This window comes from Macadamia integrifolia, unplaced genomic scaffold, assembly GCF_013358625.1.
Source record: "Macadamia integrifolia cultivar HAES 741 unplaced genomic scaffold, SCU_Mint_v3 scaffold424, whole genome shotgun sequence".
NCBI classification, from domain to species: Eukaryota; Viridiplantae; Streptophyta; class Magnoliopsida; order Proteales; family Proteaceae; genus Macadamia; species Macadamia integrifolia.
The window spans coordinates 154,292-226,380 of NW_024870275.1; the positions used below are offsets into that span (position 1 = coordinate 154,292).

At 40.6% G+C, this 72,089-nt stretch overlaps 2 non-coding genes across 2 annotated transcripts; one reads left to right on the forward strand and one right to left on the reverse strand.

The window, feature by feature from the left end:
- The first annotated feature begins 10,150 nt into the window (after positions 1–10,150).
- On the forward strand, positions 10,151–10,257 carry LOC122068552. The gene has a single exon (XR_006137167.1). It is a non-coding gene; the product is annotated as a small nucleolar RNA R71 (small nucleolar RNA).
- Positions 10,258–36,974: 26,717 nt separating this feature from the next.
- Positions 36,975–37,081, reverse strand: LOC122068553. The gene has a single exon (XR_006137168.1). It is a non-coding gene; the product is annotated as a small nucleolar RNA R71 (small nucleolar RNA).
- Positions 37,082–72,089: the final 35,008 nt, after the last annotated feature.

Genomic DNA, 72,089 nt, shown 5'->3' on the forward strand with positions numbered 1-72,089 from the left:
AGGAGAAGACATCATCCCCATGGTCCTTGTAGAGACACTTAAGGGATTTGGTGACATAATCCATAGCCGTAGATTTGGAATTGATCATTATCAAGGAAGTCCTGCTATTTCCCAACTTTGGCTACTTGAGAAACTAAAATTGACTAGGCCGTTAAATGGATGCCAACTTGGAATTCTTTGCTACCAAGACAAGAGGGCAGTCTCAGAATTCAAGCTCATTGTTGATTGGGAAGAATATCTACAAGAACTGCACGGGATATTGCATAGAGATGCCCAGGGTGTTCACAAGATGATTTTCCAATGAAGACCCCTGGATGCAACTACGTTAGGATGATGGGATTGACTCATACATTCTTTTACTTACCCACCTACATCAGCCGATAGTATGGACTGGAAGCAGAGGACTCGGAGGAGTTAGTGAACTTCTACCCACCCCACGAATTGTCTCCCCACATTGTTGCCCATTCTGTGTAATTCACTTTGTAGTAAAGTGAGGTGATATTTGGATTTTTTGTGTCATTCCAACTATTCTAATAAAGACTTGAGTTGTGGAATTAATTGTGCCATAAAATTCTAACTCATGAACAAAGGAGATTTTCTTTATGCTAAAGATAGATTCCCATTCATTAAATGCCGAGCCTAGTAATACAAAAGGTAAAAACCCAAAAAAAAAATGATGAATGAACATGGGGAGGGAAGAAGAAAAAATGTATACATGCTTGTGTTTATAGGAACAACAAGAACAGGTCCCTAAGAATCAGTACATCCAAGCCATACTCAAGATCATCCATAGGGAACATTGAGGAATCATCGGGTGCTAACCCCGAATTTGCATCCTCCTGGTAAGATCCAAAATTTAAGTGTCTCACCTGGCAATTGCTTCTTATTGAGAGTTGACTTGTCTTCTCAAAGAAGCAATCTCCCCATCCTGGGAAATATAAAGAATGGTCAAAATAAGAGGAAATGAAGAAAAAGGACAAAGTCAAAGAAAGGATGATACCTTGGGGAACACTACTTCACATAGGCCCTGGTTCATTGGCCTAGTGTCAGTGTAGGCCTCCGAAGACACCTGATAAAGACCATATCAGCCAAAAGAAGTTAACGGACAATCAGATGAGAAGTGTTTGGACACTCACACAATCATAAGGGATGGGCAGTCCAAGGGAAGCATCTCTGTCCAGTATGTGTGCAAGGAGCTTTGGGATATCGAGGGGCTGCATCAGGATAAAACCTACCCGGGAAGCCAAGAAAAGGGACGGTGGCCATGTTATGAGACCCACCTACAGTAGTAGAGGGTCCAACAAAGTAAGGGCCAGCAGCATTTGATTGCGGTCGAACAAAAGAGGGGGCCACATAGAGTGTCCTCCACTGAAAGAACATCAATCAAAAAGAAAAAAAAAAGGAAATATTTGAAATATGAAAAGGATACTCAAGAAGGGGAACATACCATTGGGCCCATAGGACCAAGGGGGACGTAGACTGTCTCCTCCTCAAGGAAGCTCTCATAATTCTCGTTCATGTCTAGGAAGGAGGTATCCCATACTCCTTCAGCCAACCCCTCAACCTGGTCCTCAGGGATAAGCTCTAGATGATGCATAGTAGGTAGAGGAAGACAAGGGGGAAAGCGTAGATCGACATCAGACCACTGGAAAGTGACCCACTCCCCCAAATACCAAGCATGGCCCAAAGACCCCTGAACAGAACCCTATTCTCAGTCAAGTGTCTGGTCCGAGCAACCTCCTCAATGACAGGAAACCTAAGATGTCGAAATGGTCTCCAGGTAATTTGCAAGTTCAAAAGAAGTAAGTACAGCATAAGACAAAGGGAAACTTAGCACCAAATATGACTTACCTTTGTAAGCTTATTTAGGAGAGAACGACCAGTGGTCCCTAAGGGTAGCATCCACCCATAAGTATCTGACCATCTCCCCATCTCGTGGCCTCATGGAAGAATGATGCCTATGTGTCCTTCAATATGGGGGCCATGATCCCCAAATGCTCATAACACCAAGGCTGATTTGAAAACTCAAGGTAAGAAGGTACAACCAAATGAAAGGAAAGGTGTGTATGGATGGGAGATTAACTAGATAATATAGCCCACTCCTTTGAGGCCATGATCCCCATATGCCAGAAGGTCAAGAGTTTGTAACAGGCATGCGTAGGCTGCCCCACCCCAATCCAAAGTGTCCATCTCCTAAAGATTCCAAAAAAGGGCAGCCATACAGATGTCTATCCCACCTCGAAGGTGGCTGAAAAGACACTGGCCCACAACAAAAAAGAAAAGAAAAGAATGGGCCAACTATGTGATTATGTTAGGATTCACCCTCAGGCCGGGCCTCCACCAGCGAGCACTAATCTTGCCCAGACTGACAGATTATTGGTCAGCCAAATTGGCAATACCAGTCAAGTCCATAAAGTCCTGTTCCTCTATGGTCTCAGGCAGAACCAGGGGCCTCCCCCAAAATGGTATGCTCATCAGGGTATAGAAGCAGAAAAGGCGTGATGGTGATCTCGCCTATGGAAAGATGGAAAGAATGGGTACTCGGCCACCACCACTCAATTAGGCCTCCTACCAATCCTGGGTTGAACTTCTTGGTCTCTAACGAGGCCAATTTGCTCATATAAGATGCATCTACGATACGTTTAATTCTATATGGAAGTACCTAACGCCATTCCCTGACTGAATTGGGATGGCCATATCTGGCCAATGCGGGTGGCTCTTCCCCATGTAGCACCTAAAAATAAAATAAATAACAAAAAAATAATAATAAATAAATAAATAAAATGAAAAATGAAAAAAAGAGATGCATGATTTTTCAAAAATAAAAACTTACCCATGAGCCCCATACGAAGTTACATATGTGGCCCCGGGTCCTTTGGAGCGTCCGTCCAGTATACCAATCTGCAGGACCCTCACGTCCCCCAGCTGAAGTACCATGGCTCTCTGCGCCATCTAGTCAGCGCCCTCTGGGAGTCCTTCTCTTAGTTCTCTCAGCCATATTTTTTCAAAATTACAAGGAACCCCAAGAAATTATAAAATTTGCAAACAAGCCCAAAAAGATTTTAAATTCTCTAAATGGCTCCGTCCTCAAGAACTTTGAAGATCTTCAAAGAGAAGATGAAGATCTTCGAAGAGCTTCAAGGAAAACTCGAAGATCTTCGAAGAAATTCAAAGAAACTCAACCAAAATGCTAAGAACTTCAAATGATCTTGAAATCTTCAAAGGAATATAAAAAATTGAGCTGACTCACCCCAACACTCACTCTTAACCCAGAAAATCGGATTTAAAAAAAAAATTCTTTAAGATTCCAATTGTAAAGTGTAACTCAAAGATTCTTACCATAAAACACAAATGCAAATCAAATTCATGTCACATTCAAATCAAATCTATGTGAAAGACAAAAGTCAAACCAAATGCAAATCAAATTCATGTGAAAAGCAAAATTCAAATCAAATTCCAATCAAAAGAAATTCAAGATTCCAATTCAAAGATTCAAATTCAAGAATTGAAATCAAAGGTCAAAAGGAAAAAATCAACAAAGAAAGAATCTCATTAAACCGGCCCCAGGCGGCCCAATCTCATTGAACCGGCCCCAAGTGGCCCAATCTCATTGGTCAATTCCGTAGATTGGCACACGGAAGCCCAGCCTAGGAAAGTCAAGAATCAAGTGCTAACATCTTCTGCAGGGAGGGCTCAAATCTCTACAAACGATGGCTCAAGAACAAACTCAAGAATTAAAATCTTCTGTAGGGTGGGCTCAAATCTCTGTAAAATGATGGTTCAAAATCTTCTGACAGGATTGAAAGGGTTCAAATTTCTTTCCTACGGTCAATGGCCTAGGTAAGATCCTAAACTTTAAAGTAGTTAAGAGATATTATCTATTACAAAAAAAAAGAGAGATATTATCTGTTTCATTTTCAACTCCGTCATTGATGAGCAAGATGACGGCAGTACATGCTTAGGTTGACAAAATGTGGTTGTTCTTTTCTTTGCCCTTCTGCTATTGGCACAGGCCTCAGCCAAAGAGGGGCATTCTATAGAAACCCAATTTTGTCACCATCCTCCGGCTATGATGACTTATGGATTGTAGATTTAACCTCTCGTTTCTAGTCTACAGAGATGACAATTGACTAAGGTAACCCCACCCAAAAACATTCCATACTCACCCAAAATAATCCCAAAAATCTCATGCGAGAGAAAAGAAGGGTCCAATTATGACTTTTCATATACAAAGGAATCCGGTCCAAAGCGACCATACGGATGGATAGTGCTTGGAATCACAATTCCATTGATATATGGTGCTTCAAAATTGAACCATTAGATCTCCCGTAATCATTGCCAGAAGTTACACCTTGAGCACCTAAACCGCGCCCATGCGAGCACTCACACCTTGTCATGAGCATGCAAACCTTGCCCATGCAAGCACCCACACCTTGCCATGAGCACCCAAAAACCCACCCATGCAAGAACCCACATCTTGGCGTGGGCACCCAACCCTAGCCTTGCATACCCTGTGTGCACTAGCCCCAACCTCACGTGCCCCCGCGTGCACTAACCCCAACCTCGTGCCCATGCCCAGCACCTCGTACCCCTGCCCAACACCTCACACCCCCACCAGCCCTCTGTGTGCCCCTGCGCTCGCCCGCACGCCCTCTTCGATGGTCGGTATCCTCACTATGATGATCGGATTTTGAAAGAGATTTCCTCTTCACCAGCTTATGTACTCCACACTGCCCCACTATTATACCTTACACCACAACCTCCCATTGGCCCAAAAAAGCATTTTTTCACACTATTGGCCAAAAAAGCATTTTTTTTCCTCCATTGGCTAAAAAATTACGTCCTTCACCCCATTGGCCGAAAAAAAACATCTTTTCACCTTATTGGCCCAAAAAATCATCTTTTCACCTCATTGGCCAAAGAAATTCACCTTTTATCCCATTGGCCTACTTTTTTATCCCATTGGCTAAGAAAATCCACTTTTTTACCCCATTGGCCAAGGAAATCCCCATTTCCCGCCCCCCATTGGTCCAAAAAATCTATAAATAACCTCCCTTTGATTTTTCACACTCAAGGCTCCTAGTGAGCACCGCTTATAAAGAAGCTCTACCCTCTCTCCTCCCCTCCCCCCGTTTGTGGTTCTTCAAGTCTTTGAAGCGATCTTTATAAGATTCGAATTGTTCTTCGGGCCTTCAAAGTTCTTCAATCATCTAAAATTTTGAGTGAGCATTATTTATAGGAGAAAATTTGCCTCCATTCCCCCCCTCTTTGTGGTTCTTCAAGTCTTTGAAGTGATCTTCATAGATTCAAAAAACACTTCGAATCTTCAAAGTGTTCTTCGGGCCTTCGAAGTTCTTCAATCATTCAAATTCCTTCAAACCTTAGTCTAGCCCTCCCATAGCTATTCCTAATGGAAGCTCTATTGGAGTGCCACCTCATCCTAGCCCTCCTATAGCCCATCCCTAGCAGAAGCTCCATTGAAGTGCTACCTCATCCTAGCCCTCCCATAGCCTATCCCTAGTAGAAGCTCTATCGGAGTGCCACCTCAGCCAAAATCTGAAAGTAGTCCATCCCTAAGCAGAAGCTTTGCCAAAGTGCCACCACAACCATAATTCAAAAGTAGCCCATCTCTAGCGGAAGCTCTACCAAAGTGACATCTCAGCCTAAGCCCAAAAGTAGCCTTTCGTAGCCGAAGCTCTGCCAGAATTCAAACCTGAAAGTAATCGTTCCAAGTTGGAACTCTGTCTAAATATTGCCATATTCAGCATCTCTCAAAAAAGGAATTTGGAGGTCAAGACATCTTCCCTGAGCCGGGAGAATCCACAAGAAAGTTCATGCCAGCACTAATCAGGGTTCCTTCCCTTTTGACCCAAAACAGGGGTTAAGCTCAGGTATAATTTCTCACCCAAATTAGCAGAATGTAGACTTTATATTGACTTAGTTTTAGTGTACATAATTATTTAAATTCAGTCAGTGTATATAGGTATGACAACTTAGCTATGCATGTGGAATAGAATAATTGTGGAAAATGTTCATTCTTAAGCATCTAGTAGGAAGACCGACTAAACCGGGTAGATTGGGTGCTCCTAACACCTTCCCAACTCTATAACCTAACACTTACCCTAAATCTCTCGACCAGACTAACTTTCAAACCCTTTTCTTAGGAATCAGGCCCATCCCTGGGTCCTAAGCCCATAATCCGAGGTGGCAACTCCAAACCCTTTTGTATGATCCCGATCCCTCGTATTAGACCATCATCAAATCCCCGTCTCAATGATGACCTTTGCATTCCTATGAAATAAACCTCCACGTATCTCTGAGCGGTGGTACGGTGGTGCAGGGCCCGTAGGTAAGTACACATGACACACACCTCCCTAAGAAAGAGAAAGAGAGGAGAGAGGGTAGAATGCATAAAGTCCTTTTCCTCCCCCACAAAAGGGGGAAAAGAGGTCCCTTTTTTTGCCTCTACCCTTACAAGATCATCCCAAAAGAAATGCTTGAATTGGAAAAGGAATCAAAATCTATTTTGGGTGGATCAATGATCTGGAGTCACACCAAAAACTAAGAAGTTGACAATTTTAGCAAACCATAGTTCGCTGGACACTACAAGAAACTATTCATCTGGAAAATTCTTTCTGACTGGAGAATCAACAGTTAAGGAATTGGGAAGCCGGGATAAATGGTCTACAACTTGGTTTTCAATTCCTTTCTTATTCTTAATTTCCAAATCAAACTCTTGCAAAAGTAAAACCCACCTAATGAGATGGGCTTTGGCATCCTTCTTCTGAACAAGGTATCTAAGAGCAGAATGATCAGTATATACCACCACATGCGAACCAACTAAGTAAGACTGAAATTTTTCTAGTGCAATCAGAACTGCTAAAAATTCTTTCTCAGTGGTTATATAGTTGAGTTGTGCATTATTTAGGGTCCGAATAGCATAGTAAATATGACAGTGGGCAGCTTATTAATCTTTTGACCCAAAACTGCTCTTATGGCAAAGTCTGAAGCATCACACATCAGTTCAAAAGGTTCAATCCAAACAGGTGGTTAAACAATGGGGTTGCTTAAAGGATTCTAGGCACTCTTTAGAGAACTCAAAAGTTTGATCCTTAGCAAGTAGTGCAGTGAGAGGCCGGGTTAACTGACTAAAGTCCTTGATAAACCTTCTATAGAAGCCAGCAAGGCCCAGAAAAGACCGGACATCCTTAATAGATTAGGGAGGTGGTAAATTATCAATCACATCCACTTTGGCTCTATCTATCTTAATTCCCTCCTTGGATACTACTGGCCTAAAACAATACCAGATTTAACCATAAAATGGCATTTCTCCCAATTCAAACCAAAATTCTTAGATATGCACCTTTTCAAAACTAGTGAAAGATGGTGAAGACACTCAGAATAGGTATTTCCATGAATAAAAAATTCATCCATAAATACCTCTAAGAATTTTTCAACCATGTCAGAAAAGATGCTTCTCATGCAGTGTTGGAACGTAGCAGGGGCATTGCAAAGCCCAAAGGGCATATGCCTGTAAGAAAATGTTCCATATGGACATGTAAAAATGGTCTTAGGTTAATCCTCTAAAGCAATTGGCATCTGATTATAGCTGAAATATCCATTAAGAAAATAATAGTATTCATGTCCAATTAACCTCTCTAACATATAGTCAATGAATGGCAATGGGAAGTGGTCCTTCCAGGTTACCACATTAAGTTTCATATAGCCTATACACACTCTCCACCTTGATTGGACACGGGCTGGAATTAGTTCGTTATTGGCATTGGGAACTATAGTGACACCAGACCTCTTGGTCACTACATGAAGTGGGCTTACCCATTGGCTATCAGAAATAGGATAAATTATTCCATGATCCAAGCACTTTAGGATCTCTTTCTTAATGATTTCCATCATCACTGGATTAGCTCTTCTTTGGGGTTTTGTGGATGGTTTGGAATCTTCCATAAGATGTATATGATGTTGCACAATAGAAGGGCTTATACCCTTGATATCAGCCATGGTCCAACCTAGGGCTTCCTTATTGTCTTTTAACACTTTAAGTAACTCCTCTTCCTGGCTAGAAGTCAAATCTAAAGAAATTATTACACGAAGAGTCTGGTCAAGCCCTAAGAATGCGTACCTCAAATTAGATGGCAACTCCTTAAGATCTAGCTTTGGGGGGCTTAACTATGGAAAGTTTGCAAATAGAATTAGAAATGGATCCTAAGGGCTCCATAGGTGTGTGAAGACTCAAGACTTCAGAAAAGAAAGTTTTACTATCATCAAACTCATCCATACACTCTTGAAATTCTGAATCAAAATCAATATCAAAGTTGATAATTAAATCATCAAAAAATCCTCAAGGATATTGATCTCTTCTTTCATATATGGTTGCTTGCCTATCCTAAACATGTTAAACTGAATAGTTTGGTTTCCAAAAGATAACCTTAGGAAACCATTCTGACAATTGATTAATGCATTACTAGTAACCAGGAATGGTCTTCCTAGAATTATTGGGATCTCATCCTTGGTTAAGATGGGATTGGTATCTAACACAATGAAATCAACAGAAAAAATAAACTCTTCCACCTTAAGTAAGACATCCTCAACCGTCCCTTTTCGAATCTTAACAGACCTACCTGCCAACTGAAGAGTAGTTCTAGTGGCTTTCAATTCTCTCAATCCTAGTAGCTTATACACATAGTAAGGCAAAAGATTCACACTTGCACCAAGGTCAAGTAAGGCATGCTCAATGTAGGTGTTGCTTATGACACAAGTTATGGTAGTGCTCCCTGGATCCTTATACTTGGCTGCTATAGGCTGAGTAATTATGGAACTAATGTTACCTGACAATAACGCCTTTTGGGACACACTCCTGATACATTTGTGAGTACACAAATCTTTTAAGACCTTTGCATAGGTGGGGATCTGGGATATGGCATCTAAAAGAAGGATGTTTGCTTCTACCTTTTTGAAGACTTCTAAAATCTTATCCATGGAAGCAGTCTTCTTTTTGTTTACCAAGCGATTAGAAAAGGGGATAGGAGAAACATAAGGACTGTTAGGGATTTTCTCTTTTTTAGAAGAATCATGTTTGGTTTCCTCAACCAAATCATCTTTAGTTGCTTTAGGTTCATCCGACGAACCTAGAACAAGAGGCACATTTGTGTCCTCAACAGAAGGAGAGTTAATAGGAGTAATAGATGGGGAAGATTTAGGAATACTCTGTTGGCACTCTCTACCACTCCAAAGGGTATAAGCAATATGACATTGGTTGGAGGGCCCTTGTTAGATATAACCTTGTACTACATTCAGTGATGCATTTGTGGGTGCTTGTGAACTAACAGGCTGATGCCTAGGGTTAGTCTCTAGTTGACTGGGTAATGTTTCTTTCTCCCTCTCACACATAATTGGGGCAACTTGGGTCAGTTCTCTCATAAGATTTTGATGGTTTGTCATGAGGTGGGGCCATATTCTTTTCCAAGTCTCTCAATCTACTTGCCTCTCTAGTGTTGGTAAACCCAGGGGGTTGTTGATAAGATGATAAGAGAGGGGGCCTAAGGAAACTAGCCTAAGGTCCTACATTTGGCCTAGGAAAAGTATTTGGGATAAATGGCTATTGAGGCCTTTGGGTTATAGGTTGACATTGACTATGGAAATTGGAAGGAGGTCCTACTTAGTTGCCCTGGTTCCAAGAGAAATTTGGGTGATTTCTCCACACTAGATTGTAAGTGTTACTATATGGATTATTCTGATATAAGGCATTAACATTGTCATTGGAAGTGCCCCCAGAGGTGTTGGGGCATTCTTCTATGACATGTCCAGGGGACTGGCACTAAGCACACATCTTAACCATATTGACTGATGATGGCGCTCTAGGAATAATCGCCTCAATCCTTTTGATTAGGCTATCCAAATGGGCTTCCTTGGCTACTATCCCATCCATAAAATAACCTTTCCCTCCTATGGCTCTTCCTCTTTCTTGGGTTGATTCCCGCTACAAGTTTTGTCAACTAAGTCAAGTAAGAATTCTCATGCCTTTCCTTCATCTGTAAAGGATGTGAATCCCCCAGGGCACATAGACTCTATCATTTATTTAGTTAGATAATCAATACCCTCATAAATTATCTAGCATAAATGCCATAAGTCTAGGCCATGGTGAGGGCATTCTTGGAGTAGATCCTTGAATCTCTTCATAAGTTTGGAAAAGGACTCACTAGGCTTTTACCTAAACTGAAGAATATCACTTCTAAGCTTATTGGTCTTGTGAGTTAGGAAAAACTTCTTATGGAAGACAACTGTGAACTCTTCCTATGAGGTTATGGAATATGTGGGTAACCCATACAACCACTTTTTAGCTTAGTCTTTCAATGCAAAATTGATGAACCTAAACTTAACTGCATCATCAAAAAGTTGTTGGTCTTAACTAAAACACATATCTCTTCAAATTTATTTAGAAATAGGTATGCATCCTTAGAGGTCAACCCATGGAAGTGGGGCAACATAGTGATGTACTAAGATTTGAGCTCAAAATTATTGCCCTGGGCTTATGGTAGAACTATGCTAGAAGGTTGGGCTTTTCTAGCAGTGTAGAACCTATCTTTTAGAGATTTAAGTGGAGGGTTTTGCTGTTGGTCTCTCATATTGAAAGGTATTGATGAGAGTATAGGTATAGGGTCACTACTTGTTGGATCTCTTCCTTCTAACCGATTCTCAGTATTACGTACCCACCTAGCACTCATGCAACCAAAAACTACCCACAACTAGAATAAGACAAGCACAAAAGAATGGAAAGAAAATTTTTTTTTTTTTTTTTACTTTTTGTGAGCTTACCTGCAGAGATCTGGGGTTGCTCAGGTCAATTCCTGAGATACTGCTATAGGGCGAAACCTATCTTTATCATACTGTGAGGCTTGGCGACCTCCACTAATACAACTATTATTGCAAGTTGTTCTTCTCGGGAATTCAATAAAAGAAAAGGAAAAAGCAAATAAAGCACTCAGATTTATCAAGAAAAAGACAAAAATAACATGGAACTGTCTCCCCGGCAATGGCGCCAAAAACTTGTTTGAGTTTTAAAAGTAACCGCAAGCGTACAGATCAGTGTAGCTGCGGGTCAAACACAAGGAGAGCAACCACTTTATTTTTGGATTCTTTTAGTAATGCGAACGTGCACAGATTAATGATGGTGGTATACTTCTAACTACCGCCCTAAAACACATGCATCTAAAAGCATCCTAAACAACACATCTAGGAATTTAAATACTTCAAATCATATAGATAAAATGTAAATAATTCAAAGTAAAAGTGCTGAAAAAAAATAAATAAAATAAAAAGGGAATAATGTTAGAGAGAGGCACATAAGAAGGTTTCTGTACTTAGCCCGAGGGATACACAGCAAATAATGCAAGCTCCGCTGCTTGACTAGAGAGTAACTCTTACAAGAGCTTCACTACTTAGCTTTAGGGAAAGGGAGGCAAAGTAAATAACTGAAAGTAAAGGCAAAAAAAGGATGGTTCCATAGCTAGAGAGGGGCAAAGCCAACACATGCATCTAGCCAAGGACTTTTGGAGAAAGGGGAAACAATAAAGTAAAACTGAAATTAAAAACTTAAGTTAAGAATGAATGGGTAGCCAGAAGAAGGAATAAGAGGGAGGAGAGAAGACTATTGTAGAAGCCTACTTTAATACTTAAACTTGAAAATTTGGTTGAGATTTGAAATACTACCAGCCCTAAAAACCAAATCTAGAATTAACCAAATCTTAAATTGCTAGGCCTAGAGAAGACAAATCTGAACTTGAAAACTTATGCTCCACACTCGGTTCTTGTCACTAGAACTAAGCCTAGAACAATAATGTGAAATTACAACTGAATTCCATCAACAATAAACATAAAAAAAAGAACTTGCATTCATTCATTAAACATCCATTACATAAGTGCTTAAACCAAAAAGTATGAAGAAGACTAGAAGAAGAATTAGAGAAAAGCTAGAGAAATAAAACCCTAAAAGTTTGTGCTAGAGAGAAAACCCTAATAGAGAATCGCTAGAGAAAGAGATGAAACCCTAATTGTGAAGTGCGCCCTCTCCCCTCTTGTATAATGTTTATTTATAGAAATAGGGGAGAGGGGATCCAACGATTAGGGTTTGATGAGGGTTTGATGAGCTGGAGGAGAGAGAAGAGAAAAAGGGGGTAGAGTTGTAGGAGATAGGGGCGAGAGAGTCTCCAATGAATTGGATTTGATTAGGGTTTGATGATGATGTGGATGAGAGAGAAGAGAGAAAGGATAGAAAGGACAGGAGTCCTACGACTTGGTTTCCTAAGTAGGGTTTTTCTAGGGTAATGATTTGATGATGATGTGGATGAGAGAGAAGAGAGAAAGGATAGATAGGAGAGGAGTCCTACGACTTGGTTTCCTAAGTAGGGTTTTTCTAGGGTGATGATGTGGAAAATAGGAGGAAAAAAAAGGGAAAAGAGAGAAAATAGGAGAGAGTTCATCGATTTGTTTTTTTTTTTATCTTTTTTTCATTTTTTTCCTTATTTTCTTTCTCTCTCTTCTATCTTGCGCACAAGCCCTTTCTTGGGAGATTTCTTCTTTTTTTTGAATCTTCTATTTTTTTTGGAATTGCCCTCCATGCCCCTTGTCTTTAAGTAGGTGGAAAATAGGAGAATCTTCAACCAAAAATAGGAGATCTTGTGTTCCACAAAGAGTGGCACCCAAGGTGGGTCCCTTTTGCTTTGTTGGCATCTAGAATATTCTCTTATACCTTTGGGACAATTGCAGATGGGCTGGACCTGCATCTGGGTTCTCTTCAAGTCCATTATTCTTTTTACGGTCCGAAAAGAATAATCAAGTGTACGGGTGTCTAAACGAATTTGTACTTTTAATGCAACATGCCCGTCTTGCTCAGAATTTCATCCTCTTCACAACTATGAAAAGAAATGGGACCTCTTTATTTGTAAAATTAGAGATACGACGCCCGATAGGCCTTATAAATGCAAAACCTACAAAAAGAGAGTAAAACCCAAGGTCGCTCCATTCTAAATATGTAAAATGCATGCTTTTACCCTAAAATTTCCACATAAATGTGCTCATCAGTGATCTTCATCATCACTATACGTTATGGTAATTATCCCTATTATAGGATCATTCTCTTCTTCAGATTCTCCTTTCCTGCTTGGGGTGGGAAGTCGAGGTCCTCCACAGATATCGAGAGCCTTAGCTTAAAATTTCTTGACTATGTTGGAAAGGCATTTGACCCATGCATCCATTATTTCTACAAGTGTATCAGCTCCCACTATTTCTTCAAGGTCTTTCATTTGTTCAGCATAGTAGCGTTCACTGATGGCTACTTCACCTAACATCTAGTCAATCTCCTCAACTTTGAGCTTCATCTCACCCAAACACCCATAATTGTCAATCATCTGCTCTGCCATGGGGTCCACATTGCCTTCAACAATGATCTCATATCCTTCGATATCCTCACTATCTTCTGAGTCTACTGCATCCCCTTCCATATGGATTATGAGTTCTGATTGGATGGCATTTGTCAGTTCAACCATCGGGTCATCTTCCCCGATAGCACACACTGAGCACCCAATCCTTGGTGAGTAATACCCAGACTCATCATCTTCATCATTATTCCAAGGTCCCTAGTAGTCACTGTCATCCCAGTCCTTGTACTCATCATCACTTCGAGCATCAAAGGCAACACTATCATCCCAATCCTCACTCTTATCTTCATCATCATCATCATCGTCCTCTTCTTCATTGATTTCCCCCTCACTTAGTTCTTTATCAGATTCCTCATGGCCTTCAAATTCTCCTGCATCTAAATGTTCATAGTATTCAGGGCATATGGATCGAAAAATCTCCATAGGGCTAGACTTGACCTTATTGGCTCGAAGTCTGATCAGACCAGACTCATCATCTTCTGTATCACTCCCCATATGGATTAAGGAGGCGTTCTCCTTGATTTATTCACCTACTGCCAATGTTGTTACTTTTCTAAGAAGGACATTTGTAACTTCTTCAATTGTTTATAGACTATCCTCCTGAGGTACAGTTGCCTGAATCAAAGAAGTGGGGTAAACATCTCGACTTTCCCCTAAGAAATTCACTGAACTTGTTGACGAGGTTACTTTTGGAGATTCTGGTAATGCAAGCATATCCTTCCAGTTGTACCCACCAATCCATCCTTCTTTTGGGTTATCCATTGAACCCTGGGAATGGTGATATGAAGGTGCTGTGATGGGGAGATTCCTTCTCTTTGATGGTATGGTGAAGGTTAATGGTAAGGTGAAGGTTGATGGTGTGGTGCAGTGAATTCTCCTGATGATGAAGGAGGGATGGCAGATACCTGATCTTCTTATTCTTCTTCAGATGACTCTTCTCTTTTGGGAGTTCTCACGACTATGGTCCTTTGCCTCATGATTTTTCAGTAGGTGCGGATATTCATTTGATTTTTCCAAACTCTGGATCTGATTAGTTGAGTGGGATCACTTTCATCGTTTCTTCTTCCAGATCGTACACAAGACTAGAGTGAGGACCTCAAAAATCATAGAACATGGGATGATAGAAGTGCCTGTCTGTATAGTACATGGAGAGGGCCCTTTGGAAAGAGTTGCATTCCTTCTGATAAGCCAACTTAATGATGATGATTATATGTCTTACTATTTTCGAGGGAAGAGATAACCTTTTCTCATGCAATAACTTTTCTATCCATTCATGTCACTTCTAGATATGGTACCTCTTGGAGATCCTGATGAGACGAGTTGGATCATAGAATTGAGGATGAAAATCTCTTCAGTCATTTATCATTGACAACATATCTCATCAGACTGTGATTGTTTTTAAATCATATAGTAGAAGACATGATTAAGACACTCGAGAGGCTACCTAAACTGGAGGAATTTAGGTTAGATTAGCACCATATGATGGGGTGGTTATAAAATACTATATGGCTATTCACCGTTCCGCATCCAACCAAGACACATCGCTAGATCATCTTTGGTATCATTTTTCTTTTTGATTTTTGTTCAAAAAAATGGTTTTGGCTGCATTTGGTATCATTTATGAAGCTTGTTTCTATTTAAAAAAATTTGGTAAAATACAAAAACCAAAAAGAGATCTAGAGTCATTTATGTGTTTTGGCCAAAAGTTGGTTTAAGCTGTTTCTAGTCATGTTAGGAGTCATAATTTGAGAGTTTAGATATATCTATGTAGCCACTAGCCATCCATTCAGGTGCGCGAGTTTATGAAGTATAGCATTCAATTTTATGAAACTTTACTGATTTGAATTCAATGGTTAAGCAATATTCTTTACCTCTGATATATGCAAAACATAAATCAAACAAAACTAGTTAAATAAATTAAATATTGCCTACAAATTTAGAAGTAGGGGATGAAGTTTCCCACCTTTCAGCCCCTCTACCACACACCACTACCTGCCACTATGTGCTGCTCGGTGTGCAAGGGTGCCTGCCTTGTGCTGTCGTGCCCTCATAGCTGCTGCCACATGCACCCGTAGCCACCTGGCATGTAAAAATCAATAGGGGATGAATTTTGGAGTATTTGGATAGGTAGGGGACTTTTCCAGGTTTCCAGTAGGCTTGCCAGTGCGCATGGCATACGTACGGCAAAATGTAATTTTTTAGGGATTATTGCGGGAGATCCGATGGTTTGATTTTGACGTACTATATATTGTCAGAATCATATTTTTGAGCATTATCCATCTGTATGGTCATCTTGACTGGATTACTTCGTATATGAAAAGTCAAAATTGGACCCTCTTCTCTCCCACGCGGGGTTTCCAAGCTTTTCAGGTAGGGCAATGTTTTCGGGTTTTATTAGTCCATCATCTCTTTTGATCGAAAGTCAGAAGTCACATCCAAGATCCACATTTCATCATAGTCAGGGGAGGGTGGAAAAATTGGGTGTCTACAATAGCAGACTGAAGGCTCATCTCAAAGGCTTTATTAGCATCGCCAGCAGTTTACTGACAACCAGATGGGGCAAGCCATCATGTTAAGCCTATCAGGACTAGCACTAAGGTGGCTTACATAGTTGGAGTCATCCCAAACCCAGAATTGGACAATAGTGGTGAAAGCCTTCACTAAGGAGTACTCGTACAACACTGAAATGGATGTGAAGCATCGGGAGCTTGAGACGTTGAGATAGTAGCCCAGAGAAGGATTCACCGCCTTCTTGATGAGGTTTAGGGATAAGGCCTCCAAAATGGCAGATCGGCCTTTAGAAGCAGAACAAGTGGAAATGTTGATTGAGAACTTGTCAAAGCCTTATTATGATGTCAGACAGTTCACTAATTTGGGAATGCCCATGACAGCGGTGTATGAAAAGCTAAAGAAATAGGGATTACTAGGGATAGTGGTGCCAAGAGTAATTAGCAACCCTCCTCCAACCTGGTTTAGGGACCATAAATATTGTACTTACAACACTCAAAAGAGGCACAACACTAAAAGATGCTTGGGTCTGCAACATGCAATCCAGGATTTGGTAGACGACGGGACGATTGAAGTCAAGGTCAAGCAATCTCCTAATGTCAGTACCAATCCACTCCCAGATCATGGAACTATCAACATGCTGGCAACGATGGATGAATGGCCAAATTAGGATCCTCGATTCTTCGATCCAACCCATTTTATTAAAGATTCAAAGAAGTACCATGAGGAGAGACATGTTGAGTGGAGAAAGAAGATCCTGCTTGTGCAAAGATTGTCTCTTCCTCTAGAATTAGTAGGGCACATTAGTGATTTCATTAAGGATGCTTATCAAAAGGAGTGCGACTCCTTCCAAAGGGCCGTTCACATATATTAGTAAGATAAGCACTTTTCCCATCCCATGTTCTATGATCATATGAAAAACCTAGAAGAAGAAGCAATAGAGAGTGATCCCACTCAGTTGATCACACCTCGAGCCCAGAAGAATCACATGAATGCCCGCGCTTACAGGAAAGTCATGAGTCAAAGGGCCAAGGCCATGAAGACTACCAAAAGAGAAGAATCATCAGAAGAAGAACTAGAAGATCAGATATCTGCTATCATTCCTTCATTATCAACAAGGGGATCCACTGTACCACACCTTCAACCTCTGCCATACTACAAACCTTTACCATGCCATCAAAATTTTCCATACCACTAACCTCCTCCATATCACCAACCTTCACCATACTATGAAGGAGAAGGAACTTCCTCATCTTAGCACCCCCTATCACATCACCTTCATATCACTCCGCCTCATATCCCTCATCACCCTTATACCAATCCCATTCCCAAGGTTCAATGGATAACCCAAGATAAGAATGGATAGGCGGATACAACTGGAAAGACATGCTTGCATTACCAGATTCTCCAAAAATAACCTCATCAATAGGTTCGATGAATGTCTTAGAAGAAAATTAAGATGTTGATCCCACTTCTCTAAATTCAGACAACCTAACCTCAGTAAGACAATCTAAAGGCAATTGATGGAGTCACGGGTGACCTCCTTAGAGCAGTAATGACATTGGCAAGGGGGAAATAAATCAAAGAACACGCCTCCCTAATCCACATCGGGAGTGATACAGAAGATGATGAGTCTGGTATGACCCGACTTCAAGCCAATGAGGTCAAGTTTGGCCCTATGAAAATCTACTGGTCCATACGCTCTAAATACTACAAATGTTTGGATGCAGGAGAATTCGAGGGTTATGAGGAATCTGATGAAGAACCAAGTGAGGGGGACATCAATGAAGAAGAGGATGATGACAAAGATGATGAGGATGAGAGTGAGAATGGGGATGATGATGACTCTAATTCTCGAAGTGAAGATGAGTACCCTGGCTGGGATGATAGTGATTACTAGGGACCTTGGTACAATAATAAAGATGATGAGTCTAGATACTATTCACCCAGAGATCCTGGAGGGTATTCTGTGTATGCAATCAGCAAAGATGACCCAATGATTGACCCTACCGATGCAATCCAGTCAGCGCTCACGATTCACGTGAAAGGAGATGAGCTGGCATCAGATTCAGAAGATAGTGAAGAGTATGAGATCACTTTTGAGGGTGAAATAAATCCTATAGTAGAACGCACGAGTAGTGTCTATAGTCATTTGGTTGAGCTAAAACTAGTGGCCGATGAAATTGATCAAATGTTAGGTGAAGTGGCCATCGGTGAATACTACTACACCGACCATTTGAGAAACCTTGAAAAAGTAGGGGGACATGACACACGTGCAGAAATGATAGACACAGTAGTTACACACCTTTCTAATGCAGTCAAGAAATTGCAAGCTAGGACTCTGGATATTTGCAAAGGACCTCGACTTCCCACCCCAAGCAGGGAAGGACGGTCTGAAGAAGTAGATGATCCTATAGTAGGTATAATTACCATAACAAACAACGATGATGAAGATTGCTATCTCATAGAGATCACTGTAAAGAAACCTGCCAGTGTAATGGAGACTTGAAGTGGAAGAGACTACAAGGGCAAGGCCTAGCCATTGAACAATCAAGGATTAATGAGGCAAGAACAAGTGGCTTGAAGAAAGAACTAGAGAATCCAGTCTTGGCTTAGCTCAAGAAGGCCCAAGCCAATATCTCAATTTGGGGGCTATTGATGGCCTCCCCTTTATACCATGAAGCAGTCTTAAAGTCCGTCACTAATGTGCAAGTGCCAATTGAGATAGATCCAACACATCTTGCATAAACAGTACCTATGCAGTACAATCATTGATGTTTTCAGAATCTAAACTCCCCAAAGGAGCCAGGCACAACAGGGCTTTGCACATCACAATAGAATGTATTGACAAAATTGTTCCTCAAGTCTTTATTGACAATGTGTCTACTTTGAATGTTCTACCTTTGAGGTCAACCAAGAGCATTGGCATCAATATGGAAGAGATAAGGCTGTCAAGCTGGACAATACAGGCATATGATAATACCAAAAGAGAAGTCCTTGGAAACCTCACCCTCACCCTCGCCGTGATAATTGGCCTGGTAAAGTTTGACATTGATTTCCAAGTCATTGACATACCAGTGTCTTTCAACATGCTCCTAGGAAGACCTTGGTTGCATCACACAAGGGTTGTAACTTCTAGCCTCCATCAAAAGATGAAGTTCATTTATGAGGGGAAAGTGATTACAATATTTGGAGATACCAAAGTGGTCAACACCTTAGCCAACTTTGAAAAGGGAGAGGAACAAGACCATGAGGTTCAACTTAGTGGATTTTAATTGGAAGTGACTTGTGCAGCCATCACCAAGGAAGCACCAAAAGAAAAAATCGCTACTGACCATGAAGCTATCTAGAGCCCGCCGGTGAGTCAAATGAAGAAGAACATTCAGTACTTTCCTGGAATGGGACTAGGGAAGTATCATCAAGGTGTCTCAAGGCTACCTACTTTGGTGGTGAGCAAGGGAAGAAGTTGTCACACCCCCATTCACACAAACCAGACCGGTGATCGAGTTAACACCTGTTAACCTAAAACTGTCAGGATCATCTAATAGAGTAACCACAACATAACATACACACACACTAAGGCCCTCTTTGGTATCATTTTTCTTTTTGATTTTTGTTCACAAAAATGGTTTTGGCTGCATTTGGTATCTTTTATGGAGGTTGTTTCTATTTAAAAAAAATTGGTAGAACACGAAAACCAAAAAAAGATCAAGAGTCATTTATGTGTTTTGACCAAAATTGATTTTCAGTTATTTTTTCACTGGACTTTAATGAACATGTGCTTAAAGGCTCAATATGGAGGGGTAAAGTAGTCATTTGCTTTATAATTAGAAATCCAAGCCCCTTGCCCCTCTCTTCAGTCCAAAGTGGAGAAAGAGAGTTATAAGAAAGATGGGTGAAGGGAACCTCTTCACCTATTTCTTTAAAAAACTATTTTACACAGAGATACCAAACTATTTCTCACAAAAAATCATTTTTGTCAAGTAGTTACCAAACCATTTTTATGTTTTGATTAAAAATGGTTTTCATTAATGATTTTGTTAAACAGATAAAAATAAAAAGAAAAATGATACCAAAGAGGGCCTAAGTCAAGCAAGTTCTGCATTTCAGCGGAAGTTTTATATGTACATACTTGTAAATACCCCAATACTCTTGATACCCAAATTGTATTACATAATACATATATATATGGGCTTGTAGGCATGATATATACACAAGAATTATAATTTAAACATCTAGAGCACAAAAGGGGTAACATTATAAGTAATCAAAAAGAAATCCTAGGTTGGTATCAATGTTGCGGTCCCGCAACACAACTCTCTTATGAGCACTCAGCCCTGTGCCCAAGATCTTCAGGGACCCACCAGTCTTCAACTGGAAACTCCACATTGGGCCCCAGCTCTAGCTCTTTAGCAGGATAACCTGCAAGATCATCTAAAAAGTGGCACATGTGGGATGAGCTCACTAGCCCAATAAGTGAAAAGAAAGACCAAACAATCATTCGCAATACAAATGCACCTATATACATGCAAGTTCATTTTATTATCTTAAACCAACTACACATCATATCTAAATCATAGTTCATGTGCTACTTGCAACCACAATACATGAATACCTTGGGTACAAGCCACAAACCCCATCCTATGATACACCCATAGGGTTGTCAGAGAAGGTCAGCCGTGGGTACCGAAAAAGTAAATGGGCCTTGCCCTGTATTAATATAAAAGCAGTATGATTGGCCCTCTTGTTATATCACCAAAGTTTCCGACCATCCCAGTGATCGGCCAGGCTTACTTTTAATCACCACCATTGGTACACAACCTCAGGCTTCCCCTCAGTGATATACCCAACACTTAAACCCCTGTTTGGAAGGGTTGTAGCACAGGGATATATCATTCCTAACCGCATGCTCCTATATGAGATAGTACGATTGCATAGTGCCATCACATCCCATTCCACGGGCCACCAATGCATTCGTGTCCAAGCCGACTATAGCATCTAGTCAAGCAATGCATCATATTCAATAATTTAAAGTCATCCGTCTCATATCTCAAAGCAGGAATAAGCATTTAAAAATTTAAGATATCAGTATATCAAGTCATAAATGAATTTCATAATGCACACATCAATGCATGCAAATGGCATTCGAGGATGACTAGGCTGCATACAATAATGAAATGATGACATAGCTAGTCTACAACAATTATGGAATGATGTAAAACACTCCAAAAATAAAGTCAATGTCCTCTTCCCATTTACCTAGTTGTGTATAATGATCACCCTTGGTACGAGGAAGATCCAGCGTGTGACGACGCGAGTTCCTAGTATAACCTATTATAAAAGAGGTTGAGCTTAGTATATCTCCACTTTAGGCTTATAACCAATGAAGTATGATGATCCCAACATGTTTAAAATCACTAGAGAAGAAATTTGGGCCCAATCGGAACCCAAAAAGTTGGATTGGTGGGTCAACTGATGGGCAAGGCACCCACCGGTCCTCACCCACCAATCGGGTCAGAAGCCCAACCAGGATAGGCAGGCTCTAGATTGGTGGGTCTGACCATTTCCAGGGCACCCACCACTCAGAATCGGGAATTTGCTATTCACTTCCATTCTTTATCCCACCTTGGGAAAACCACAAGGGGTCGATTCAACCTTATTTTCCACAAATCTAAGGTCCATATCATGATCCTAACCCAGATCTAGGGTTGATCCAAAGTCTCAAGCATGGATCTTACCTCTTTGCTCAAGAACATGTCAAAAACCTCAAATCTTCTCCTAGCTCAAGAGATCAATCTTACAATTTCTTCCTCTAAAACCTTCATAAACAACATGTAGGTCCTTTATTAAACCTTAGATTCACATTCTCAAGGGATATCAACAAGATCTAAAGGGTTCCTACCCAAATCAAAGGGTTTCACTTATGGTTTCTTGGGGGTTTAAGGAAAATAGACTTTACTCACCTCAAATCGTATATCTCGAGATGATCATGTTTTCGGTGTCGGATTCAAGAGGTCTGACCCTGGTGACGCACAAAGATCATCTTCTTCCCCATTTCTTCCTTCTTCTTGCCTTCTCTCTCCTTTTCTCTCTCTTCTTTACTTTTCTCACCAACCGTGTAAAGCAATAAATGTGGGTGAAGAAAATAATAAATGCTATTTATAGTAGGGTCAAAATATCTAAAGATCAGAGTGATAGGTCACACTGGTGGGTCCGACCCATCCATGACCACCCACCAATCGGCCAAAACTTAGCCGAATCATTGGGATTTTTGATGGGGCTCGGCCCCCAACACGTATTTCACTCTTGGTAACTGATTAACACACGTACTTGACACAAAATATGGTTACGTACCTTTATTGTGCATACATAGTTAGGTGATGCATGCAAGTGCACGGCTTGGGCACACAGTCTTCTCTAGGCACCGACTCCAACTCGTCTGGCCAACCTGAGTTTAGAGTCACCCTTGCCATTATGTTCCATAAGATACCCGCCTCGGCTCGCTTAGGTTTAGGTCCTGCAAGACCAAAGTAGGATATCACAAAAGCGATTTAGGGTACACTCCTTCAACCCTCGGACCAAAAAGCAACAATGTTGGTAAGGGGCAGAAGATACTAAGAATGACCAGGAAAATATCTGCCTCTTAATACCTCACTCTCAATGGGTATTTTGTAAGGGAAGGAGAGGATTTCCCCTTTTATAGTAATGTTGAGCCATAGCTTGATGAAACCACCGCAAAGATGCAACTAGGATTCGAGGTGTTCTTTCAAGATGAGTTTGATTGGGTGACTTAAGAGGTAAAACAACAACAAGCCAAGGAAAGAGAATAGGACAACTACATCTCTGGAATAGTGGAAGTAGAATTGATTAAAGATGGGTTCTCCTCTAACAATCCTACAACACTGATCCGGTCAAAGGAAGTATCGAGCCCCTGAGTCCTTCTGAAGAGAGAGTGGGAAAATAAGGCAAGACTTATATGAACTTTGCAACTTCCCACTGATCTAAAGAACCACATCTGTTTATTTCTATGAGAACCACGACCGCATGAGCTACATGAGCTCAAGCCCAGGCCCTTTCGAGGAAGGAGTGTATATGCAAAGCAAAGAAGAGCACAAAGAATGATGGTCTACATGCACTATGCCCGAATACACTGCAACGGAAAGACCCGTGATGGTGGTTAGAGATGTGATCGAGGAGCAAGGATGGCCTCAATCAGTAGGCTTGAAAAGTTGGACTTTGTAGAAAGGGGATTGAGTAGTCTCCACCAATCCTCACCCCTCAAGAAGTTTGGCTTTAGAGAATATGAAATAAATCAGCTTGTATTTGTAAAGAAGCAAGCACCTATCAATGATAACCATGTCAGCACCACTAAAGAAATAGCAGCAAGCTTCCTGGAAGAAGAAGAAGGCCCCCTGTCGCATCTGCTCATCCATCAAGCCATTGACCTACTCCTAAACTAGACTTACATTGGGGAGAACTTCAAGTTTTCTCAAGCTATTGATTCAACCAAACTGAATACCACTGACGAAAGCATCAAGTCAGTTATCGAGTCTTTAGTCGAGTCTGTTGTGGAGTCTTCTATTTATAATTATGAGTCAGCCTTCCCTCTCGAGGAAAGTCCAGAGTCCGTGTGTGTTGAGTCTATTACTCCTTCTATCATGAATGAAATTTCTAATTCTGAGTATAATTTGCCTCCTTTTTCTGATGATGATCTTAATAAATATCAAGAGTTAATAAAACAATGCAAACCAAAGAAAGCCTAACCCATCCATTAGGATACCTGAGTTATTAATCTAGGGACCGACCAATGCCTTCGAGACGTAAAAATTGGTACCACCCTAGATGATGAAGAAGCAGAACAAATGATTAGTCTTTTGAAAGAGTTCGTCAAAGTCTTTGCTTGGTCTTATGAGGATATGCCTAGTATAGACCCCAACATCCTGCAACATCGATTGCTGACTTACCCTAGGGCAAAGTCAGTCAAACAGAAGCTCAGAAGAATGCGTCCAGAATGGAGTGAAAAGATCAGAGAAGTTGTGATACAGTGGAATGCAGGGTTTCTACAAGGGGTGAAGTACCCCCAATGGTTGGCTAACATAGTACAAGTGCCAAAGAAAGATGGCAAGGTACGAATGTGTGTAGACTTCCAAGATCTTAACATGGTAAGCCCTAAAGATGATTTCCCATTACCTCACATTGATGTATTGGTGGACAACACAATGGGGCATGCTTTGCTATCATTTATGGATAGATCCTCGGGATACAATCAAGTGAGCATGCACCCAGAGGATCATGAAAAGACAGCCTTCACCACTCCATGGGGAACCTATTTTTATAAGGTGTTGTTTTTTGGACTAAAGAATGCTGGGCAACTTATGAAAGAGCAGCTATAGCCATATTGCATAACATGATGAACATAGATGTGGAAGTCTATATGGATGATATGATATTGAATTCAAGGGATCGTCAGGGGCATATTCCAGCACTAAGATGATACTTTGAAAGAATGAAGAAATATCAATTAAAGTTGAATCCTCAAAAGTGTGTATTTGGGGCAATGGTAGGAAAATTATTGGGATTCTTGGTAAGTGAAAAGGGCATCGAAGTTAACCCTATCAAGATCAAAGCAATCCAAGAAATTCCCATGACTCACACTTAGAAGTAGATATGAGGATTTCTGGGTCACAGATTTCTGGGTCACATCCAATATATCAGCAGGTTTATAGCACAGCTAACTACTATCTGTGAACCAATTTTCAAGCTGTTGAAGAAGGATCAGCCCACAGAATTGAATGACCAATGCCATCAAGCTTTTGATAAGATCAAAGGATACCTAATGAACCCACCAGTATTGACACCACCGGTGGAAGGAGAACCACTTCTGCTGTACTTATCAGTGGGAGAATATTCCATGGGCTCATTGCTAGCACAAAGGGAGACAAAAAAGGGGATAGAACATGCTATATACTACCTCAGTAAAAAGTTCTTGGAGTATGAGACACGGTACACATCTTTGGAAAGAACATGTGTTGCATTGATCTGGGCAATGAAAAGGTTGTGACACTACATGGTAGCTTCTCCGATACTTCTGATCTCAAGGATGGATCCAATCAAGTACCTCTTTAAGAAACCAGCTTTAGCAGGAAGGATGGCTCAATGTTACTATTGTTATCAGAGTATGACATCACCTATGTTGCTCAGAAATCTATCAAGGGGCAAGCTATAGCCAATCATTTGGCTATCCAGCCTACAGAAGGTGGAAGATCTCTGGATGATGACTTCCCAGATGAAGAGATCATAGCAATAGAAGAAGAAGACACAGCTAATGAATGGCAGTTGTTCTTTGATGGAGCAGCTAATCAGAAGGGGTGTGGTGCGAGAATATTGCTCGTCACCCCTGATGGACTTTACTTGCCTTCGTCTTTCTGCCTCAATTTTCCTTGTACCAACAATACTGCTGAATATGAAGCTTGTGTGTTGGGACTAGAAAAACCTTGACTATTGGGATGAAAAGGATCAAGGTGTAAGAAGATTCGTCCATTGTCATTTTTGAGACGTAAGGAAAATGGAAGACTAGAGATTTGAAGCTTAAGCCATATCAAGAACGTCTGGAAGAAGTGATTGGACAATTTGAAAAGATCTCATTTAAATACTTCGAAAGAGATAACAACCAATTTGTCGATGCCCTTGCAACCTTTGCTTCCATGGTAGAATGCAACCTTATGGCTAGAGTTCAACCATTCTTAGTAGAACAAAGAAGTAGACCCATTTATCAATATTCAGTAAACTCTCTCACCATAGATGGCCGGTCTTGGCTCGCTCATATAGTGGACTTCATCAGGGAAAGGAAGTACACGATTGAAGCTATTGATAGAGAAAATAAATTTCTAAGAAGATATGCCACTAAGTTTGTCCTTCAAGGGGACCAATTATACAAGGGGTCCTATGATGGAATACAGTTGTTGTGCTTGGATGAAGAGCAAGCTGCAACAATTATGGAGAAAATTCATCAAGACCTTTGTGGACCCTATATGAATGCCAAAATGCTAGCTAATAAGATTTTTAGACTGGGATACTATTGGAACACAATGGAATCAGACTGTGAGAGCTTTGTCAAGAAATACCACAAATGTCAGATATTTGTCAAAATTATACACATCCCACCAACGAAGTTGCACTCACTTAGTTCTCCTTGGCCGTTTTCTATTTAGGGCATTGACATCATTGGGAAGGTCAACCGCAAAGCATTCAATGGTCACGAATTCATCTTGATAGCCATTGATTATTTCACCAAGTGGGTAGAAGCTCAATCACATGCAGTCCTCACATTTGCTAAGGTGGCAAAGTTCATCCAATAAAACATCATTTGCCGATATGGAGTGCCTCAAGAGCTGATATTGGATCAGGGATCCCATTTCTGGGGCAAAATTGATAAAATTTGCATAAAGTTCGGTATCAAAAGGCACAGCTCTACCACTTATAGGCCGCAGACCAATGGGGCAGTAGAAGCAGCTAACAAGAACATCAAGGTCATCCTATAAAAAATGGCTGAAACACACAAGGATTGGGCAAATAAGTTACCACTTGCTTTATGGGCATATCAAACTTTTGTACAATCCTTGACAGGGGTAACTCTTTTTTGGTTAGTATATGGGGTTGAGGCAGTTCTACCTGTGAAAATCCTACTACCCTCCCTAAGGGTGCTTCTTGATAGTCAGTTACCTAAAGGAGAATGGGTGAAGGCTAAACATGATGAGCTCAACTTTCTTGACGAAAAGCATATGAAGGGCATGGGTAACCTAAAGAAATATCAATTGAGAATGGCAAGGGCCTTCAACAAGAATGTGAAGCCCTGTCACATAGAAGAGGGTGAACTTGTTCTTCGAGAACAAAGAACCCCAATTCATGACCCAAGAGGAAAATTCAGGTCCAACTGGAGTGGCCCATTCACTGTCAAAAAGATTCTATTAGGCAAGGCTGTAAAACTCATAGACCATAATGGCAAGAAATACCCGGATTGGTCAACATGGATCAACTCAAGAAATATTATATCTGATACGGTGAATAGCCCAAACTACGCCAGACTTGATTCCTCTCAAGGGACACGTAGGCAACTTAACATGTGCAAGTGCAGTCTCAACAATCTCAAGGCAACAAATTGGTTCCTAGATTAATAATCAAGGTATCTAAAAAGATCATCATAGCTTGTATCCCCCAAGAATTGTCATTTGGCATCCAAGACCATTAGGCATCTATCATTCACCTATGGTCCTCCAAATTCTTATCCACAATTATATCCTCCAAAAGTTGCCATCTGGCACTGTATATCAAGGCTAGTTCATTCCCCATCCTTGATTAGTTAAAAAAAAAAAAGAGTTCAATGCTACAGAGGTAAAGGTTTGGCTATGTCAATAGCTAATGAGTGATACTTTGGCAAATCATCACATCTATTCTTTGCTTATGATGGTTTCAGGAAAAGTTATGTACTCTTTGGATGAGACATTGAGAAAATGGACCATGGACATAAACATGATGGCACCAGGATTGTTGGAATCTATGAGTATGTCAATGCTCAGTCGGATTGGGTGCATAGAGCTACATCACAATCTGCTCTAATAGGTGCCTCAGCATTGGGATGCCGATCTTCATGTATTTTGGTTTGGGTTGGTTGAGACCTGTCCAACTCTCGAAGAACTCTGAGTTTATATACTATCTCCACCTAAGGGGAAGTTGATTCAACCATCTTTGAAGAAATACCACTCAGAGGAGATTCAGAACTTTTTCTAATGGAAAACGAAGGAAATGAAGCAGTTCATTAGATATAAGAAGATTAACATTCTAAAGGTGGTTAGGATCTTCATTTGGTGCCTACCACTAGGGGGAATCCATCAGAAAAGATTGCAGGATGCTTATCTACTATGCATGATAGCTCGCTGTGTTCTCCGAACTCCTAGATGTGGTGCACCGCTTGTTCTAGTAGAGGTGGTAAAGCAATTGAAGAAAGGAGGAGATATCAATCCTACAATCCTTGCAGAGACATTCAAAGGACTTGATGACATGAGTCATAGCCATGGATTTGGACTTGATCATTATCATGGAAGTTCCGCTATTTTCTAACTTTGGCTACTTGAGAAACTGAAGCTGATCAGGCCATTAAAATGGATGCCAACTCGGAGCTATTTGTTACTAAGAAATGAGGGAAGCCCCGGAATTCAAGTTCATTGTTAATTAGAAAGAGTACCTACAAGGAAGAACTATAAAGGATATTGGATGGAGATGCCCAAGGAAGCCACAAGAGGATTTTCTGATGAAGACCGCTGGATGCAACTACTTCAGGTTGATGGGATTGACTCACATGTCCTTTTACTTGCCTAAGTACATCAGCCGACAGTATGGGCTGAAAGCAGAAGACCCGATGGAGTTGGTGAACTTTTACCCATCCCAAGAACTATCCCCCTATATTGTTACCTACCTATCCTGTTTATGGTAGGAAAGTTATTTTCATGTAATTCACCTGGCAGCAAAATGAAGAGATATTTGGACTTTCGTGTTATCCCGATTATTCTAATAAAGACTTGAGTTGTGAAATTGATTATAAAAAAAATTAAAAAACCTAAACAAAGGGAGATTTTCTTTGTGCCCAAAGATAGGTTTCCATTCATAAAATGCAAGTTTGGAAAAAGAAAATAAAAAATAATAATAACAAACAAACATGGGGAGGGAAAAATAAAAAGAAAAGATATGCATATGTTTGTGTTTACAGGAACTGTAGGAGCAAATCCCTAGGAGTCAAAATCCTAGTATGGACCATACTCGGTGTCATCCTCATGGAAGGTTGGAGAGCTAGTAGGTGTAATCCCAAACTCGCCAATCTCTGTGTGAGATCTTCAATCTACATCTGTTGCCGAGCATTCTCCTTTTGATAAGAGCTGACCTGTCTCCTTAAGATGTTGTTTTCCCCTTCCTAGGAAACATAGGGAGTGATCAAGAAAGGGGGAATAAAGAAGAAGGACATGAAAAAGGATGATACCTTGTCAAGCACCACCTCACATAGACTCTGGTGCATTCTCCTAATCTCGGTATAGATCTCCGGAGACACCTGAGAAAGAGCATGTCAATCAAAAGAAGTTAAGAACCAATCAAATGAGAGGTGTTTGGATACTTACACCGTCATACTGAATGGGTAGTCCAACAGAAGCATCTCTGTCCAGTCTACGGTCTAGGAGCTAAGGGATACCAGGGTAGGTTGTGTTGGGATAGGACCAGCCCGGGAAACCACAAAAAGGAATGGTAGCCATTCTGAGGGATCCACTCACAATAGTAGAAGACCTAGCTTGGGATGAGGTAGCAACACCTACTTGTGATTGAGTGGGAGGGGGGTCCACATGCCATATCCTCCATTGAAAAAACATCAATAAAAAAAAGGGAGAAGGATTTGAAGTATGGAAAGAATGCTCTAGAGCGGAAACATACCAATGGCCCTCTAGGAAAGAAAGGAGCATAGACCATTTCCTCCTCAAGGAAGCCCCCATAATCCCTGCCCTAACCTAAGAAGGAGTCAACCCATACTCCTTCATCCAATCCCTCAACCTGATCCGCAGGGATAGGCACTGGATGATGCATAGTAGATGGAGGTAGACAAGGAGGGAAGCACATGGCAGAATCAAACCACTGGGGTGTGACGCACTATCCTAAGTACCAAGCATGGCCTCAGATACCCCTAGATAGGACTTAGTTCTCTATTAAGTACTTGGCCTAAGTAACTTCATCAAGGTCCAAAACCTAAGATGCTGGAATGGTCTCCAAGTAACCTACAAATTCAAGAAGAAGTAAGTGCAGCACATGACAAAAGGAAATTTAATGACAAGTATGGCTTACCTCTATAAGACCATTCAGGAGAGAACAAGCAGTGGTCCCTAGAGTATGACGCCAGACCCTGAGTTACTCGGCTATTCCCCCATCTCGTGGCTATAGGGAAAGGCAATGCTCGAGGATCCTTCAGTATAGGAGCCATAATCTCCAAATGCTTGTAACACCAGGGCTGATTTGAAAAATCAATGTAAGGAAGTGCAATCAAATGAAAAGAAATGGGCATAAGGATGAGAGACTACCTGGAGGATGTAGCCCCTCCCTTGAGGCCCAGATCTCCATATGATAGCAGGTCCAAAGTCTATAGAAGGTATGCATAGGCGGTCCCGCCCCAATCCCAGGTGTCCACTTCTCAAAGGTTCCAGAAGAAGGCAGCCATGCGAATGTCCACCCCACCTTGGAGCTCACTAAAGAGGCACTGACCTATAGTAAATAGAAGGAAAGAACGGGTCACCTGTGCAAAGTTATCGGGGTTCACCCGCAGGTCTGTCCTCCACTAATGGGCACTAATCTCACCTAAATGGATATCTTTTTGGTCATCCTAAATATCAATGTCTGTTAAATTTGTGAACTCCTGTGCTGTCAGAGTCTCAGGAAAGGATAGGGGTCTCCCTCCAAATGGTATGCACGTCAAAGCATAGAAGCACAGGGGCATAATGGTAATCTCGCTAGTAGAGAGATTGGGAGGAATGAATGTTTGGCCACCACCGCTCCATCAGGGCCCCTGCCAAAGTCGGGCTGAACTTCCTAGTCTCTAATGAGGTTAATCGACTCAAGTAAGATGAATCAACTAACTCCTTCACCCTGTAGGGGAGCACCTTGTACCAGTCCGAGTTGTGTTTGGATGACCATATCTGGTCAAAGCCGGTGGTACTCCCTCATTATGCCTCTAAAATAAAAATCAAGAAAAAATAATAATGATAATAAAAAAAAAAGAAAAAAATATATATAACAATAATGAATGAATAAAGATGAATAAAATGCAAGGACTTACCCATGTGCCCCATACTGAGTTGCATATATAGTCTTGGGCCCTATGGAGCGTCTGCCCGGTGTACCAATCCACAAGACCATCATCATCCAGGGAAGAATTACCACAACTCTCTGCGCCATCCAGCCGGATTCTTCCCTGAGTCCTCTTTCTTTTTTCAGCCATATTTTCCAAAATTACAAGGAACCCCAAGAATTTACAATTTGCAAAAAAGGCTCGGATAGACTTCAAATTCTCCAAATGGCCCCCTCCTCAAAAACTATGAAGATCTTCAAGGTGAAGATGAAGAACCTCAAGGAAAACTTGAAGATCTTCAAAAAATTTGAAGAAACCCAAAAAAATGAAAAAAGCTTTGAATCTTCGAGAAGATTCAAAAACCCAAGCTCACTAGCTCACAAATCGTTTCCAACTTAGAAAAATCAAAATAGCATAAATAGGAGGGGGGACCATTTACGGTTAAAAAATTTGTTTTCTTAAAAAAAATAAATAAAAAATAAAAAATAAAAAAAAATTTTGAGACTCCAATTCCAAGGTGTAACTCAAAGATTCTTACCACAAAATACAAAATTCAAAGTAATTTCTTGTGATAGATAACAATTACTTCACATGAAAGTGGAAGGTGAAAGCGAATTCAAGTGAAAAGTGAAATACAAAGAAAATTCAATTGGTAGACAGAAATTACATCACATGAAATTGGAAGGTGAAAATCAAATTCAAGTAGTAGATAAAAATTACATCACATACATGTAAAAGGTGAAAGTCGAATTCAAGAAAGAAAGTAAACTTCAAAGCAAATACATGTGAAAGGAAAAAATCCAAATCAAAGGTTCAAATTCTAGAATCCCGATCAAAGGACAAAAGGCAAAAATCAAGGAAAGAAAAAATCTCATTAAACCAGCCCTAGGTGGCCCAATCTCATTAAACCGGTCCCAGGTGGCCCAATCTCATTGAACCGGCCCCAGTTGGCGCAATCTCTTTGAATCAACTCCAAGTGGCCCGATCTCATTAATCAATTTCCTAAACTGACACATGGAAGCCCAGTCAAGAAAAATCCAAGAATCAAATCTTTTTGTCTTTTAAAAGATTGAAAGAGCAGTGAATTTCTTTCTTATAATCAATGGTCCTAGATAGCCCAAATTAGCTTAAAAGATCCAACATAGAGACCAGAATTTCCTAGACTAGCACATGGAAGCCCAGCATAGGAAAAGTCAAAGATCAAGTACTAACGCCTTTTGCAGGATTGGAAGAGTAGCGAATTTCTTCCCTATAATCGACAGTCCAGGTAAGTCCTAAACTTTAAAGTAGTTAAGAGATATTACCTGTTGCATTTTCAACTTCGTCATTAATGAGAAAGATGGCGGCAGTACATACTCCGGGTGACAAAATGTGGTTGTTCTTTTCTTTGCCCTTCGGCTGTTGGCACAGGCCTCAGCCAAAGAGGGACATTTTGTAGACACCCAATTTTATCACCCTCCTCTGGCAATGATGAGTTATGGATCTTGGACGTAACTTCTTACTTTTGATCAATAGAGATGATAATTGATTGACATAATCCAACCCAAAAACATTTTATGCTCACCCAGAATCCTGAAAACCACATGCGAGAGAAAAGAAGGGTCCAATTATGATGCTTTATATATGAAAAAATTCAGTTCTAGGTGACCATATAGATGCATAGTACTCAGAATTATGATTCCAACGATATATGGTTCGTCAAAATCAGACTGTCGGATCTCCCACAATCGCTCTTGGAAAATTACATCTTGAAACACCTAGTCACGTGCACCCCGCCTGCTCCACGCTCCCATGGCCTACCTTGCACACACCTCACCTACCCTGCATGCCCATAGCCTGCCTTGCACACACCTCGCTTGCCCCGTGCAATATGGCCTACCTCGCATGCACCCCGCCTATCCCACGCATCCATGACCTACCTTGCACGCACCCTGGTTGCCCCGTGCACCTATGGCATACCTCGTATGCACCTTGCTAGCCTCCCACACCCCTGCCAATGCCCCATGGCCCTGCCAACCTCCCTCCAGTGCCTTGCACCCTTGCTAGCCTCCTGCACCCCTGCCAGTGCTCCACGCCCTTGCCAACCTCTTGTGCCCTTTCAGCGCCCTGTGCCCCGCCAGCGCCCTGCGCCCCTGCTAATCCCCTATGCCCCTATCAACACCTCACACCCTTGCTAGCCTCCCTTGCCCTTGCCTGTGCCTTATCCCCCACTAGTGCCCCGCGCCCTTGCCAGTCCCCCTTGCCCCTGCCAACCTCTCATGCCCCTACCATTGTCCTACGCCCCCGCTAGTGCTACATGCCCCCACTAGCGTCCCACGCGTTCCCTACCTGCGCTGCGTGTGCCCCTACCTTCCTTGTGCACCCATGTATGCCCCATTCACCCCCCACCTAGCCTCATATGCCACTGTCAATGGCCGAAATATGCATTCCAATGATCAGATTGGTGAAGATATTTTCTCTTCATCCGCTTGTGCACTCTACAATGTCCCACTAGTATGCCCTACACCGCAACCTCCCATTGGCTCAAAAAGGTATCTTTTTATCTAATTGGCCCAAAAAATTTACTTTTTCTCCTTTGGCAAAAGAAATTTACCCTTCACCCCATTGGTCCAAAAACTCATGTTTTCACCACATTGGTTAAGAAAAATCACTTTTTAACCCCATTGGCCAAAGAAATTCCTCTTTTCTCCCCATTGGTTCAAAAAACCTATAAATATCCCCTCCTTTTGGTTTCTCACACTCAAGCCTCTTAGGAACATCTAAGGACATTTATGTGTGAAATCTAGGATAGCAAAATATGCATTTTATATATTTAGAATGGAGCTACCTTGGGGTTTACTCTCTTTTCGCAAGTTTTATATTTTCAAGGCCTTAAGGACTATCGGGCACTATATCTCCAATTTTACACTTATAGAAGTCCTGTTTCTTTTCATGGTTGCAAAGAGGATGAAATTCTGAGCAAGATGGATGTGTTCAATTAAAAGTACACATCCGTTTGGTCACTCATACAATTGATTATTCTTTTCAGACTAGAAAAAGAATAATGGATCAGAACTGAATCGAGATGCAAAACCAGTCCATCTGCAATTGTCCCAGGGGTATAAAGAATATTTCAAGATGCCAACAAGGATTGATAGACCACACCCTTAAGTGATTGAAGATTTATTTTTTGTGAGTTCTGCTGTGTAAAAATCCTTTGCTCACGAGGAGGTCTCAAGTTCGAACCTCTTGGTTGCCATTTTTTGGAGACTTTTTTTTGGAAGATTTTCCCTCTCCTACTCATCACTTAAAGCAACGAGGCCAGCCAACTCTTTGTGCGTAAGTTTGAAGAGAGAGAGAGAGAGAAAAAGAAGGAAATAAAGGAGAAAAAAATAAAAAAAAGGAAAGAAAATAGGAGAAATCGTTGGAAATCCCTCCTACATTTTCTCTTCTCTCTCTCTCTCCTCCACCTCACCAACCTCAAGAGGCTACCCACGTTTGAAGAAAAGAAAAAAAAAATGCAATAAAAAAAAAAAATCCTCTACTTCTTATTTTATCTCCCAATCCTCCCTCCACATCACCACAAAATCGTCCAAGGTGGTTGATCCCCTTGGACGTCCTCCTCTCTCCCCTATTCCTTATAAAAAGGAGTCCACCAAACCCTAAAGGGGTGGTCCCTCTCTTCCTCTCTACTTCTCTTCGTAGGTTTTTAGTCGCTCTCTCTCTCTCTCTCTTTCCCTTTAGTTCTAGTTTTAGTTTTTTGCTATTGAACACTATTGTAATCCTCTTTTATTTAATGAATGCAAGCACTTTTGTCTTTGATTTAGTCTTTTAATTTTATGTTTTATGCAATTGAAGTTGTAATTTTCAAGTTCTAGTTCCAGGATTAGTTCTAGGTGACAAGAACAAGCTATGGAGCATGTCTTTCAAGTTCAATTTTTCTCTTCAGATTTGTTTTCTCTAGAACTAACAATTTTAGATTTGGTTTATTCCAGATCTGGTTTTTAGTACTGGCAGTATTTCAAATCTTAATCATGTTTTCAAGTTCAAGCAAGTAGGCTTCTACAGTAGTCTTCTCATCCCCCTCTAATTCCCTCTTCTTGCTACCCTTTCATTCTTAAAGTAGGATTTAAATTTCAGTTTTTACTTTGATACTTTCCCTTTCCCCCAAGGTCCTTGGCTAGATGCATGTGTTGGCTTTACCCCTCTCTAGCTATGGAACCATCATTTTATTTTAATTATTTATATTGCATCTCTTCCCCTAAAGCCAAGTAGAAAAGCCCTTGTAAGAGTACTCTCTGGTCAAGTAGGAAAGCTCATATTATTTATGGTGCATCCCTCGGGCTAAGTAGAGATACCTACTTGTGTGCCTCTCTCTAGGTTTGCCCCCTTTTTATTTTATTTATTTATTTTTCAACACTTTTTATTTCAGTACTTTTACTTTCAGTTATTTGCTTTTTAATTGCATGGTTTGAGTATTTAATTCCTAGATGATGCATGGTTAGTGTTAGATGTGAATGGTTAGGTCATTCAATTTTTATTGCAATTTCAATTCCAATTTCCCTAGATGTGTTGGTTAGGAGGTTTTTATAGGCATGTTTTTCAGGGCAGTTGTTAGAATTAGATCACAATCATTAACCTGTGTACTTTTGCAATACTTGAAGAAGCCTAAAATAAAGTGGTTGATTTCCTTGTATTCGACTTGTTAGCTACAATGATCCTTATGCTTGCAGTTTCTTTTAAATTTCAAACATCTATAGTAGAGAAGCTCTACCCTCTCTCCTCCCCTCCCCCCTTGAGGTTTTTCAAGTCTTTGGAGAGATCTTCATAAGATGCGAAGTGTTCTTCGGATCTTCAAAGTATTCTTCTCGCCTTCAAAATTGTTCAATCCTTTGCCTTCTTTGAGTAAGATTCGAAGTGTTCTTCAGGCCTTCGAAGTTCCTCAATCCTTAGAATTAGCCTATCCTAGTGGAAGCTCTATTAGAGTTCCATCTTAGCCTAGCCCTCCAATAATCTATTCCTAGTGGAAGCTCTATTGAAGTGCCACCTCAGCCAAAATATGGAAGTAGCCATCCTTAGCGGAAGCCCTATCGAATCGATACTTCAGTCAAAATCCAAAAGTAACCATTCCTAGTCAGAACTCTGTCCGAACATTACTGCAATCAACATCTCTTGAGAAAGGAAGTTGGAGGTCAAGACCATCTTCCTCTAAGCCAGGAGAATCCAAAAGATAGTTCGTGTTGGCATTAATCGGGGTTCCACCCCTCTTGACCCGAAACAGGGGTCAAGCTCAGGTATAATTTCTCACCCAAATTAGTATAATGTAGACTTTATATTGACCTTATTTTAGTGTACATAATCATTTAAATTTTGTTAATGTATATAGATGTGTGATAAATTAGCCATGCATGTGGAATAGGAATAATTATGAAAAATGTTCGTTCTTAAGCATCTAGTAGGAAAACCGGTTGGATCAGCTAGATTGGGTGCCTAACACCTTCTCAATTCCTCAACCTGAAACAACCCTAAATCTCCAGACCAGACCAACTTTCAGACGGTTTTTTCCAAAATCTGGCCCACCCCCGGGTCCTAGGCCCATAATCCTAGGTGGCAACTTTCTTTCCATTCTTTTGTGCTTGTCTTACTCTAGTTGGGGCTAGTTTTCTATTGCATGAGTGTTAGGTGGGTACGTAATACTAAGAATCGGTTAGAAAGAAGAGATCCAAAAAGTAGTGACCCTATACATTTGCTCTTTTTAAAACCTTTCAATATGGGAGACCAACAGCAGAACCCTCCACCTAAAATCTCTTAAAGATAGGTTATACCCTGCTAGAACAGCCTAACCTTCCTATATAGTTCCACCACAAGCCCAGAGAAATAATTTTGAGCTCAAATCTCAATACATCACTATGTTGCCCCACTTTCATGGGCTGACCTCTGAGGAAGCATACCTATTTCTAAGGGAATTTGAAGATGTATGTGTTCTAATTAAGATCCAATAGCTTTTTGATAATGCTGTTAAGCTTAGGTTCATCACATTTGCATTGAAAAACCAAGCTAAGAAGTAGGTGTATGGGTTACCCACAAATTCTATAACCTCATGGGAACAATTCATAGTTGTCTTCCTTAAGAAGTTTTTCCCAACTCACAAGACCAATAAGCTTAGAAGTGATATCCTTCAGTTTAGGCAAAAGCCTAGTGAGTCCTTTTCCAAACTTATGGAGAGATTCAAGGATCTACTCCAATAATGTCCTCATTGTGGCCTAGACTTATGCCATTTCTGTTAAATAATTTATGAGAGTTTTGATTATCGAACTAAAAAAATTATAGTCTATGTCCCCTGGGGGATTCACATCCTTTACAGATGAAGGAATGGCATGGGAATTCTTACTTGACTTAGCTGACAAAACTTGTGAGTGGGAATCAACCCATGAAAGTGAAAGAACCATAGGAGGGAAAGGATATTTTGGGGATGGGTTAGTGGCTAAGGATGACCACTTAGATAGCCTTATCAAAAGGATTGAGGCTATTGTTCCTAAAGAGCTATCATCAGTCAATATGGTTAAAATGTGCAATTGGTGCTAGTCCCCTGGACATGTTATGGAAGAATGTCCCAACACCTTTAGAGGCATTTCTAATAAAAGTGTTAATTCCTTCTATCAGAATAATCCATATAGTAACACTTACAATCCAGATTAGAGAAATCACCCAAATTTCTCCTGGAACCAGGGCAACCAAGCAGGGCCTTCCAATTTCCATAATCAAGGTCAACCTGGACCCTAAAGGCCTCTCTTTGCACAACAACCTTTTACCCCAAATACTTTTCATAGGCCAAATGTAGGACCTCAAGCGAGTCTTCCTATGCCACCTCTCCTATCATCTTATCAGCAACCCCCTGGGTTTACCAACACTGGAGAGGCAAGTAGGGTAAGTGATTTGGAAAAGAATATGGCCCTTCTCATGACAAGCCATCAAAATCTTACGAGATAACTCATCCAAGTTGTCTCAATTTTGTGTGAGAGGGAGAAGGAACTTTGCCTAGTCAACCAGAGCCTAACCCTAGGCATCATCAGTAGGTTAGTTCACAAGCACCTCCTAATGCATCATTGAATGTAGTATAAGGTCAGACCTAATAAGGGCCCTCTAACCAATGTAATGTTGTTCATACCCTTAGCAGTGGTAGAGAGTACCAACAGAGTGTTCCTAAATCTTTCCCCTTTTTTACTCCTGTTAAATCTCCTTTTGTTGAGGACACAAGTGTGCCCCTTGTTCCAAGTTCGTCTGATGAACCTAAAGATTCGTCTAAAACTAAAGATGATTTGGTTGAGAAAATAAAAAATGATTCTTCTGAAAAAGGGCAAATCCCTAACAATCCTTATGTTCCTCCTATCCCCTTTCCTAATCGGTTGATAAACAAAAAGAAGACTGCTTCTATGGACAAGATTTTAGAAGTCTTCACAAATGTAAAAGCGAACATCCCTCTTTTGGATGCCATATCCCTGATCCCTGCCTATGCAAAGGTCCTGAAAGATTTTTGTACTCACAAACATATCACTGGTGTGCCCAAAAAGGCGTTCTTGGCAGGTAATATTAGTTCCACAATTACTCAGCCCATAGCCGCTAAGTATAAGGATCCAGGGAGCCCTACCATAGCTTGTGTTATAGGCAACACCTACATTGAGCATGCCTTACTTGACCTTGGTGCAAGTGTTAATCTTTTACTTTACCATGTGTATAAGCAATTAGGATTATGAGAATTGAAAGCCACTAAAACTACTCTTCAATTGGAAGATAGGTCGGTTAAGATTCCTAAAGGGATGGTTGAGGATGTTTTACTTAAGGTGGGTGAATTTATTTTCTCAGTTGATTTCATTGTGTTAGATACCAAGCCCTTCTCAACCAAGGATGAGATTCCAATAATTCTAGGAAGACCATTCATGGCTACCAGTTTTGCATTAATCAATTGCTAGAATGGTTTCCTAAGGTTATCTTTTGGCAACCAAATTGTTGAGTTTAACATATTTAGGATAGGATAGCAACCACATATAGAAGAAGAGATCGATATGCTTAAGGATTTTATGGATTTTACTGATGATTTAATTACCAACTTTAATATTGATTTTGATTCAGAATTCCAAGAGTGTATGGATGAGTTGGATGATGATAGTGAAAATTTCTTTTCTGAAGTCTTGAGTCTTCACACACTTGTGGAGCCCTTAGGACCCATTTCCAATTCCATTCCCAAACCTTTCATAGTTGAGCCCCCTAAGTTAGATCTTAAGGAGTTGCCATGTAATTTGAGGTATGCTTTCCTAGGGCCTGACCAGACTCTTCCAGTAATAATTTCTTTAGATTTGACTTCTAGTCAGGAAGAAGAATTACTTAAGGTGTTAAAAGACAATAAGGAAGCCCCAGGTTGGACCATGGCCGATATCAATGGTATAAGCCCTTCTATATTGCAATATCATATACATCTTATGGAGGATTCCAAACCATCCATGAAACCTCAAAGAAGAGCTAATCCAGTGATGATAGAAGCCATTAAGAAAGAGATCCTAAAGTGCTTTGATCATGAAATAATTTATCCTATTTCTAACAACCAATGGGTAAGCCTAGTTCACATAGTGCCTAAGAAGTCTGGTGTGACTGTAGTTCCCAATGCCAATAATGAACTAATTTCAACCAGTGTCTAATCAGGGTGGAGAATATGTATAGACTACAGGAAATTTAATGCGGCAACTTGGAAGGACCACTTTCCATTGCCATTCATTGACCAGATGTTAGAGAGGTTAGTTGGACATGAATACTATTGTTTTCTTAATGGATATTCTAGCTATAATCAGATCCCAATTGCTTTAGAGTACCAACATAAGACCACTTTTATATGCCCATATGAAACATTTGCTTACAGGCGTATGCCCTTTGGGCTTTGCAATGCCCTTGCTACATTTCAATGATGCATGATGAGCATCTTTTCTGACATGGTCAAAAAATTCTTAGAAGTATTTATGGATGACATTTTAATTCATGGGAATTCCTATTCTAAGTGTCTTCACTATCTTTCCCTAGTTTTGAAAATGTGCATATCTAAGAATTTGGTTTCAAATTGGGAGAAATGTCATTTTATGATTAAATCTGGTATTGTTTTAGGTCATGTAATATCCAAGGAGGGAACTAAGATAGATAGAGCCAAAGTGGATTTAATTGATAATTTACCACCTCCCGAATCTGTTAAGGATGTCCGGTCTTTTCTAGGGTATGCTGGCTTCTACAGAAGGTTTATTAAGAACTTTAGTTAGTTAGCCCGACCTCTCACTTCATTACTTGCCAAAGATTAAACTTTTTGGTTTTCTAAAGAGTGCCTAGAATCTTTCAAGCAACTTAAGAAGGATTTAACCAATGCACCCATTTTTCAACCACCTATTTGGACTAAACTTTTTGAACTGATGTGTGATGCTTTAGATTTTTTCATAGGAGCGGTTTTAGGTCAAAGGATCAATAAGTTACCCACTATCATTTACTATGCTAGTAGGACCCTAAATGATGCACAACTTAACTATACAACCACTGAAAAGAAATTCTTAGTTGTTGTGTTTGCACTAGAAAAATTTCAATCTTACTTAGTTGGGTCACATGTGGTGGCGTACACTGATCATTCCGCTCTTAGATACCTTGTTCAGAAGAAGGATGCCAGAGCCCGTCTCATTAGGTGGGTTTTACTTGTGTAAGAGATTGATTTGGAAATTAGGGATAAAAAAGGAGTTGAAAACCTAGTTGCAGACTCCTTGACTTTCGATTCTCCAGTCAACGAGAATTTTCCAGATGAACGGTTACTTGCAGTGTCCAATGAACCATGATTTATTGACATTGTCAACTTCTTAGTTTCAGGTGTGACTCTGGATCATTGTCCACCCAAGATAGGTATTGTTTCCTTTCCCAAGTTAAGCATTTCTTTTAGGATGATCCTTATCTTTTTAAAGTTTATCCTGACTAAATTATCAGACGTTGTGTGCCTGATCATGAGCAACACTCACTCTTATCTTTTTGTCATGATCATGCATGTGCTGGACACTTTGGACTTAAAAAGGCTGCTGTAAGGTTCTCTAATATGGATTTTATTGGCCCACTCTTTTTAGAGATGCTTTTGATTTTTGCAAGACTTGTCCCGCCTGCCAGTCTTTTGGCCACATAAATAAGAGGAACATGATGACCCTCAACCCTATTTTGGTAGTTGAGATCTTTGATGTGTGGGGCATCGATTTCATGGGATCATTCCCTAAATCCTTTGGAAATTTGTACATACTTTTAGCCATTGATTATGTTTCTAAATAGATTGAGGCCATACCTTGTAAATCTAATGACCACAAAGTGGTGGTCCAGTTTCTTAAAGAAAACATCTTTTCCCGCTTTGGTACACCAAGTGCTATAATTAGTGATAGGGGTACTAATTTTTATAATAGGCCTTTTGAGGCTTTGATAAAAAAAGTATGGGATCACTCATAAGTTATCTACCCCTTATCACCCCCAAACTAGTGGCTAAGTGGAGGAATCTAATAGGCAAATCAAACAAATCTTGGAGAAAACTATTAATCCTAACCGCAAGGATTGGTCCCTTAGGCTCATTGATGCCTTGCGGGCCCATCAAACTGCATTCAAGACCGACCTTGGTCAGTCTCCCTACCATCTAGTGTATGGGAAAGCATGTCACTTACTAGTTGAATTGGGGCATAAGGCCTTTTGGGCCATCAAGATGCTCTACATTGATTTGTCTGATGCGGGAAGTCATCATAGGCTCCAACTATCTGAGTTGGAGGAACTTAAGAATGATTCCTATGAAAGTTTTAGGATTTACAAGAGAAGACTAAAGCTTTCCATGATAAGCACATTCTGTGCAAATCTTTTGCAATTGGTGATAAGGTCTTTCTGTCCAACTCTCGATTGTATCTTTTCCCTAGTAAGCTTAGATCCCAATGGGATGGTCCATTTATTGTCCATAATATATATCTCCATGGGGCTGTGGAGATTCTAAATTCAAGAACAGGGGTAATTTCGAAGGTCAATGGTCAACGTTTAAAACCATTCCCCGAGTTTCTTACTACTGCTAGTGAAGAGGTCATGGATAGATCTCCGTGAACCTCTTTACACAGATGACTGAATTTTACCTAGGTATGACCCCCCTTGCATTGTCTTTGCTTTTAATTCTTTCCATGCATTGAGGACATTACATGACTTAAGTGTGGAGGAAGGAAACCAGTTCTTTTTGTTTTTTTACTTTTTCCCCTTTGTTTTTGTTTTTTTTTTTTCTTTTTGTTTTTGAGCTTGCTAATGATGAAGTCCTACTTTGGTTTTTAGTTAATGATTATACCATTCGGTTGCTTGACGTATGAAAGTAATAATTTTGATTATGGTACCCATCTTGAACACATAAAAATCCTATTGAGAAGAAAGAAATAAGCCTGTGTCTTGAGATGTGACTCTCTTTTGAAAATAAGAAACCCTTTTTTTATGGTGTTGGACCATATGTAAGTCTGTGGGTTCCTTGTACTCTTGATTTGGAGTTGAGACATTCTTTTTAATTTGGCATGTGTTGACAAATACACAATTTTAAATGAAGTGTGAAAAGTGATATAAATGAAAAGTAAGAGTTGATTTCCTTAGAACTAGACATGGCATTGCACCTCAGGAAGTGTGGTATCTTGATCAAAATTCTTAGGGAAGCAATTTCTGAAAGAACTCTAGCATCACTGTTTAGGTGGGCATATATAAAAAGCGAAGCTACATAGTAACTTGGATGTTTAGTGTTTGCTCCACCATGTCATTTAGGCCAACAGTAGTGGAGTAAGATAGAGTTATTATGAAAGAAAAAAAAAAAGGAAAACCACATAGCATGAAAGTATGTGTAAATGTCATCAATGCCTTGGTAACATGTTTGGTCAAAAACACTCCAATGCCTTAGTCCTTGGTTCCCTATTACTTCACAAGTGGTCTTGCCTTAAGATAAGGATGTTTTGGAAGCGACAATGTGAGTTCTAAATTAAAGAAATATGTTTGTGCCTGAAATCAATACGGGGTAATAAAAATTCAAGTGTGGGAGTCCCTAGATCAAGTGCAAGCGAATTATCTTTGCTCTGGATTGGTATGACCCTTACCTTTAGCCAAGGTTGGGATTTCATTTTCTTATGAGTTTTGGGTGTATATTCACTTCTCACGAGACACAAATCATCCACTAGGGGTGACCTAGGGGTTTAAAGGCTTGTTGCACATGCTAAGTGCAACCGCGATTCCTACGAAAATGAGTTAGGTTTTTAGCTTTTTATTCTTTTTCTTTTTGTTTTGCTCGAGGACTAGCAAAGTCTAAGTGTGGGGGAATTCTGATGAGCACATTTATATATGAAATCTAGGGTAGTAAAATATACATATTATATATTTAGAATGGAACTACCTTGGGTTTTACTCTCTTTTTGCAGGTTTTATATTTTCAAAGCCTTGAAGACTATTGGGCTCTATATCTCCAATTTTACATGTAAAGAGGTCCTATTTTTTTTTCCATGGTTGTGAAGAAGATGAAATACTGAGCAAGATGGATGTGTTCAATTAAAAGTACACATCCGTTTGGTCACCCATACAAGTGATTATTCTTTTCAGGCTAGAAAAAGAATAATAGATCAGAACTGAGCCGAGATGTAGAACCAGCACGTCTGCAGCTGTCCCAAGGGTATAAAGAATATTTTAAGATTCCAACAAGGATCGATGGACCAAAACCTTAAGTGAATGAAGATTCTTTTTTGGTAACAACAACTACCCAACGTAGTTGGTGAGTTCTGGTGTGCAAAAATCCCTTTCTCACTAAGAGGTCTCAAGTTCGAACCTCTTGGTTGCCATTTTTTGGAGACTTATTTTTGAAAATTTTCCCTCTCCTACTCATCACTTAAAGCAAGGAGGTTGGCCAACTCTTTGTGCGTAAGTTTGAAGAGAGAGAGAAAAGGAAGGAAATAAAGGAGAAAAAAAAGGAAAGAAAATAGGAAAACTCGTTGGAAATCCCTCCTACCTTTTCTCTCCTCTCTCTCTCTCCTCCACCTCACCAACCTCAAGAGGCTACCCAAGTTTGAAGAAAAGAAAAAAAAAAAAAAAGAAGAGAAAAATAGGAAAAAAAAAAAAATAAAAAAATCCTCTACTTCCCATTTTATCTCCCAATCCTCCCTCCACATCACCATAAAATCGTCCAAGGTGATGGATCCCCTTGGAATCCTCTACTTCCTATTTTATCTCCCAATCCTCCCTCCACATCACCACAAAATTGTCCAAGGTTGTGGATCCCCTTGGACGTCTTCCTCTCTCCCCTATTCCTTTCAAAAAGGAGTCCACCAAACCCTAAAGGGGTGTTCTTCTCTTCCTCTCTACTTCTCTTCTTAGGTTTTTAGTTGCTCTCTCTCTCTCTCTCTCTCTCTCTCTCTCTCTATCTATCTCTTTCTGTTTAGTTCTAGTTTTAGTTTTTTGCTATTGAACACTTTTGTAATCCTCTTTTATTTAATAAATGCTAGTACTTTTGTCTTTGATTTAGTCTTTTAATTTTATGTTTTATGCAATTGAAATTGTAATTTTCAAGTTCTAGTTCCAGGCTTAGTTCTAGGTGACAAGAACAAGCTATGGAGCATGCCTTTTAAGTTCAATTTTTCTCTTTATATTTATTTTCTCTAGTACTAGCAATTTCAGATTTGGTTTATTCTAGATCTGATTTTTATTACTGGTTGTATTTCAAATATCAATCAAGTTTTCAAGTTCAAGTAAGTAGGCTTTTACAGTAATCTTCTCACACCCCTCTCATTCCCTCTTCTTGCTATTCTTTCATTCTTAAAGTAGGATTTAGATTTCAATTTTTACTTTGATGCTTTCCCTTTCCCTCAAGGTCCTTGGCTAGATGCATGTGTTGGCTTTGCTCCCTCTCTAGCTATGGAACCATCCTTTTATTTTTATTATTTATATTGCATCCCATCCCCAAAAATCAAGTAGAAAAGCCCTTTTAAGAGTACTCTCTGATCAATTAGGGAAGCTCATATTATTTATGGTGCATTCCTTAGGATAAGTAGAGATATCTACTTGTGTGCCTCTCTCTAGCTTTTTCCCCTTTTTATTTTACTTATTTACTTTTCAGCACTTTTACTTTCAATTATTTGCTTTTTAATTGCATGATTTGAGTATTTAATTCCTAGATGATGTATGGTTAGGGTTAGATGTGAATGGTTAGGTCATTATTGTAATTTCAATTCCAATTTTCCTAGATGTGTTGGTTAGGACATTTTTAGAGCCATGTTTTTTAGGGTGGTAGTTAGAATTAGATCATGATCATTAATTTGTGCACTTTCGCATTACTAGAAGAAGCCTAAAATAAAGCAGCTGCTCTCCTTGTGTTCGACTCGTTAGCTACACTGATCCATACGCTTGAGGTTACTTTTAAATCTCAAACAATATCTATAGTAGAGAAGCTCTACCCTCTCTCCTCCCCTCCCCCCTTGAGGTTTTTCAAGTCCTCAGAGAGATCTTTATAAGATCCGAATCGAAGTGTTCTTTGAGCCTTCAAAATTATTCAATCCTTTGCCATCTTTGAGTAAGATTTTTGTAGGAAAAGTTTCCCCTTTCTATGCCACCCCCTTTTGAGGTTCTTCAAGTCTTTGGAGAGATCTTCATAAGATTCGAAGTGTTCTTCGGGTCTTCGAAGTTCCTCAACCCTTAGAATTAGCCTATCCCAATGGAAGCTCTGTTGGAGTTCCATCTCAGCCTAGCCCTCCTATAATCTTTCCCCAGCGGATGCTCTATTGGAGTGCCACCCTAGCCAAAATCCGAAAGTAGCCCATCCTTAGTGGAAGCCTTACAGAATCGATACCTTCGTTAAAATCCGAAAGTAATTGTTCCTAGTCAAAACCCTATTCGAACATTACTGCAATCAACATCTCTCGAGAAAGGAAGTTGTAGGTCAAGACCATCTTCCTCTGAGCCAGGAGAATCCAAAAGACAGTTTGTGTTGGCACTAATCGGGGTTCCACCCCTCTTGATCCGAAATAGGGTCATGCTCAGGTATAATTTCTCACCCAAATTAGCATAATGTAGACTTTGTATTGACCTTGTTTTAGTGTACATAATCATTTAAATTTAGTTAATGTATATAGCTGTGTATTAAATTAGCCATGCATGCGGAATAGGAATAATTATGGAAAATGTTCATTCTTAAGCACCTAGTTGGAAGACCAGTTGAATTGGGTAGATTGGGTGCCTAACACCTTCCCAATTCTGTAACCTGACACGTACCCTAAATCTCTAGACCATACCAACTTTTTGGCCCTTTTTTCAAGAATCAGGCCCACCCCTAGTCCTAGGCCCATAATCCTAGGTGGCGACTCCAAACCTTTTTGCATGATCCCAATCCCTTGTATTGGACCATCATCAAATCCCCATCTCAGTGAAGATCTTTATACTCCTACAAAATAGGCCTCTACGTGTATCTTCGAGCGGCATTATTGCAATGTGGGGCCCGTAGGTAAGCACACATGACACACCCCTCCCTAAGAAAGAGAAAGAGAGGAGAGAGGGCTGAATATATAGACTTCCCTTTTCTCTCCCCCTCCAAAGGGGGAAGAAGAGAATTCTCCAACCGCTACCCTCACAGACCTCGACTTCCAACCCCAAGCAGGGAAGGAGAATCTAAAGAAGAGGATGATCCCATGGTAGGAATAATTATCATAACAAACAGTGATGATGAGGATTGCTATCCCACAGAGATTATTGTGAAGAAACTTGTCAGTATAATGGAGAATTGTAGCGGAAGAGACTACAAGGGCAAGGTCCTAGCAGTAGAATAGTTAAGGACTAATGAGGTGGGAACCAGTGGCTTGAAGAAAGAATTGGAGAATCTAGCCTTGGCTCAGCTCAAGAAGGCCTAAGTTAATATCTAAATTTGGGGATTATTGATGGCCTCCACTTCACACTGAGATGCAGTCTTGAAGTCCCTCATCAATGTGCAAGTACCGATCAAGATAGAACCCACACATCTTACATAAATAATAGGAGCAACTTATGCAGTGTAGTCATTAATGTTCTCAGACTCTAAACTCCCCAAAGGAGCCTAGCACAATAGGGCTTGGCATATTTGAGTGGAATGCCTTTCCAAGGTCGTTCCTCAAGTCCTCATTGACAATGGATCGGCTTTGGATGCTCTACCCATGAGTCAGCCAAAAGCATTGGTGTTAATATGGAATAAATGAGACCATCAAATCAGACAATACGGGCATATGACAACACCAAAAGAGAAGTTCTTGGAATCCTCACCCTTGCCATAATAATTGGCCCAGTGAACTTTGATTTGACATTGATTTTCAAGTCATTGACATAACAACATCTTTCAACATGCTCCTGGGAAGACCGTGGTTGCATCATGCAAGGGTTGTAGCTTCCAGCCGCCATCAGAAGATGAAATTCATTCATGAGGGGAAAGTGATTATAGTAGTCGAAGATTTTGAAATGGTTAACACTTTAGCCAACATTGAAAAGGGGGAAGAACAAGACCATGTAATCCAACTTAGTGGTTTTGAGATAGAAGCAACTTGTGCGGCCCTCGCCAAGGAAGCACCAAAAGAAAAAATCCCGACTGACTATGAAGCTATTTGGAGCCTACCTGTGTGTCAAATGATGAAGAACATGCAATACTTTCCTGGAATGGGACTAGGGAAGTATCATCAGGGTGTCTCAAGGTTACCTACTTTGGTGGTGAGCAAAGGAAGAAGCGGTTTAGAGTACATTCCTCAAACCTCCGGAACAAGAACCAACAATGTCGGCAAGGGGTAGAAGATACTAAGAATGACCAAGAAAATATCCGCCTCTTACTACCCCACTCTCAATGGGTATTTTGTAAGGAAAGGAGAAGATTTCCCCATTTGTGATAATATTGAGCCATGATTTGATGAAACCGTCGTAAAGATATAACCAGGATTCGAGGTGTTCTTTCAAGATGAGTTTGACTAGGTGCCTCAAGAGGTAGAATAATAGCAAGCCAAAGAAAGTAATCAAGATAGCTACATCATTGGAATAGCAAAAGTGGCCGCGATTGAAGATGGGCTCTCCTCTAACAATCCTACAGCATTGATCTGGTCAAAGGAGGCACCTAGTCCCCGAGTCCTCCTGAAGAGAGAGTGGAAAAAGAAGATAAGACGCATCTGGAGTTTACGGCTTCCCACTGATCTGAAAAGCCACATCTGTTCATTTTTGCGAGGACCACAAGCTCAGGAGCTACATAAGCTCAAGCCCAGGCCCTTCCGAGGAAGGATCATATATGCAAAGTGAAGAAGAGCATAAAGAATTATGGTCTACATATACTATGCCCAAATCAACTACAATGGAAAGGTCTATGATGGTGGTTAGAGATGTGATTGAGGAGAAGGGATGGCCTCAATCAATAGGCTTGAAAAGTTGGACTTCATAGAAAGGGGATTGAGCAGTCTCCATTGCTTCTCACACCTCAGAAAGTTTGGCTTCAGAGAGCATGAGGTTGATCAACTTGTATTTGTGAAGAAGCAAGCATCTGTCAAAGAGAACAATGTCAGCAGCTTTGAAGAAATAGCAGTGACCTTCCTCAAAGAAGAAAAAGGGCCTTTGCCAATCTGCTCATCCATCAAGCCGTTGACCCAATCCTGAATTGGACAAGCATTGGAGAGAACTTAAAGTTCACTTATGCTACTGAGTCAACCAACCTAAATACCACTGATGAAAGCATCAAGTTAGTCATCAAGTCTATAGTCGAGTCTGTTATCAAGTATTCTATTTATGATTACATGTTTGTCTTCCCTTATAAAGAAAGCCCAAAATCCATATATGTCGAGTCTGTAACTCCTTTCATGAATGAAATTTTTGATTCTGAGTATGACTTGTCTCCTTTTTCTAATAATGATCTGAATAAATATCATGATCTAATGAAACAATACAAACCAAAGAAATCCCAACCCATCCGTGAGGATATCCGAGTTATTAATTTAGGAACCAATCAAGGCCTTCGAGTGGTAAAAATTGGTACAACCCTGGATGATGAAGAACCAGAGTAGATGATCAGTCTTCTGAAGGAATTTGATAAAGTATTCGCCTGGTCCTATGAGGATATGCCTGGGATAGACCCCAATATCGCACAACATCGATTACCAACCTACCCTAGTGCAAGGCCAATCAAATAGAAGCTTAGAAGGATGCATCCAAAATGGAGTGAAAAGATCAGAGAAGAAGTCGTGAAATAGTGGAATGCAGGTTTACTACAAGTGGTAAAATACCCCTAATGGTTGGCCAACATAGTACCGTTGCCAAAGAAAGATGGCAAGGTATGAATGTGTATAGATTTTCGAGATCTTAGCAAGGTGAGCCCTAAGGATGACTTCCTACTACCTTATATTAATGTATTGGTGGGCAACATAGTGGGGCATGCCTTGCTATCATTTATGGATGGCTTCTAGGGATACAATCTAGTGAGCATATACCCAGAGGATGGTGAAAAGACAGCCTTCACCACTCCATGGGGAACTTATTATTACAAGGTAATTTCCTTTGGACTGAAGAATGCTGGGGCAACTTATCAAAGAGTAGCTACAGCCATACTACATGATATGATGAATAGAGATGTGGATGTCTATGTGGACGACATGATAGTAAAGTCAAGGGATCAACAAGGGCATATTACCACACTAAGATGATTCTTTGAAAGAATTAAGAAGTTTCAGCTGAAGTTGAATCCTCAAAAGTGTGTATTCAGGGCAACGGCCAGAAATTTGTTGGGATTCTTGGTGGGTGAAAGGGTCATCGAAGTCGACCCTATCAAAATCAAAGCAATTCAGGAGATGTCCACACCTCGAACTGAGAAGCAACTACGAGGATTCTTGGGTCACATCTAGTATATCAACAAGTTCATGGATCAACTTACTACAATTTGTGAACCAATCTTCAAGTTGCTAAAGAAGGATCAGCCCACAATGGAATGACTAGTGCCAACAAGCTTTTGATAAGATCAAAGGATATCTTATGAACCCACCAGTATTGACGCCACCAGTGAAAGGAGAACCACTTTCATTGTACTTATCCATGGAAGAATATTCCATGGGCTCATTGCTAGTGCAAAAGAAAATAGAGAAGGGAGTAGAGCAAGCCATATACTACCTCAGCAAGAAAATCTTGGAGTATGAGATACGGTACACATCTTTAGAAAGAACTTGTGCTGCATTGATTTGGGCAACAAAAAGGTTGCGACACTACATGGTAGCTTATCCTATACTTTTGATCTCAAGGATTGATCTAATCAAGTACCTCTTTGGGAAACTAGCTCTAACGGGAAGGATGGCTCGATGGCTGCTATTGTTAGCAGAATTGACATCACCTATGTTACTCAAAAGTCTATCAAGGGGAAAGCTATAGCCAATCATTTGGCTGCCCACCCCATAGAAGATGGAAGAACCCTAGATGATGACTTCCCAGATGAAGAAATCATAGCAATTGAAGAAGAAGACACAATTAATGAATGGCAGTTGTTCTTTGATGGAGCAGCTAATCAAAAGGGGCACGGTGCATGAATATTGCTTGTCACTCCTGATGTTGCCTTCGTGATTTTGCCTTGATTTCCCCTAGACCAACAATATTGCCGAATATGAAGCTTGTGCCTTGGGGCTCGAAACTGCTTTGACCATTGGGGTAAAAAGGATCAAGATGTATGGCGATTCATCTATTGTCATATGTCAAAAGCAAGGAAAGTGAAAGACCCGAGATGAGAAACTAAAGCTGTATCAAGAACATCTGGAATAAGTAATTGGACACTTTGAGAAGATCTAGTTCGAATACTTCCAGAGGGATAACAGTCGGTTTGCCGATGCCCTTACAACCTTAGCTTCCATGGTAGAATGCAACCCTATGGCTAGGGTCTGACCATTCTTAGTGGAACAAAGAAGCAAGCCCATTTATCAGAATTCGGTGAACTCTCTCATTATAAATGGTCGGTCTTGGTTTGCTCACATAGTGGACTTCATCAGGGAAAGGAAGTACCCGATTGAAGCTACAAATAGAGAAAATAAATTTCTAAGTAGATATGCCACCCAATTTATTCTTTAAGGGGATTTGTTATACAAAAGATCCTATGATGGAATACAGTTGCTGTGTGTGGATGAAGAGAAAGCTACAACCATCATGGAAGAAATTCATCAAGGCCTTTGTGGACCCCATATGAATGCCAAGATGCTAGCTAAGCAGATTCTCAGACTGGGATATTATTGGAACACAATGGAAGGAAACTGTGTGAGCTTTGTCAAGAAATGCCACAAATGTCAGATATTTGCCAATATCATGCACATCCCGCAAACAGAATTGCACTCGCTCAGTTCTCCTTGGCCCTTCTCTACATGGGGCATTGATATCATAGGAAAGGTCAACCCTAAAGCATCCAATGGTCATGGGTTCATCTTAGTAGCCATTGATTATTTCACCAAGTGGGTAGAAGCTCAGTTATATGCAGTCCTGACATCTGCTAAGGTGGTAAAATACATCCTAGAAAACATATTTTCTAATACGAAGTGCCTCAAGGGTTGATATCGGATCAAGGATCCCATTTCTGGGGTAAAACTGACAAAATCTACAAAAAATTTGGTATCAAAAGGCACCACTCTACCACTTACAGGCCGCAGACCAATGGGATAGTAGAAGTAGCTAACAAAAACATCAAGGTCATCCTACAGAAAATGGCCAAAACTCACAAGGATTAGGCGGATAATTTTTCACTTGCTTTATGGGCATATCACTCTTCTGTGCGATCCTCGATAGAGGAAACTCCTTTTTCTTTGGTATACGGGCTTGAGGCTATTCTACCCATGGAAATCCTAGTGCCATCCCTAAGGGTGCTTTTGGATAGTAAGTTATTTAAAGGAGAATGGGTAAAATCCAGACATAATGAGCTCAATTTTCTCAATGAAAGACGTATGAAGGCCATGGATAATCTAAAGAAATATCAACTAAAAATAGCAATGGACTTCAACAAGAATGCAAAGCCCCGTCACATAGAAAAAGATGAGCTTGTTATTCGATAACAAAGACCCCCAATTCATGACCCAAGAGGAATATTCATGCCCAACTAGAGTGGCCCATCCACTGTCAAAGAGATTCTACTAGGAAAGGCTGTAAAACTCACTATCAAAGAGATTCTCCTCTTTATTTGTGATGAATGCAGGGAAAGTCATGGGCTCTTTGGATGAGACATTGAGAAAATGGACCTTGTACATTAACATGATGGCACCAAGATTGCTAGAATCTATGAATATGTCAATACTCAGTAGGATTGGGCGTGTAGAAATACATCACTATTTACTCCGATAGGTGCCTCAACACTAGGATACCAATCTTTATGTATTTCGATTTGGGTTGGTTGAGATCTACGTAACTCTTGAATATTTTTGAGTTTGTATGCTATCTCTACCCAAGGGTAGGTTAATTCAACCATCTTTGAACGAAGATTACTCGGAGGAAATTCAAGACTTTTTCGGATGGGAAAAGGAGGAAATGAAGCATTTCATTAGATATGGAAAGATCGACAATCTAAAGGTGGCTAGGATCTTCATTTAGTATCTATCACTGGGAGGAATTCATCAACAAAGATCACAGGATGCTTATCTATTTTACATGATAGCTCGTTCTATTCTCCGGACTCCTGGGCGTGGGGCACCACTTGTTCTGATAGAAGTGGTAAAGTAATTGAAGGAAGGAGGTGATATCATCCCCACGGTCCTTGCAGAGACCCTTAAGCGATTTGATCACATGACTTATTGCCATAGATTTGGACTTGATCATTATCAAGGAAGTCTTGTTATTTTCCAACTTTGACTACTTGAGAAATTGAAACTAGCCAAGCCATTAAATGAATGCCAACTTGGAGCTCTTTGCTACCAAGCAAGAGGGAAGTCCCGGAATTCGAGCTCATTATGGATTAGGAAGAGTACCAATAAGGAAGAACTACATGGGATATTGCATGGAGATGCCCATGGTGGCCACAAGAGGATTTTCTAATGAAGACTCCTAGATGCAACTATGTCAGGTTGATGGGATTGACTCATACACCCTTTTACTTACCCACCTAGATCAGCCAATATTATGGATTAGAAGCAGAGGACCCAGAGGAATTGGTGAACTTTTATCCACCCCAAGAATTGTCTCCCCATATTGTTACCTACCTATCCTGTATGGAGTAGAAAATTACTTGGTGGTAAAGTAAGGTGATATTTGGATTCTCATGTTATTCCAATTATTCTAATGAAGACTTGAGTTGTGGAATTATTCGTGCCTAAAAAAAAATTTCAAAATTCATAAATAAGGGAGATTCTCTTTATTCTAAAGATAGATTTCCATTCACAAAATGCCAAGTCTGGCAAACAAAAATGATAAGAATAAACACGGGGAGGGAAAAAGAAAAAGAAAAATGATATACATATGCTTATATTTGCAGGAGCTATAAGAGAAGATCCCTAAGAATCAAAGTCCTCATCCAAGCCATACTCGGGGGCATACGTAGGAAACATAGAGGAACTAGTAGGTGCCAATCCTGAGCTTGTTATCCTCTCAGCAAGATCCTGAATCTGCGTGTGCTGCCAGGCAATCTCTTGTTGGCAAGAGTTGACTTGTCTCTTTAAGGCAGTATTCTCTCCTTCCCGGGAAATATAAGGAATGGTAAAAAAAAAAATAATAATAAAAGAAAATAAAGAAGAAGGACAAGGGATGATACCTTATCAAGCACCACCTCACATAAACTCTGGTGCATTCTTCTAAGCTCAGCATAGACCTCCAAAAATACCTAATGAAGACTGTGTTAGCCAAAAGAAGTTAAAGGACTATCAAATGAGAGGGGATTGGATACTCACACAGTCATATCGAATGGGCATCCTAATAGAGGCATATCTATCCAGCCTGCGTTCAAGGAGCTGAGGGATATCGGGATGGGCTGCATTAGGGTAAGACCAACCTGGGAAACCATGAAAGGGGATAGTGGCCATGTTATGAGAACCACCTGCAACAGTGGAAGGTCCGGCATGGGAAGAACCAGTAGCATACGATTGAGGTCGGCCAAAAGAAGTAGCCACATGCATTGTTCTCCGTTGAAAGAACATCAATCAAAAAAAAAAAAAAAGAAGTAGGACATAAAATTTAAAAAGGATATTTAGGAAGGAAACCATACCACTGGGCCTCTGGGATAAAAGGAGTACAGATGGTCTCTTCCTTAAGGAAAGTCCCGTAATCCCCACTCTAGTCAAGGAAGGAGTCATCCCATATCCCTTCAGCCAATCCCTCAATTTGATTTGCAGGGATGCACTCTGGGTGATACATGGTAGGTGGAGGAAGACAAGGAGGGAAACGCATGTCAAAATTGGACCACTGGAGGATGACCCACTCCCCCAAATACCAGGCGTGGCCTAGATACCCCTGAACAGAACCTTGTTCTCTGTCAAATGCTTGGCTTGTGTGGCTTCGCCAAGGTCAGGAAAACTCAAATTCTGAAATGGCCTCCAAGTAGCCTATAAATTCAAGAAGAAGTAAGTACAACACATGAATAGAGAGAAATTCAATGCCAAACATTACCTACCTCTGAAAGTCAATTCAGAAGAGAATGAGCAATAGCTCTTGGAGGATGGCAGCAACACTGAGTACCTGACTGTTTCCCCATCTTGTGGCTATGGGGAACAACGATGCTTGAGGAGCCTTTAGTATGGGAGCTATAATCTCCAAGTGTTCATAACACCAGGGCTGAATTGAAAAGTCAAAGTAAGGCGGTGCAATCAAATGAAAGGAAATATGTGTAGGGATAAGAAGTTACCTGGAGAATGTAGCCTGCTCCCTTGAAGCCTTGATCTTCATATGATAAAAGGTCAAGGGTCTGCAACAGGTAAGCATAGGCAGCCCCACACCAATCCAAAGTGTCTACATCCCAAAGTTCCCAGAAAAGAGTACCCATGCAGATATCCACCCCACCTCAGAGGTCACGAAAAAGACACTGATCCACAATAAACAAAAGGAAAGAACGGGTCACATGCACAATGTTACCAGGGTTCACCCCTAGGCCCATCCTCCACCAACGAGCACTGATCTTACCAAGGCGGATATTTTTCTGATCATCTTGGATGTTGATGCCCGTCAAGTCTATGGACTCCCTTGTCGTCAGAGTCTCGGGAAGAGTTAGGGGCCTCTCCCCAAATGGTATGCCTGTCAAGGCATAGAAGCACAAGGGTGTAATGGTCATCTCGCTTGTAGGGAGGTGGAAGGAGTGAATACTCAGCCACCACTGCTCGATCAAGCCCCCTGCCAATGCTGAATTAAACCTCCTAGTCTCCAGCAAGGCCAATCTGCTCAGATAAGATGAATCGACCATCCCCTTGACCCTGTGAGGAAGCATTTTGTACTAGTCCCAGGAAGAATTTGGATGACCATATCTAGCCAATGCGGGTGGTACTCCCTCATTGAACCTCTAAAAATAAAAAATGATAAAAATGAATAAAAAATATAAATTAAAAAAAATAATAACAAAAATAATGAATGAATAAAGAAAAATGAATAAAATGCAGAACTCACCCATGTACCCCATATGGAGTTGCATATGTGATCTCGATTCCTATGCAGCGTTCGTCTGGTGTACCAATTTGTGGGACCCTCATCCCCTTGAGATGAATTACTGCAACTCTACGCACCATCTAGCCAGATTCCTCCGCGAGTCCTTCTCTTTCTTTTCTCGGCCATATTTTTCAAAATTATGGGGAACCCTATGAAGTTTCATAAATTATAAAAAACCCAAAAAGATTTCAAATTCTCCCCTCCTCAAGAACTTTGAAGATCTTCAAAGAAAGGATGACAAAATTCAAAGAAAAAATTTAAAGAAACCTGACAAAATGTGAAGAACTTCAAATCTTCGAGAAAATTCAAAAACCCGGGCTTAGCCACTCACAAATTGCTCCCAACATAGAAAAATTGGAATGAGAAATGAGCAAGAGTTGGGGACCATTTTATGGTTAAAAAATTTGTTTTCTAAAAAAAAAAATTGAGATTCCAATTCCAAGGTATAACTCAAAGATTCTTGACACAAAATACAAAGTCCAAATCAAATCTTATGTGGTAGATAAAAATTACACCGTATGAAAGTGGAAGGTGAAAATCAAATTCAAGGGGAAAGTAAAACTCAAAGCAAATTCATGTGGTAGGTAAAAATTACATCACACGCATGTGAAAGGTGAAAATCAAATTCAAATGGAAAGTAAAACCCAAAACAAATTTATGTGGTAGACAAAAAATACATCACATCCATGTGCAAGGTGAAAGTCAAATTCAAATAGAAAGTAAAAAGCAAATTCATGTGAAAGGAAAAAATCCAAATTAAAGGCCAAAATTCAAGATTCCAATCCAATGGTTCAAATTCAAGAACCCCAATGAAAGGACAAAAGAAAAAAAAATCCAGAAAAGAAACAATCTCATTGAACCGGCCCCAGGTAGCCCAATCTCATTGAATCGGCCCCAAGTGGCCCAATCCCATTGGTTAATTCTCTGGATTGGCAGATGGAAGCCCAGCCTAAGAAAAGCCCAGCACCAAGTACTAATGTCTTTTACAGGATTGAAAGAGTAGCAAATTTCTTTCCTATAATTGACAGACCAGATAGCCTAGATTGGTCCAAAAGACCCAACCTGGAGACCATATATTCCTAGATTGTCATATGGAAGCCTAGCCTAGGAAAAGTCAAGAATTAAGTGCTAACATCTTTTACTGGATTCAAAGAACAGTAAATTTCTCTCTTATAATCGATGGTCCAGGTAAGATCCTAAACTATGAGTAGTTAAAGGTATTATCTGTTGCATTTTTAGCTCTATCATTGATGAGTAAGATGACGGCAGTATATACTCTGGGTGACAAAATGTGGTCCTTCTTTTCTTTGCCCTTTGTCTGTTGACATAGGCGTCAGCCAAAGAGGGGCATTTTGTAGACACCCATTTTTGTCATCCTCCCCTGGTTATGATGACTTACGAATCTTGGTCGCGACTTCTCACTTTCGATCAATAGAGATGATAATCAACTGAGGTAATCCAACCCAGAAACATTTCATACTCACCCAAAAATCCCAAAAATCCCATGCAAAAGAAAAGAAGGGTCCAATTATGACTTCTTATATACAAAGGAATCCGGTCCAAAGTGACCGTACGGATGGATAGTGCTCAGAATCATGATTCTAACACTATATGGTATGTCAAAATTAGACCATCGGATCTCCCGCAATCATTCCAAAAAAATTACATCTTGAAACACCTTGCCCTTGCCTTACCGCGTGCACCCTTCCTTGCCACATGCACCCTGCCGCACGTACCCTGGCCTTACCGCATGCACCCTAGCCTTGCCACATGCACCTTGGCTTGTTGCATACACCCCTGCCTTGTGCACCCTTGCCTGCCTAGTGGGTGCCCTTGCCTGCTTATGCACCCCTGCCTGCCTCATACGCCCCTGCCTGCCTTGCGCATCCCTACTTACCTCGCGTGTGCCCCCACCAACCTTGTTTGTGCCCTTGCCTCACATGCCCTCCCCTACCCCACCTTCCTCGCATGCCCTGCCTACCTCACTCGCCCCCGCCTACTCCGCTTGCCCTTGCCTACCCTATGTGCCCCTACGTGCCCCTGCCTACCCTATGTGCCCCTACGTGCCCCTACCTACCTCGTGTCGTCACCTACCTTGCACGCCCCCTTGCCTCGCATGCCCCCACCTGTTTCGTATGCCCCTTGCCTACCTCGCAGGCCCATGCTTGCCTCGTGCGTGCCCCTGCTTGCCTCGTGGGCCCTCGTCCAGCCCAATGCACCTCCGCCAATGGCCAGAATATTCATTCCAATGGCTGATCTAGTGAAGGGATTCCCTCCTCACCTACTTGTGCACTCTACACTACCCTGCTAGTGTACCCTACATCGCAACCTCCTATTGGCCCAAAAAAAGCATCTTTTCACCTCATTGGCCAAAAAAATTACTCTTCACTCTATTGGCCCAAAAATTTACTTAGTCACCCCATTGGCCCAAAGTTTCACTTTGCTACCCCATTGGCCTAAAAATCCACATTTTAAACCCCACTGGCCAAGGAAATCCCTCTTTCCTCCCCATTGGTCTAAGAAATCTATAAATACCCCCCTCCCTTTGGTTTTTACACTGAATCCTCTTCGTGAGCACCCCTTGTAGAGAAGCTTTTCCCTCTTTCCTCCCCTCCCCCCTTGAGGTTTTTCAAGTCTTCAGAGAGATCTTTATAAGATCCAAAGTGTTCTTCAGGCCTTCGAAGTTCTTCAATCATTTTCTTTTTTGAGTGAGCATTTTGTTCCTCAGATTCTCCTTCTCAGCTTGGAGTAGGAAGCTGAGGCCCCCCATAGATATCGACAAATTTGTCTCACACTTTCTTGACTGTGTTAGAGAGACACTGGAATCCTGCATCCATCACATCCTTCAATGTATCTTCTTCCCTTACTTCTTCAAGGTCCTCCATTTGTTCAACATTGTAATGCTCACTGATGGCAACTTCACCTAACATTTTGGTTGTTTCTTTCAAGTAGACTACCATTGTATTCAAGCGTGTATAAATCTCTGCGAACTACTCTTCGAGTGCCACAATAGAATTTAGATCTTCTACATCATCCTCCTCTTCTTGGTTGAGATCTTTGTTATCTGTTGAATATGATTTTGACCAATCATCCTCCATGGAGATGGGGAGTGCTGAATGGATGGTGTCTGTTGGGTCAATCATTGGATCATCAACTCCTATAGCATATACCGAGTATCCCAATGGGTCCTCTAGTTTGTAATATCCTGAAATGCCCTCTTCATCGACAATCCAGGCCTCAAAGTTGTCACTACCATTCTAGTCCTCACAATCTTATTCTTCACTGACCTCTTCCTCATTGGCTTTGTCATCATCATTGATTCCTTCCTCATCCAAACATTCATAATATTCAAAACCTATGGACCAAATATCTCTATAGGGTTCGATTCTGTTTTGCAAGCTCAGAGTTTTACAATACTGAACTCGTCATCCTTAGAGTCGCTCCCTATGTGAATTATTCATACATGTTCCTTGATCTGTTCAGCTACTGCCAACACCATTATTGCTCTTAGAAGATCATCTTTCAAGTCCATCTCCCTGCAGTGTGGCTGCTTGAATAAGGAGGGTAGGGTCTATCTCCTGATTTTCCTCTCCTAGAACATTCACTGAACTTGTTGATGAAGTTGCTTTCAGTGATTCTAGCACTTTATGGATGCCCTTCCAGTTGTGGGGATGATATGGAGGTGATGAGGGATATAAGCTGGGATGATAAGAGGGGGATGTAATGTAGGAGGTGGGGTATTTGGATGAAGACAAAGGATGGTAAGATGATGATGAAGCATTCGATCTTGGGTAATGCAGTGGGAATGAGGATAGTGATGTGAGGGTGGACAATATGATGGGCTATATGAAGCGATGGACTCTTCATATGGCATTGGTGATGAAGGAGGGAATGCCGGCAACTGGTCTTCCCCTTCTGACATTTCTCCTGGTGATTCTTCCTCTTCAGGAGCCTTCTTAGATTTAGCTCTATTTCCCATGATCCATCTATGGGTGTGGGCATTCTAATGACCCTTCCGAGCCTTAGATCTGATGAGTTGAGTAGGATCGCTTTCCATTGACTCCTCTTCTAAGTTAGATATGTGACGGGAGTGAGAGCCTCCATGGTCATAAAACATGGGACGATAAAAATGCATATTCGCATAGTACATGTAGATTGCCCTTTGCCACGAATTGCATTCCTTTTAATAAGCTACCTTGATGAAGCTTATTATATTCCTTATTATTTTTGGAGGGAGAGATAATCTTCGTACATGCATCAATTTCTCCACCCACTCGAGTGCCCTTCGAAGATGATATTTTTGAGAGTTCCTGATGAGATGAGTTGGATCACAGAAACGGGGGTCAAAGTCTCTTTGGTTATTAGCCAATACATTGATTGTCCCTTGATCTAGGAGTGGGTTGGTAGTGACATTTGGAGGCTATTTGATCTTGACTTTAATAATCCCATTATCTACCAGATCTTGAACCGCATGTTGCAGGCTAATGCATCTTTCAGTGGTGTGTCCCTTCTGATTGTGATAAGAGCAGTATTCATAGCTCTCATACCAAGATAGTGGGAGATTACTGATCACTCTTGGGGCTACAATTCCCAAAATACTCTACTTCTTCACCTTTTTGTACACTATGGCCAAGGGCATGCCCGATTCCATTAATTGTCTCCTTGGATAGGGAGCTTTTTGGAAAGGAGCATCTTTCAGGATCATGAATGGCTATGGTCGTGAAGTTGTTGCGGGCAATGCCGATTGCTGAACTACCCTCGTACATTGGTTTCAGGGCTCTTGCCTCACCCACCATTGACACTTTTCCCCAAGTCCTAGGTAGTTCCTTGGTATTGTGCATCCCTTAGGATGTTGTTCTCAATGCGTGTCCCCGTGGCTATCAATGTATCAAAGCTCTGTAAATGCTGATAGTAGAGAACATTGTGATAAGGCATGAAAGATTTTCAATCAACATTTCCACTTGTTCTGCTTCAGAAGGCCGATCTGCCATCTTGACGGCCTTATCCCAAAACCTCATTAGAAAGGAGGTGAACCCTTCTCTTGGCCGTTGTCTCAAAGTTTCAAGTTCTCACTATTTCACATCCACCTTGGTGTTGTAAGAGTACTGTTTGGTGAAGACTTGTAGGAGTTTCACAATTTCTGTAATATGTGCAACACTTGTGCCAATCCATGGTTGGCCTCAACCATTTCAGCATGTAATACTTCTATTGGATGAGCCCATCCTGGCTCTGGTGTGTCACTATTGTGAGGGTCCATGGGGACTGAGTTTCAACTATCAGGGGAAAGACAGTCCTGGAGAGATGATGGGGATGACATTACACTTAGGCGAGCCAACCAGTTACCCTGATGCATCCAGATGGACTGTAGGAAATTCTTTAGACGTGGAATTATGCCTGAATCAAGAATGATTTATCTTAGGATTCTTGTATTCTCCCCCTCTTTTATTCATTCATTCATCGACCGATAAAACTGTCAAAGTTAGTCCACTGGATGATAGGGATTGGGTCAGGGTCAATGTCCCTAATCCAATCTATGTCATAAAGTGAGAGATACACCACAATTGGCTTAAACAAAAATGTTCCTATAAAATATTCCATGTTGACAAGGTCATGCTTTCCTTAATCTTGCTCTATTAGTTGACCCTCCTCCTAACTTTCTTGAGACAGGTCTCGGAATAATCTGGGACTTTGCATGACTCCTAATGGGAATCACACCAGAGTTATGTGTGCCAGATCATTCGAATCTTATTCCTAAGGAGGAAGGACAACTTTTATCTGAAACCCACTTAGGAGAGTGATGAGCATATTTATATGTGAAATCTAGTATAGTAAAACATGCATTTTACATATTTAGAATGGAGCTACCTTGGGTTTTACTCTCTTTTTGTAGGTTTTATATTTTCAAGGCCTTAAGGACTATCAGGTGCTATATCTCCAATTTTACACATAAAGAGGTCCTATTTCTTTTCATGGTTATGAAGATAATGAAATTCTGAGCATGATGGACATGTTCAATTGCAAGTACACATTCGTTTGGTCAACCGTACAAGTGATTATTCTTTTCAGCCCAGAAAAAGAATAATGGATCAGAATTGAACCGAGATGCAGAACTAGCTTGTTTACAGTTGTCTCAGAGGTACAAGGAATATTCCAAATGCCAACAAGGATCGATGGACCACATCCTTAAGTGATTGAAGATTCGTTTTTTATAACAACAACTACCTATCGCAGTTGGTGAGTTGTGGTGTGCAAAATCCCTTGCTTATTAGGAGGTCTCAAGTTCGAACCTCTTAGCTGCCATTTTATTGAGGTTTTTTTTTTGAAGATTTTCTCTCTCCTACTCATCACTCAAAGGAGGTCGGCCAAAGGGTGTCTTACGCAAGAGGAGAGAGAAATAAAGATATAAAGAGAAAAATAGAAAAAAGGGAGAAAAAATAGGAAAGGAAAAAAAAAGGAAAAAAATAACTGAAAAAAAAATCATCCAAGATGCTGCCCATGTTTGAAGAAGAGAGAGAAAAAAAATAAAAAAAAAAGGAAAAAGGAAGCAAAATCATTGGAGATTCCCTACTTCTTACAATTCTCTATCTTCTCTCTCCACCTCATCAACAAGATAAAAAAATTTTTTTTTTTTTTTTAAAGTTAAAATCATTAGCTTTCCTCCCCCATTCTCTATATAATAGAATTAACACAAGGGGAGGAGAAACTTCATTCTTCTGCTAGGGTTTTTTTTAAGTTGCTCTATCTCTTTCTCTAGCTCTGGTTCTAGGTTTATGCTTTAAACACTTTTATAAGTTCTTTTTATCTAATTAATGCAAGCACTTTTGTTTTTTATTCAGTCTTTTATTTTTATTGTTTAAGCAATTGAAGCTGTAATTTTCAAGTTCTAGTTCTAGGCTTAGTTCTAGGTGACAAGAATAAGCTATGAAGCATGTCTTTCAAGTTCAAATTTTTTCTTTAGATTTGTTTTCTCTAGTACTAGAAATTTCAGATTTGGTTTATTCCAAATCTGGTTTTTAGTACTAGTAGTATCTCAAATCGATCAAGTTTTCAGTTCAAGGGTTGAAGTTCAAGTAAGTAGGCTCCTTTAGTAGTCTTCTCTCCCCCCTCTCATTCCCTCTTCTGACTACCCTTTCTTTCTTAATTTAAGATCTTAATTTTGATCGTTACATTATTGCTATCCCTTTCCCCCAAGGTTTATGGCTAGTGTATGTGTTGGCTTTGCCCCTCCTAGCCATAGAACCATCATTTTATTATTTTTATTTTAATTGTCTCCCTTTCCCTAAAGCCAAGTAGAGTAACCCTTGTAAGAGTGACTCTCTGGTCAAGTAGGGAAGCTCATATTATGATGCATCCCTCGGGCTAAGTAGAGAAACCTACTTGTGAGTCTCTCTCTAACTTTATCCCCTTTCTTTTACTTTATTTTTATTTCTACATTTTTTTTCCTTCGTTGCTTTTTAATTGCATGAGGTGTTTATTTTCAGCTATTTATTTATTTAATTTTAATTACGTGGCTTATGTATTTAAATTCGTAGATGACGAATGGTTAGGACATTATTTTAGATATATATGTTTATGACAGTAACTAGAATTAGATCACAACTATCACTCAATTCACTTTTGCATTATTAAAAAAAGCAAAAAAATAAAGTGGTTGCTCTCCCTGTGTTCGACCCATAGCTACACTGATCTGTACGCTTGCAGTTACATTTTAAAATCTCAAACAAGTTTTTGGCGCCGTTGCCGGAGAGATAGTTCCATGTTATTTTTCGCTTTCTTTTGGTAAATTGAAGTGCTTTGCTTGCTTTGTTTTTTTTTTCCTTTTCTTTTATTGAATTTCTTAGAAGAACAACTTGCAATAATAGTTATATCGGTGGAGGTCACCATGCCTTACAATATGATAAAGACATGTTTCACCCTATAGCAGTACCTCAGGAATTGACCTGAGCAATCTCGGATCCCTGCCGGTAAGCTCCCAAAAAGCCAAAAGAAAAAAAAAATCAAAAAAATCAAGAAAAAAAGTTTTTCCATCCATTCTTTTGTGCTTGTCTTACTCTAGTTATGAGTAGTTTTCTATTACATGAGTGTTAGATGGGTACGTAATACTAAGAATTGGTTAGAAAGAAGAGATCCAACAAGTAGTGACCATATACATTTGCTCTCTTTAAAACCTTTCAATATGGGAGACCAACATCAGAGAGCATCTCCTTATGATTAGAATGTGTTCTAGGAAGATTCCACTTCAAGGCCTCAAACAAGTTCTATAAGTTAGCTTGTGGCATTCCTAAGCATTCTCCATCTATTTTCTATATAATGAGGGGATGCAATGGATGCAATAGGACCAAACCAACTAACCTTGACAGGATCTATATACGCAAGGTTCATGATCCTTTTGATATACCCAAGGGTACTGTATCAAGGGGGTGGTTTCACTGCTCATTGATCATAACTACACACGAGTTTAGATAGTTAACCAAGGAAGTAGACAGAACCATGCTGTGATTGTGTGCCTAAGTGTAATGTGGGGGTTACCCCATCAACCAATCTCAAAATGTCATAAGGAGCACGGACCTCCCCAAGGGTACTGGCACAATTATGAACATGTATGATAATATCCCACACATTCTTGTGCATGAAGTGGCTATCATTTGATCCCAGATTACTTAGTATGATATGCATTGACCTCCCCGGGGGTGCAGGCATGATAGGGAGTACCCTTATCAAATGATTTCATTTCAAGCACAATGCATGATGTGGTTAGCGCATACATGTACAAACATGGGTTAGCCAAACATACTATCAAATAAGTGTGATGGCAAATATTCTTGCATTTAAAAGTAACATTTAGTTCTGGAAGCTTGACAAAATTTTCCCAGTGGAGTCTCCATTGTGAGGGTAATGACCCTCCTTCCAACACTTTCGGCCCCTATGCCGCCGTGTCATAACTCAGAGACACGTGGCAGGCCTATTTCGCAAGTTGTAAGGTTCAATGTAGGGGTTCTCTTCTCGAGAGGTATGTCCTCAAAAATGGGTATAGATGATGGTCCAATATTGGAGGATTGGGAATCATATAAAAATAAGGGATTGGAGTTGCCACCTAGGATTAAGGGCTTAGGACTTGAGGGTGGGCCCCATCTCTAAGGAAAGGCCCAATATTTGGTTTGGTCTAGAGAACAGGGTAAGTGTTAGATTATAGAATTGGGAAGGGGTTAGACACCCAATCCACCCGATTCAACCAGTCTTCCTGCTAGATGCTTAAGAACGACCATTTTCCATTATTTATTCCTATACCACATGTATGACTAAATTATTTGATATGCCCATTACCACAATATGAATAAAAGATCTACATTTTGTTAGCTAGGTAAGTGATTATACCTAAGCTTGGCCCCTGTTTCGAGTAAAGAGGGGTGGCCCCTACTGAGGTGAACGTGGAATGTCTCTTAGATTCTCCCAGCTTAGGGGAAAATGACTTTGGCCTCTAACTTCCTTTCTTCAGAGATTCTGACTTTGGTGGTCCTCTAGGTGCTTGGATAGAGGTTCGCTTTTGAAGGCAAGTTTATGAACTAGGATTTCGCAGAGTTTCAACTTGTGAATTCTAGTTCCTGGACTTGGACTTCGGCAAAGCTTCAGCTAGGGGAGGCTAATTCTTGGACTAAGATTTTGACAGAGCTTCGGCTTGTGATGGCGAGTTCTTGGATTAGGAATTCAGCAGAGCTTCGGCTTATGAAGGCTAGTAAGGGACTAGGCTTACAAGGGCTAATAAGGGATTGGACTAGGAAGGGCTAACAAGAGATTGGGCTAGCAAGGGCTAACTAGGGACTAGGCTTGCAAGAGCTAACTAAGGACTAGGCTAGCAAAGAGATTACTCACCTAAGGAAGGGGGTAGGTATACCAACCAAATGTGTCTTGGAATGGGTGAATAGGGACCTATTTATAGATTTTCGGATCCTAAGGAGGAAAACCCACACCCCTGCCAAATCTGTTCATTCATTGGCTGAGGCCTATTCGTGAGGCCGTGGGGTTTGTTGGTCCACTGCTCCTTTGTGGAGCCATAGGCTTCGAGGTCTTACAAAGTTTTTGTGCAGGACTGCAGGACTCGTAAACTTATGAAGTTTTTTCGTGGGGCCACAAGCCTCGCGGGGAGATAAGGGAATATCCCAGATTCTGATCTGATTGTCTACAAAGGTTCCATCTTCTGGAGGGAATTACGAGAGATCTAATGGTCCAATTTTGGCTTATCATTTATCGTTGGGATCATGGTTCCAAGTAATATCCATCCATACGGTTTCTTAGACTTGATCCCTCCGTGTCTGTCTATAGACACCCAATTTCTTGACCCTCCTCAGCTATGATGACTCATGGATCATGGGCATGGCCACTTGCCTCCAGTCTATAGAGAAAACAACTGACTAAGGTGATCCAAATCTTGAAAAACCCCCTATACATACCCATAAACCCTAGAAACCCTAGAACTGGAGAAAAGAGGGGTCCAATTATGACATCACATATATGAAGGAATCAGGTCGAAAGTGACCATACTGATGGATAGTGCCCAAGAATACGATTCCAATGATTTATGGTACGTCAAAATTAGACCATAGGATCTCCCGTAATCATCCTTAAAAGATAGGACCCCTAGAACACTCTTAGATTAGAATCTTTGCCCACGGCCTGTGAATCCCCTGTGGCACCGCAAGCACTGTGGCCCCGCGAAAAACTATAGTAAGAATCTGGATTTCTATAAAGGGAACTATTTACCTCCTAAAAACACACTTGGTTGGTATACCTGCCCCCCTCCCTTGGGTGAGTGAACCTAATCTCTCTCTTGCCCTTGTTGGCCCCTCCTTCACCCTTGTTTGTCCCCCCTCTAGCCCCTTCCATTGGCTTGCTTGTCCCTTCTTCTGATGGCTAGATTTGTGGGATCCATGCTAGGATGCCAGTTACTAGACCTATGATTTAGTCAAATTTTGAAGTTCCGCCCAAGCCTTGGCCTTCTAATGGCCCTCACATAGCCGAAGCTCTGCTGAAAGGCCACCCAAGCTTTAACCTTTCCTTAGCCTTCCCTAGTTGAAGCTCTACCAAAATTCCATTAAAGTCTCAGCCTTTTATCATGTTACCAAGCCGAAGCTCTACTGAAATACTAGTCTAAGAACTAGCTTTCCACAGCCAAAGTTTTGCCAGACTACCAGCTCAGGAATCACTCTTCCCTAGCCGAACCTCTGTCCAAATAGCAAAAAAATACCACAGTCTGCATCTCTAAAGAAATGAAGTTGGAGGTCACACCTTCCCCTGAGCTGGGAGAATTCACGAGAAAGTACATATTTGCATTAGTTGGGGCCCACTCCCCTTAACCTGAAACAGGGTTTAAGCTTAGGTATAATCACTCACCCAAATTAGCACAATGTAGATCCTTTATTTAACTTGTTCTAGTGTATATATATTAGTACCCATTTTTAGTGTATATATGTGTCATAATTTTGTTATGCATAAGGTATAGAAATAATTGTGGAAAATGGTCGTTCTTAAGCATCTAATAGGAAGATCAGTTGAACTAGGTGAATTGGGTGCCTAATACCTTCCCAGTTCTACAATCTGATACTTACCCTATTCTCTGGACTAGACCAACTTCTGGGCCTTTTTCTTAGGAATTGGGCTCATCCCTGGGTCCTAGGCTCAGAATCTTAGGTGGCGACTCCAAGTCCCTTTTGTATGACCCCAATCTCCTATTGGACAATCATCAACCCAAGGAGGGTATACCTCCAAACCACTCCTCTCAAGAGAGCGGGAGCTGACCTCTGTAAAATAGGTCCCCTATGTATCTTTGAGTGGTGATGTGGTGGTGTGGGGCCTGTAAAGGCACACACCATGTGAAAAAGGAGAAACACATAGAGACAAAGGAGAGAGGGCCACAGGGAAATCCTTTTCGGCTACCACCCTCATAGTGGCGACTCTACTGGGGACTTGTCAAGCTTCTAAAACTAGATGCTACCTTTAAATGCAAGAACATTTTCCATGACACTTTTTTGAGAACATGTTTGGCTAACCCATGTCTGTAAATATATTCGCTAACCACATCATGAATCGTGCTCGAAGTGAAATCATTTAGCGAGGGACTCCTTGTCATGCCCGTACACTCAGGGAGGTCAGTGCATGTCATGGAGAGGACTCTGAGAGCAAATGATAGCTGCTTTTTGAACAAGAGTGTGCGAGATACTGTTGAAAGGTGAGGATGCTCGTACGATAGTAACCTGATGAGCACATTTATGTGTGAAATCTTAAGTTGTAAAGCATTTTTTTTTACATACTTAGAATGGAGCTACCTTAGGCTTTTCTTTCATTTTGTAGGTTATATATTTAAAAGGCCTTAGGGACTACTGGGCACCATATCTCCAATTTTAAATGTAAAGAGGTCATTTCTTTTTATAGATGGAACGAGGACAAAATTCTAAGCAAGATGGACATGTCACATTAAAAGTACACATTCGTTTTGGCACCCTTACACATGATTATTCTTTTCGGGCCAGAAAAAGAATAATGGACCATAACAGAACCAAGATGCAGGCCCAGCCCTTCTGCAATTGTCCCAGCGGTATAAGAGACATTCCAGATACCAACAAAGATGCAGGGATCCACCTTGGGCATTGAAGATACTCTCTCTCCTCCACCTTGGGCATTACACTATCTCTCCTACTTTGTGGAGATTTGTTGAAGATCTTCTCCTCTCTCCTATTTTCCACTTGCTTAAAGGTCAAGGGCATGGATAGAATTTCCACATAAAATAAAAGATTGTCCAAATCATTCAAGCAAGAGTAGAAAATTATCCAAGAGAGGCTGTGCTAGTTTGAAGAAGAAAGAAAACAAAAATGAGATAAAATCCTTTCCTATTTTATCTCTCTATCTCTCCCAATCCCAACTAAATTGGAAACCCAAAAAGCTGAATTGTTTTCTTTCCTTCTCTCCCATACTTTCTCTCCTTTTCTCTCTTCTCTCCTACCCTCAACCTCATCACAATCAATCTCAAGATATTTCCCCTTTGGACGTTCTCCTCTCTCCCCTGTTCCCTATAAAAGAGAATCGGCCAAAGGGGAGGAGGGCATTCTCCTCTTCTTCTCTAATTTAGTCGTGCTCTCTCTCTCTCTCCCTCTAGTTCATTGTTCTTGCTTCAAACACTTTTGTAATTAGTTTTATTTAATTAATGCAAGTCTTTTATTTTTATTTTTTATGCTATTCAAGTTATTTAAGTTGTAATTTTAGTTTTCTAGTTTAAGGCTAGGTGACAAGAACCAAGCTTTGGAGCATCTCTTTTCAAGTGCAGTTTCTCTTCAAGATTTGTTTTCTCTAGGCCTAGCAATTTCAGATTTGGTTTATTCTAGATCTAGTTTTTGGGGCTGGTAGTATTTTGTTTGATATTTAAAATTAATCACAAGCGTAAAGATCATCGTAGCTACGCATCAAACATAAGGAGGTAGCCACTTTATTTTTACCTTCTTCTAGTGACGCGAAAGTGTACGGATTTCTGATTGTGATCTACTTCTAACTACCACCCTAAAATACATGCATCTAAAATAACATCCTAACCAACACAACTAGGGAAATTGAATTGCAATTGAAATTAAAAACATAACCATTCACATCTAACCCTAACCATTCATCATCTAGGAATTTAAATACTTAAAGCAAAGCAATAAAAAGCAATAAAGTAAACGAAAAGAAAAGTGCTGAAATAAAATAAATAAAAATGCAAAGAAAGAGGAATAAAGCTAGAGAGAGGTACAAAAGTAGGTATCTCTACTTAGCCTGAGGGATGCACCATAAATAATACGAGCTTCCCTACTTGACCAAAGTGTACTCTTACAAGGGCTTTTCTACTTAGCTTTAGGGGAAGGGAGGCAATATAAATAATAAAAGTAAAAGGATGGTTCCATAGCTAGAGAGGGGCAAATCCAACACATAGTCTAGCCAAGGACCTTGGGGGAAAGGAAAAGCATCAAAGTAAAAGTGAAAATTAAAATCCTAAATTAAGAATGAATGGGTAGTAAAAAGAAGGAATGAGAAGACTACTGTAGAAGCCTACTTACCTAAAATTTAATCCTTGAATTAAAAACTTGATCGATTTGAAATACTACCAGCCCTAAAAACCAGATCTGGAATAAACCAAACCTGAAATTGCTAGGCCTGGAGAAAACAAATCTTAAAAAGAAACTTGAACTTGAACAAAGATGCTCTAAAGCTTGGTTCTCGTCACCTAGATCTAATCCTTGAACTAGTAATTCAAAATTATTACAACTTAACTTGAATAGCATGAACAAATAAACATTAAAGACTTTGCATTAATTTAATGAAACCAAATACAAAAGTGTTTAAAGCAAAAATAAAGAACTAAAATTAGAACTAAAAAGAGAGCATAACTGTGAGGGTAGCGGCCGGAAAAGAGACCTCTCCCCCCCTTGTTGAGCGAGAAAGAAGACTGGCATTTGGCCCTCTCTCCTCTCTTTCTCTTTCTTAGGCACGGGTGTGTCGTGTGTACTTTTCCATGGGCCTCACACCATCGTACCGCTACTCGGAGATACATGGAGGCCTATTTCCCAGGAGTGTAAAGTTCATCATTGAGATGGAGATTTGATGATGCTCCAATATGGGCGATTGGGATCATACAAAAGGGTTTGGAGTCGCCACCTAGGATTATGGGCCTAGGACTCGGGGATGTCCTGAGAAATGGATCGAAAGTTGGTCTGATCTAGAGATTTAGGGTAAGGGTCAGATTGTAGAGTTGAGAAGGTGTTAGGCACCCAATCTACCCGGTTCAACCGGTCTTCGTACTAGACGCTTAAGAACGAACATTTTCCACATTTATTCCTATTCCACATGCATGGCTAAGTTACCACAGATATATATATTAATTGAATTTAAATAATTATATACACTAAAAACAAGGTCAATATAAAGTCTACATTATGCTAATTCGGTTGAGAAATTATACCTGAGCTTGACCCCTGTTTCGGGTCAAGAGAGGTGGACCCCCTAATTAGTGCTGATATGAACTTTCTTGTGGATTATCCCAGCTCAGGAGAAGAAGGTGTTGACCTCCAACTTTATTTTTCAAGAGACGTTGACTGTGGTAATATTCGGACAGCGTTTTGGCTAGGAATGGTTACTTTCAAATCTTAGTTGAGGTGGCACTCCGGCAGAGCTTCCACTGGGGATAGGCTATGGGAGGGCTAGGCTGGGTGGTACTCTGAAAGAGATTCCACTGGGGATAGGCTATGGGAGGGCTAGACTGAGGTGGCACTCTGGTAGAGCTTCTGCTAGGAATGGGCTGAAACCTAAATGGTTAAAGAACTTCAAAGGCCCGAAGAACACTTCGGATCTTATGAAGATCTCTTAGAAGACTAGAAGAACCTCAAAAGAGGGGAGAGGAGACTAAGGCAAAATCTCTTCTATGCAAAGGGCTCACTCACAAAGAAAATGATTGAAGGACTTCAAAGGCCCAAAGAACAGTTCGAAGATCCAAAGAACACTTCGGATCTTATGAAGATCTCTACGAAGACTCAAAGAACTTCAAGGGGGAGGGGAGGAGAGAGGGTAGGGCTTCTCTACAAGGGGATGCTCACTAGGAGGCTTGAGTGTGAAAAACCAAAGGGGTAGAGATGACTCCATATGTTCTTCGAACCAATGGGAAGGATAGAGGAATTTCCCTAGCCAATGAGATTAAAAAGTGATTTTTCTAAACTAATAGGGTAAAAATGTGGAATTTTAGGCCAATGGCGTGAAGAGTAATTTCTTGGGCCAATGAGATGAAAAGATACCTTTTCTGTGCCAATGGGGGATTGTGGTGTAGGGTACACTAGCGGGGCAGTGTAGAGTGTTCAAGTGGGTGAAGATGGAATCCCTTCACTAAACTAGTCATCGAAGTTAAGGTTCCAGTGAAAACATCGGGGTTGGGCAAGGGTGCACAAGGTAGCAACGGGTGCATGAGGCAGTAGAGGGCACGTGCGAGGCACGCAGTGTCACACCCCAATTCCAGTAGACCCAACTTACCATTAAGAATACCAGCAATGTGAGTAAGACACGTACCTATCTTACAAACCTACCAGGATCTCTGATAGCAGTACCTTAACATTTTCATAATCTCACATCACAAACCAACATAAGCAGCAGAATCAGAGTATAATAGCGGAATCATAAATAAAATGGGGAAACATCTAATGATAATATAATAGCGATAACCGAGTTATTCTATTACATTCATCCATGCCATATAATATAATCTTAAAACAATATACAATCCACAGTTATACCCAAAAGAATCAAAATATGATGTACAATCTCACGGTGTGGTGTAAGCACAGTGGTCGCAAGCATAGTCCTGATCGTCATCCGCCATTGGCACCATGGTACCTGCATCATCATCTAAAAAGGGGTGTATACATGGAGTGAGCTTTCCAACTCGATCAGTGAGGGGTGGGGTCAAGCACATCTAAGTAAGACAATAGCAGTAATAATTTATGATGCATGATTACAAAAATTAAAAACATAGTCCATGATGCTCGTGATGTAGTTCATTTATTTATTATCCACTTAACAATACAAACTAAGTCTCGTAAATGCTACTATGGTGC